This window comes from Rhinoraja longicauda, chromosome 1, assembly GCF_053455715.1.
Source record: "Rhinoraja longicauda isolate Sanriku21f chromosome 1, sRhiLon1.1, whole genome shotgun sequence".
In the NCBI taxonomy this organism is placed as follows: domain Eukaryota; kingdom Metazoa; phylum Chordata; class Chondrichthyes; order Rajiformes; family Arhynchobatidae; genus Rhinoraja; species Rhinoraja longicauda.
In genome coordinates, this window is record NC_135953.1 from 31,052,145 (window position 1) to 31,124,233 (window position 72,089).

The 72,089-nt window shown below is 43.4% G+C and overlaps 1 protein-coding gene across 1 annotated transcript; it reads right to left on the reverse strand.

Moving 5' to 3' along the window:
• Window positions 1-3,411: 3,411 nt before the first annotated feature.
• Window positions 3,412-39,041, reverse strand: amacr (alpha-methylacyl-CoA racemase). The gene is made up of 6 exons (XM_078409621.1): window positions 38,819-39,041; window positions 30,842-31,100; window positions 25,131-25,274; window positions 22,270-22,430; window positions 15,056-15,242; window positions 3,412-4,036 (listed from the first exon to the last, which is right to left on the reverse strand). Exons 2-6 carry the CDS (start codon window positions 31,086-31,088, stop codon window positions 3,627-3,629), a joined length of 1,149 nt encoding a protein of 382 aa, XP_078265747.1. The 5' UTR covers window positions 31,089-31,100; window positions 38,819-39,041; the 3' UTR covers window positions 3,412-3,626.
• Between the last annotated feature and the right edge of the window lie 33,048 nt (window positions 39,042-72,089).

The window sequence follows — 72,089 nt, forward strand, 5'->3', positions numbered from 1 at the left end:
GGCTGATCATTCTCAATCAGTACCCCGTCCCTGCTTTCTCCCCATACCCCCTGACTCCGCTATCCTTAAGAGCTCGATCTAGCTCTCTCTTGAATGTATTCAGAGAATTGGCCTCCACTGCCCTCTGAGGCAGAGAATTCCACAGATTCACAACTCTCTGACTGAAAAAGTTTTTCCTCATCTCTGTTCTAAATGGCCTACCCCTTATTCTTAAACGGTGGCCCCTTGTTCTGGACTCCCTCAACATTGGGAACATGTTTCCTGCCTCTAACGTGTCCAACCCCTTAATAATCTTATACGTTTCGATAAGATCCCCTCTCATCCTTCTAAATTCCAGTGTATACAAGCCTAGTCGCTCCAGTCTTTCAACATATGACAGTCCCGCCATTCCGGGAATTAACCTAGTAAACCTACGCTGCACGCCCTCAATAGCAAGAATATCCTTCCTCAAATATGGAGACTAAAACTGCACAGTACTCCAGGTGCGGTCTCACTAGGGCCCTGTACAACTGCAGAAGGACCTCTTTGCTCCTATACAACTCCTCTTGTTATGAAGGCCAACATTCCATTGGCTTTCTTCACTGCCTGCTGTACCTGCATGCTTCCTTTCAGTGACTGATGCACTAGGACACCCAGATCACGTTGTACGTCCCCTTTTCCTAACTTGACACCATTCAATAATCTGCCTTCCTATTCTTACCACCAAAGTGGATAACCTCACTTATCCACATTAAACTGCATCTGCCAAGAATCCGCCCACTCACACAAGTTGAACAGGTACTTTTGTTCTGTCTTCACTCAGGAAGACACAATTTCCCAGATGAACTAGGGGACAGAGGACCTAGGGTGATAGAGGAACTGAAGGAGATTCACATTAGTCAGGAAATGGTGTTTGGTAGACTGATGGGACTGAAGGCTGATAAATCCTCAGGTCCTGATGGGCTGCGTCCCAGGGTACTCAAGGAGGTGGGTCCAGAAATCGTGGACGCATTGGTGATCATTTTCCAATGTTCTTTCAATTCTGGATCAGTGCCTGTGGATTGGAGGGTAGCTAATGTTATCCCACTTTTTAAGAAAGGAGAGAGATAGCAGGAAATTATAGACCAGTTAGCCTGACATCGGTAGTGGGGAAGATGTTGGAATCGATTAATAAAGATGTAATAGTAGCACATTTGGATAGCAGTAACAGGATGGTTCCAAGTCAGCATGGATTTACGAAGGGGAAATCATGTTGGTACTGGACCCCAAGAAAGGGAGTTTGTGGAGTGTCTTCATGATGGATTCTTAGAGCAGCTAGTACTGGAGCCTACCAGGAAGAAGGCAATTCTGGATTTAGTGTTGTGTAATGAACCGGATTTGATAAGGGAACTCGAGGTAAAGGAACCATGAGGAGGTAGTGATCATAATATGATTAGTTTTAATCTGCAATTTGAGAGGGAGAAGGCAGCGGTGATGGAGGAACTGAACAAAATTCACATTAGTTAGGAAATGGTGTTGGACAGACTGATGGCTGATAAATCCCCAGAGCCTGGTCTGCATCTCAGGGTACTCAAGGAGGTGGCTCTAGAAATCATGGGCACATTGGTGATCATTTTCCATTGTTCTATAGATTCTGGATCAGTTCCTGTGGATTGGATAGCTAATGTTATCCCACTTTTTAAGAAAGGAGGGTAAAATCGGGGAATTATAGACCAGTTAGCCTGACATCGTTGGTGGGGAAGATGCTGGAATCAATTATTAAAGATTTGGATAGTAACAGGAATTGTCCAAGTCAGCATGGATTTATGAAGGGGAAATCTTGCTTGACTAATCTGAAATTTTTTGAGGATGTAAGAAGTAAAATGGATTAGGGAGAACCAGTAGGTGGTAGTGTATCTGGACTTTCAGAAAGCCTTTGATAAGGAGGTCCCACACAGATTAGTGGGCAAAATTAGAGCACATGGTACTGACATGGATAGAAAATTTGTTGGCAAACAGGAAACAAAGAGAAGGAATTAACGAGTCCCTTTCAGAATGGCAGGCAGTGACGAGCAGGGTGCCACAAAGCTCAGTGCTGCGACCGCAGCTATTTACAATATATATTAATGATTTAGATGAGGAATTAAAAGTAACATTAGCAAATTTGCAGATGACACAAAGCTGGGTGGCACTGTGAACTGTGAAGAGGGATGCTATGAGGATGCTGGATGACTTGGACAGGTTGGGTGAATGGGCAGATGCATGGCAGGTGCAGTGCAATGTAGATAAATGTGAGGTTATCCACTTTGGTGACAAGAACAAGAAAGCAGATTATTATCTGAATAGTGTCAGATTAGGAAAAAGGGGAGGTGCAACAAAAAGGATGGGTCGACTGGGCTTGTATTCACTGGAATTTAGAAGGATGAGAGGAGATCTCATAGAAACATATGAAATTCTTAAAGGATTGGACAGGCTAGATGCAGGAAAAATGTTCCCCATGTTGGGGGAGTCCAGAACCAGGGGTCACAGTTTAAGAATATGGGGTAGACCATTTAGGATTGAAATGAGGAAAAACCTTTTCACCCAGAGTTGTGAATCAGTGGAATTCTCTGCCACAGAAGGCAGTGGAGGCCAATTCACTAGATGTTTTCAAGAGAGTTAGATTTAGCTCTTAGGGCTAAAGGAATCAAGGAATATGGGGAAAAAGCAAGAACGGGGTGCTGATTTCAGATGATCGGCCATGATCATATTGAATGGCAGTGATGGCTCGAAGGGCCAAATGGCCTACTCCTGCACCTATTTTCTATATTTCTATGTTTAGTTGGTCTACTTTCAGATCAGTTCATCTTGTTGTATCATGTTAGTCCCAGCCTAACGAGAGAACCAGGCTACACCTGAACTTGGTTCTCTGTGAATGCAGCTACACTGGCAGTGGGGGTTCGAAACAGTTCGTTTGTCAAGAACATAGGACAGTACAGCAGATCTTGTGGCCCACAATGCCTGTGTTGAACAGACATGATGCCAAACCAACTTTTATCTGCCTGCATATAATCCATATTTCTCCAATCCCTGCATATCCAAAGTCTCTTAAACGCCACCATTGTACCTGCCTCACCTTGCAGCGTGTTCCATGCACACACCAACTTGTGAAAAAAACATGCCCCGCACTTATCCTTTAAACTTTACCCCTCTCACCTTAAAGCTATGCCCATTAATATTTGATTTTTCCATCCTGGGAAAAGGGTTCTGGCCATCTGCCCTGAGGTCTCTGCACAACCTCCGACAGGACAAAACAATCCAAGTCTATCCAACCTCTTGCTGTAGCTAAAACCCTCTAAACAAGGCATAATTCCGGTAAAGATGTTTCTTAATTGCAAATACAGCAGCTGGCTGTAATGTGTCTTTAAATATTGGAGGCATAGAAGGTGTTTAACACTGGAAGTGCTTTGTGTTTAATAATAAAAGTTTGTTATACAAAAATTAACATGAAACTCAGTCTTTCTGATGTATTTTTGACAGCATGCAAAATAATTAGTTTGCATAGATGTTTACATCAGCTAACATTTGGTTCAACAGTTTTAACGTAGTCATCAGAATTAGATTACTTCAGTGATCCAAAGTCTTAAATTTTAACACCATAATTTTATGAAATAATACACATAAATTCATTATAAATTAGATTTTAATCTACTATATTCAATAACCCCAGCTGACTGCAGCATATTTAGCTGTTCTTTGGTAAACCCATATTCAGTTAATACATGATGTGTGTGTTCTCCCACTTCTGGGTTTCTCTCCAAGCTGACAGTGGCTGGAGTCCGGGAGAGGACAGGGGCTGGCCTGGGACTCACTTGCCCTTCCTCATCTGTGATAAAAGATCCTCTTTCATGGTTGTGCGGATTACTGAGAGCTTCTTGGAAAGATAAAACTGGAGTCACACAAGCATCAGTCTGATCAAAAATCTTAATCCACTCTTCTTGACTTTTTGCAGCAAATGCTTTTGCAAAAATTTGCTTCAACTCTGGCCAGTCAGATTGGCTCATCTGAGGGGCAAGGTTGGCAGAATCCAAATCAAGGCCTACAATGACAAAGAAAACCACAGTAGTTATAGAATCTGGTGCAGAACTGGATAAGTTATAAAATCAACATTTGGAAATAACCAATCCTCGCATCCAATTCATATTTCTCATATTTCCATATGACATAAGGTGTGCAGAGACTGTTCCCTCCGCAACTCCCTGGTTAACATCCCATCCCACCCAAACCACCCCTCCCCATGTTCCTTCCCCTGCAACCGCAGAAGATGCAACACCTGTCCCTACACCTCCTCCCTCAACTCTGTCCAGGGACCCCGATGGCCCTTCCAGGTTAGGCAGAGGTTTACTTGCACCTCCTCCAACTTCATCTACTGTATCCGTTGTTCAGGATGTGGACTCTGAAACATCGGTGAGACCAAACGTATACTGGGGGATCGTTTCGCTGAGCACCTTCGCTCAGTCCGCCTGAACCTACCTGATCTCCCGGTTGCTAAACACTTAGATTCTCCTTCCCATTCCCACATTGACCATTCTGTCCTAGGCCTCCTATCACGTGTGGCGGCGCCTAACGGTTGTGGCTTGCTGGCAGTCTGTTCGTCTTTTTTCCTTTTTTTTGTTGTGTGTCGGTGTTGGGATGGTTTTTGTTTTTGTTTTTTGGCTGTGTATGTGTGGGGGGGGGGTGGGGTGGGGAGGGGGGTGGTGGGGGAAACCTTTCCTTTTTAGGTCTCTTCCTCACGGCGCGGGGCGCGGCTCGGCCGCGGGCCTTCCATCGCCCGGTGCGGCTCGGCCGCTGGACTTTACACCGCTGGTGCGGCTCGGCCGCGGGACCTAACATCGCCCGGTGCAGCTAGGCCGCGGGACTTTACATCGCTGGTGCGGCTCGGCCGCGGGACCTAACATTGCCCGGCGCGGCTCGGCCGCGGGCCTTCCATCGCCCGGCGCGGCCGCGGGACTTTACATCGCTGGTGCGGCTCGGCCGCGAGACCTAACATCGCCCGGTGCAGCTCGGCCGCGGGACTTAGCAGCGCACGGTACGGCCGCGGGGCCTTCCATCGCCCGGCTCGGTCACGGGACGTTCCAGCGCCGGGTGCGGCTCGGCCGCGGGGACTTCCATCCCCTTGCGGGGACTGTGCAGGCCGGTCGGGGACGAGCTGTCTGTCCGTGGGCGTGGGGAAGAGAGTGGAAGTTTTGTTGCCTCCATCACAGTGAGGGGGTGTTTGGAGTCACTGTGATGGATGTTTGTGTTGGGGTCATGTGTCTTGTGTTCTTTTTTTGTTGTTGTGTGTGACTGCAGTGTAATTTTGTTCGGTACCTCGGTACCGAATGACAAATAAAAGCTCTGTATATTCCTCCACTGTCAGAGGCTAAAAGCAAATTAGAGGAACAGCATCTCATATTTCACTTGGGCAGCTTACAGCCCAGTGGTATGAATGTTGATTTCTCCAACTTCAAGTAACCCCGGCATTCCCTCTCTTTCTATCCCTCCCCCACCCAAGTCACACCGCTTCTCGTTTTCACCCAACAAGCAGCTGACAATGGCCTGTTTCCTTTATCATTGTTACTTTTTTGCATATCTTTCATTCATTGTTCTTTATCTCTCTACATCGGGTATATCTCTCATTTCTCTTATCTCTAACTGGTCTGAAGTGGGTCTCAACCCGAAACGTCATCCATTCCTTCTTTCCAGGGATGCTGCCTGTCCCACTGAATTACTAGCTTTTTGTGTCTTTCTTCGACTGAGAAGGAAGCACTGGCATATATCAAGCTAATGCGGTTTTATTTTTCTGCCACTTTTTCTTCGCTGAGAATTTATGAATGTCATAATTGATACAAATCCACATGATAATAACCTGCTGGAAATTTCTGTATTTTACAATAAAAATTTGTACTCAATTTCTGGATAAGAGTTATAACAATACTCCCAATAATTTGTTTCACTGTGCTTTATTTCATCGTAAAACATGTGACCTTTTCTGAATAAAAGAATGTTTCAATAATAGTTTAAGAATAAGACCAATATGTATTAATTCACTTTCCATTTGTAAGACCCTCATTAACATTTTAACCTAAAATCATAAAATGCACTAACATTTGCAATCTGTAAGAATCTCATTTGGTTGCACTTTTAAGGGAGAAATAATGAACTAGTTTCAATGAAAAGAGCTAGGCGAGACACAAACATCAGTAGAACAATGAATCATTTGCACTGTGAGGTTTATTGGTGCTACGGCCAATAACATGCATAAGTGTCGCTCTCTCTCCAAAAGACTAAGGAAATTCAATACATATCTTCACTGACCCTTATCAGGACGGCAGAGTTGTGCAGCTGGTAGAGCTGCTGCTTCATGGTGCCAGAGGCCCAGTTTGATCACATAGATGTCCTAAGGATGCTCCAGTTTCCTCCCACATCCCATACATGTGCTAGCTTGGAGGTTAAATGGGCTCTCTTTATTGCACCCAGTGTGTAGAAAGTGGGTGAGAAAGAGCAGAATGGGTGCTTGATGGCCGCGTGGACTCGAGGGGCAGAAGGCCTGTTTCCATGTTGTATCTTTAAATCATTTTCTACAGAAGCACCGTAGAAAGCATCCTATCGGGATGTACCACAATTTGGTTTGGCAACCCAAAGACAAGAAATTGCACAGTTGTAGCTGCATGAATTTATGATATTACTGTTAACACAACATTGATTAGGGAGCAGGGCTTCCTCCAAGCTAAACAAGTTTACCAGCATGTCTTCTGCCATGGTCACACAATTCTTCACACAACCCAGAAAATTCCTAACATTGGCCTCAATTTTCTAGAACCCAAATGCAGATTGGGTGATTGTTTCCTGAAGAACGGTTCCAACCTGAAACATTGGTTGTCTATTTCCCTCCACAGATGCAGTCTGATCTGATGAGTTCCTCCAACACTTTATTTTATCCTCAAGATTTCAGCATCTGCAGCTTCTTGTATCTTCTCGCTAAGTATATTCAGTACTTTTCAAATGTAAACCAGAATATATTTTTATGGTTATAATTAAACCCATTATTAAAAAAATATAAGGGACCAGATCACCCACCTGCCACTGCCTGCCACAATGAGCACCAGTGAAAAGCTTTTGTTTGCTTGCTCGTCAGTAAAAAAAAGACTACACGTGATTCCAATCGATTCAGGATCAGTTCCTATGGATTCGAGGGTAGCCAATGTTATCCCACTTTTCAAGAAAGGAGCGAGAGAGAAAACGGGGAATTATAGACCAGTTAACCTGATATTAGTGGTGGGGAAGATGCTGGTCAATTATTAAAGAGGTAATAACGGCACATTTGGATAGCGTTAAAAGGATTGGTCCAAGTCAACATGGATTTACGAAGGGGACTTGCTTGACTAATCTTCTGGATTTTTTGAGAATGTGACAAATAAAATGGATGAAGGAGAGCCAGTGGATGTAGTGTATCTAGACTTTCAGTAAGCCTTTGATAAGGTCCCACATGGGAGGTTGGTGAGCAAAATTAGAGCACATGGTATTGGGGGTAGGGTATTGACATGGATAGACAATTGTAAGAAAATAACTGCAGATGTTGGGGGACTCCAGAACCAGGGGACACAGTCTAAGAATAAAGGGAAGGCCATTTAAAACTGAGGTGAAAAAAACTTTTTCACCCAGAGAGTTGTGAATTTGTGGAATTCTCTGCCACAGAAGGCAGTGGAGACCAATTCACTGGATGGATTTAAAAGAGAGTTAGATAGAGCTCTAGGAGCTAGTGGAATCAAGGGATATGGGAAGCAGGCAGGCATAGGTTACTGATTGTAGATGATCAGCCATGATCACAATGAATGGCGGTGTTGGCTCGAAGGGCCAAATGGTCTCCTGCACCTATTTTCTATTCCTCCAGGAAGCTCTCAGTACAACTGTGACATTGTCCCTGATTAATAATGCAACTCCTCCATCTCTTTCACCTCCCTCTCTATCAGGTGTTGAGTTCCCAATCCTGTCATTCTCGCAACCAAGTCTCTGTGACGGTCACAACATCAGTTCAGTTTAATTTATTGTCACTTGTACCAGAGCACAATGAAAAGCTTTTGTTGCGTGCTATCCAGTCAGCAGAAAGACAATACGTGATTACTTTTGAGATATAGATAGATACATGATAAGGGAATAACGTGTAATGCAAGGTAAAGCCAGCAAAGTCCGATCAAGGATAGTCTGAGGGTCCCCAAAGAGGTAGATTGTAGTATAGCACTGCTCTCTGGTTGTGGTAGGATGATTCAGTTGCCTGATATCAGCTGGGAAGAAACTGTTGCTGAATCTGGGGGTGTGTGTTTTCACACTTCTGTACCTTTTGCCTGAGAGGGGAGAAGAGGGAGTGGCCAGGGTCCGACTCATCCTTGATTATACAGCTGGCCTTGCCGAGCCAGCTTGTGGTCTGAATGGAGTTAATTGAAGGGACATCATCATTCTGCGCACTGATCCAGGCTCTATTTTATCTGATGTACCTATAATATTCCTTGCATTGGAATAAACACACTTCAGTCGACCAGACTCCCCACCTTCATTAATCTGTCCTGCCTATCCTTTTTGAACATTCCTTCTGTTCCTTCCAACATCTTACTTTCTGCAACTTAAAACCTTTCTAACTTATTCTGTCTAATGTAGTTTCATTAACATAAAATATTAACATTGTTTCTCTCTCTTAAGATGCTGTTTGCCCTGCCAAGTGTCCCCAGTATATTGTATCTTCATTTTAGAGTTTCACTAGATGCAACATTTTTAGACAATAGACAATAGACAATAGACAATAGGTGCAGGAGTAGGCCATTCAGCCCTTCGAGCCAGCACCGCCATTCAATGCGATCATGGCTGATCACTATCAATCAGTACCCCGTTCCTGCCTTCTCCCCATACCCCCTCACTCCGCTATCCTTAAGAGCTCTATCCAGCTCTCTCTTGAAAGCATCCAACGAACTGGCCTCCACTGCCTTCTGAGGCAGAGAATTCCACACCTTCACCACCCTCTGACTGAAAAAGTTCTTCCTCATCTCCGTTCTAAATGGCCTACCCCTTATTCTCAAACTGTGGCCCCTTGTTCTGGACTCCCCCAACATTGGGAACATGTTATCTGCCTCTAATGTGTCCAATCCCCTAATTATCTTATATGTTTCAATAAGATCCCCCCTCATCCTTCTAAATTCCAGTGTATACAAGCCCAATCGCTCCAGCCTTTCAACATACGACAGTCCCGCCATTCCGGGAATTAATCTAGTGAACCTATGCTGCACGCCCTCCATAGCAAGAATATCCTTCCTCAAATTTGGAGACCAAAACTGCACACAGTACTCCAGGTGCGGTCTCACCAGGGCCCGGTACAACTGTAGAAGGACCTCTTTGCTCCTATACTCAACTCCTCTTGTTACGAAGGCCAACATTCCATTGGCTTTCTTCACTGCCTGCTGAACCTGCATGCTTCCTTTCATTGACTGATGCACTAGGACACCCAGATCTCGTTGAACTCCCCCTCCTCCTAACTTGACACCATTCAGATAATAATCTGCCTTTCTATTCTTACTTCCAAAGTGAATAACCTCACACTTATCTACATTAAACTGCATCTGCCATGTATCCGCCCACTCACACAACCTGTCCAGGTCACCCTGCAGCCTTATTGCATCTTCCTCACAATTCACACTACCCCCCAACTTAGTATCATCTGCAAATTTGCTAATGGTACTTTTAATCCCTTCGTCTAAGTCATTAATGTATATCGTAAATAGCTGGGGTCCCAGCACCGAACCTTGCGGTACCCCACTGGTCACTGCCTGCCATTCCGAAAGGGACCCATTTATCCCCACTCTTTGCTTTCTGTCTGTTAACCAATTTTCTATCCATGTCAGTACCCTACCCCCAATACCATGTGCCCTAATTTTGCCCACTAATCTCCTATGTGGGACCTTGTCGAAGGCTTTCTGAAAGTCGAGGTACACCACATCCACTGACTCTCTGTTGTCAATTTTAATAGTTACATCCTCAAAAAATTCCAGTAGATTTGTCAAGCATGATTTCCCCTTCGTAAATCCATGCTGACTCGGAACGATCCCGTTACTGCTATCCAAATGCTCAGCAATTTCGTCTTTTATAATTGACTCCAGCATTTTCCCCACCACTGATGTCAGACTAACTGGTCTATAATTACCTGTTTTCTCTCTCCCTCCTTTCTTAAAAAGTGGGATAACATTTGCTATTCTCCAATCCACAGGAACTGATCCTGAATCTATAGAACATTGAAAAATGATCTCCAATGCTTCCACTATTTCTAGAGCCACCTCCTTAAGTACTCTGGGATGCAGACCATCAGGCCCTGGGGATTTATCAGCCTTCAGTCCCATCAGTCTACCCAAAACCATTTCCTGCCTAACGTGGATTTCCTTCAGTTCCTCCATCACCCTAGGTTCTCCAGCCCCTAGAACATTTGGGAGATTGTGTGTATCTTCCTCAGTGAAGACAGATCCAAAGTAACGGTTTAACTCGTCTGCCATTTCTTTGTTCCCCATAATAAATTCCCCTGCTTCTGTCTTCAAGGGACCCACATTTGCCTTGACTATTTTTTTCCTCTTCACGTACCTAAAAAAACTTTTGCTATCCTCCTTTATATTATTGGCTAGTTTACCCTCGTACCTCATCTTTTCTCCTCGTATTGCCTTTTTAGTTAACTTTTGTTGCTCTTTAAAAGAGTCCCAATCCTCTGTCTTCCCACTCTTCTTTGCTATGTTATACTTCCTCTCCTTAATTTTTATGCTGTCCCTGACTTCCCTTGTCAGCCACAGGTGTCTCTTACTCCCCTTAGAGTCTTTCCACCTCTTTGGAATAAATTGATCCTGCAACCTCTGCATTATTCCCAGGAATACCTGCCATTGCTGTTCTACCATCTTCCCTGCTAGGGCCTCCTTCCAATCAATTTTGGCCAGCTCCCGCCTCATGCCTCTGTAATCCCCTTTGCTATACTGTAATACCGACACTTCCGATTTTCCCTTCTGCCTTTCCATTTGCAGAGTAAAACTTATCATGTTGTGATCACTGCCTCCTAATGGCTCTTTTACCTCTAGTCCCCTTATCAGATCAGGATCATTACACAACACTAAATCCAGAATTGCCTTCTCCCTGGTAGGCTCCAGTACAAGCTGTTCTAAGAATCCATCTCGAAGGCACTCTACAAACTCTCTTTCCTGGGGTCCATTTCCAACCTGATTTTCCCAGTCTACCTGCATGTTGAAATCTCCCATAACCACCGTAGCATTACATTTTTGACACGCCAATTTTATCTCCTGATTTAACTTGCACCCTAAGTCAAGGCTACTGTTTGGGGGCCTATAGATAACTCCCATTAGGGTCTTTTTACCCTTACAATTTCTCATTTCTATCCATACTGATTCAACATCTCCTGATTCTATGTCACCCCTTGCAAGGGAATGAATATCATTCCTTACCATCAGAGCAACCCCACCCCCTCTGCCCACCTGTCTGTCTTTTCTATACGTTGTGTACCCCTGAATATTCAGTTCCCAGCCCTGGTCCTCTTGTAGCCATGTCTCAGTGATCCCTACAACATCATACTTGCCCATGACTAACTGAGCCTCAAGCTCATCCACTTTATTTTTTATACTACGCGCATTTAAGTACAACACTTTAACTTCTGTATTTACCTCCCCTCTCACATCGTTCACAATTGGCCCTGCCCTTAATTTCTTTTCCGCTCTAGAACTTCTGTTCCCATTCTTCCGAGAGTCTTTTGCAATATCTCCTGTATTCCCTTTTACCTCATCTTCATATTCACAATTTGTTAACCCCTCCCCCCCACTACTTAGTTTAAAGCCACAGGTGTCACACTAGCAAACCTGCCTGCCAGAATGTTTGTCCCCCTGCTGTTAAGATGCAACCCGTCCCTTTTGTACAAGTCACCCCTAGCCCAGAAGAGATCCCAGTGGTCCAGAAATCTAAATCCCTGCTCTCTGCACCAGTCCCTCAGCCATAAATTCATACCCTCTATCTCTCTGTTCCTGGCCTCACCAGCACGAGGTACCGGTAGCAGTCCAGAGATAACTACCTTCGACGTCCTACTTCTCAGCGTTTTTCCCAACTCTCTAAACTCCCGCTGTAGCACCTCCTTCCTCTTCCGCCCGACGTCATTCGTGCCCACGTGCACAACGACTTCAGGTTGATCGCCTTCCCTCGCTAGGATTTTCTGAAGCCGGTCTGTGATGTGTTGAACCCTGGCACCAGGGAGGCAACAGACCATCCTCAAGTCCCTCCTGCTGCCACAGAATCTTCTGTCCGTCCCTCGGACTATGGAGTCACCGACCACTACGGCTCTTCCAGACTTCGGTCTCCCGTCGAGTATCCTTGCCAACAGGTCCGCCACTCGGACTTCCGCCACTCGGACTGGAAACGTCTTCTGCCCCGACAGTTCCCCGACAGTTTTGGTTTTCAATTATGAGGATCTATACCGCTACCTAGTGGCACAAAGCTTATGCTTACAAAATTACAAAAGAGACCATTTAGCTCCTCCTTCTATCCTTCAGTTCATTTCTCTCTGCTGTACATCAGTCTAAACGTAATCTAAGTCAATTTATCTATGAGTAACAAATCACCAGCCATCAGTCTCCTGAATTTCCTTTTCAGTGTATTGGCGACTCTTGTAGCCGTTATCTAAGGGCTCCCACGAGCACATTTGTCATATTGTCCACTTTGTTTAGAATGGATCAAGGCATCAACATAGTCTTTCCACAATAGGCAGTGCAATTTTTTTTTGCCAAAACAGGGTTATTGTGCACTGCACATAAAGAGGGCATATGTTGAAGGGCAAGTTATAAATAGCATGTTTATACTCTAAGCAAATGGAGGTTAAGATTTACTGAAATAAATTGAGGTATTTCAGGCAGAAATAGCTGACATGCTTCCTGCCAATTAAGAAATCCCTTTATAATTGGCTTCTATAAAACAATTAATGGAGAGGAAGGAGGATTTGAGTATTTGCCAGGTTTTTTTAGATTTTAGATTTAGATTCTACAGCGCGGAAACAGGCCCTTTCGGCCCACCAAGTCCGCGCCGCCCAGCGATCCCCGCACATTAACACTATCCCACACACACCAGGGACAATTTTTACATTTACCCAGTCAATTAACCTACAAACCTGCACGTCTTTGGAGTGTGGGAGGAAACCGAAGATCTCGGAGAAAACCCATGCAGGTCACGGGGAGAACGTACAAACTCCATACAGATGGCGCCCGTAGTCAGGATCGAACCTGAGTCTCCGGCGCTGCATTCGCTGTAAGGCAGCAACTCTACCGCTGCGCCACCGTGCCGCCTATGGCACAGATATGGGCACTGAGAAAGATATGAGCAGTAGCAGTAGTCTTTCAAGCATATTCCACCATTCACTGCGATTGTGGCTGAGCCTCTATCTTAATATCACATTCCCAATGTCTCTTCATTCATCTACGTGCCTTTTGTACTTAGAAACTTATTTATTAGCAGTCTTTCGTGGAGACTTCCACAGACTCACCAGCAGCTGAGAAGAAATTTTCCTTTATCTCAGTCCCAAATGTCTTGCCCTTTGTCTTCAAACTGTGGCCATGGCCAAACATATACTACATTTTGTGGAAGGCCACAAAAGTGGAAAGTAATAGTCATGCACAAAATTGCTGGGCAATGACAATCTTCAACCAGGTAGTCTTAACCACATGTCCTTGACAATCAGTCTCGTGCCATCAACATTGAGTATCCAATGATGCAGCAATTGTGATTGAGTATCTAATGAGTCAGGCGAGAATCTTGTCAAATACCTTACCTCCTGCAAACTCAAGGAATTTCCAACTTCTACATGGCAAGGTTGGAAGTATGGAGTCAGTTCCCCTTGCCTGGATGAGTACAGCACCAACTAATTTCAAGAAGCACATCATTCAGGACAGTGCGATCAGCTTGACTGGCACCCAGTCAACCATCCCAGTAGCTGCAGGATGTATCATCCACAAAATAAACTGTAATTACTTGCCCAGGCTACTCCAAAAGCACCTCCTAAATCTATCACAGTGGGGAATTACTGCTTTCTGTGTTGCCAGGAAATATAAAGTTATATTAAAGCTGTCAAGGTTTTTGAGACAGATAAACAATTTAAAGTTAAATAATTTTAGTATTAAAACAAAATTAACAATTGAAATTATTTACTTTGTTTGATAGCCTTACCTCATTTACCTTCCTTTCTTTACTATAATCGTCCAACATCCATTCAAATCAGCAAGCTTACATGTCCTGTACCAGTTATCTCACAAAATCAAATTCACCAATAAAACACTGGGGGAACCTATCCAGTAATTTAATATTTCCTACATTTGTATGAGAACCATGGAACTTTCAGTACTCGCCCACCGATAATTATTTGCAAAATCACTCTGCAAAATCTATGCTGCCTTCTCTACTTAACCAGCAATCTCTGCCATTATTTTTACTCGTTCTTTAGATTATGATTTCATTTTTGTTCAGAGATCTTACATAGTTTGACACACAACCAACCATATTCTCATTCTAAAAATTGTACATAAATTGTACTCCCATCTCCCATCAGACAAGAGGTACAGAAGTTTGAAAATGCATACTTCCAGACTCAGGGACAGTTTCTTCCCAGCTGTTATTAGGCAACTGAATCGTCTTCTTACCAGTTCGAGTGCAGTCATGACCTCCCATCTACCTCATTGGAGACCTTAGAACTATCTTTAATATGACTTTATCTTCCACTAAACATTGCACCCTTTATCTATACTATGTGGACGGCTTGATTGTAATCATGTTTAATCTTTTCTTTGATTGGATACCGCGCAAAAATAAAACTTTCACTGTACCTCAGTACACCTGACTATAATAGTAATAAAGAAAACGTTTTCAATCTACAGTTATTACAAAGCAACTGATCCTCTGATGCACCACAGCAATGTTGCAAGTAATCTACAGACCATAATCAAACATTCAACTTTGAATGCAAAAATGATTTTTAAAAAATGCATTGCATTTGAACATACTATATCAAACTTGCCTTTTACAAACAGCTCATAGAAATGAGGCTCCAGAGCACCAACAGCCATAAACTTTTCATCAGAAGTCTTGTAGGTCTCATAGAATGGTGCTCCTGTATCCAGTAGATTTTCACCTCTTTGCTGACTCCACATACCCACATTCTGTGACTTCCAAAGCCAGGAACAACAGTAAGCTGCTCCTTCGACCTGTTAAATATTAAGGAGTCTTAAAAGCAGAGTTGGAATATGCTAACACAGTATTTTTGGAGACAGCACAATGAGACTGATCAAATTCACGTAGGCTGATGTGAGAAGCTCCATTACAATCTTTACATTTATAAAAGTATAATCCAATCAACCTTCTAAATATATGATTAAAAAATTGTAATGTAAAGGTCGGGAAGTTGGAGAGAGGACGACCGTTGGCTGAAAGTAAGTAGTAGAGTGGATAAGGGAGAACCAGTCGATGTGTTATATCTGGACTTTCAGAAGGCCTTCGACAAGGTCCCACATAGGAGATTGGTGTACAAACTTAAAGCACACGGTATTGAGGGTTCAGTGTTGAGGTGGATAGAAAATTGGTTGGCGGACAGGAAGCAAAGAGTAGGAATAAACGGGTCCTTTTCGGAATGGCAGGCAGTGACTAGTGGGGTACCGCAAGGCTCAGTGCTGGGACCCCAGTTATTTACAGTGTATATTAATGATTTGGACGAGGGAATTAAATGCAACATCTCTAAGTTTGCGGATGACACGAAGCTGGGTGGCAGTGTTAGTTGCGAGGAGGATGCTAGGAGGCTGCAGAGTGACTTGGATAGATTAGGCGAGTGGGCAAATGCATGGCAGATGCAATATAATGTGGATAAATGTGAGGTTATCCACTTTGGCGGCAAGAACAGGAAAGCAGAGTATTACCTGAATGGTGACCGATTGGGAGAAGGGGAGATGCAACGTGACCTGGGTGTCATGGTGCACCAGTCATTGAAAGCAAGCATGCAGGTGCAGCAGGCAGTGAAGAAAGCGAATGGTATGTTGGCATTCATAGCAAGAGGATTTGAGTTTAGGAGCAGGGAGGTTCTGCTGCAGTTGTACAGGGCCTTGGTGAGACCGCACCTCGAGTATTGTGTGCAGTTTTGGTCTCCTAATCTGAGGAAAGACGTTCTTGCCTTAGAGGGAGTACAGAGAAGGTTCACCAGATTGATCCCTGGGATGGCGGGACTTACATATTAGGAAAAACTAGATAGACTGGGCTTGTACTCGCTGGAATTTAGAAGACTGAGGGAGGATCTGATAGAAACATATAAAATTCTTAAGGGGTTGGAGAGGCTAGATGCGGGAAGATTGTTCCCGATGTTGGGGGAGTCCAGAACCAGGGGTCACAGCTTAAGGATAAGGGGGAAGTCTTTTAGGACCGAGATGAGAAAACATTTCTTCACACAGAGAGTGGTGAGTCTGTGGAATTCTCTGCCACAGAAGGTAGTTGAGGCCAGTTCATTGGCTATATTTAAGAGGGAGTTAGATGTGGCCCTTTTTGCTAAAGGGATCAGGGGGTATGGAGAGAAGGCAGGTACAGGCTACTGAGCTGAATGATCAGCCATGATCATATTGAATGGCGGTGCAGGCTCGAAGGGCCGAATGGCCTACTCCTGCACCTATTTTCTATGTTTCTATGTTTCTACCTGCTAATAGTGGTAGGAACGGCAGTTTAAAAAGAGCGCCAATAGGGCACTGTTAATCAGTCTGTAAAGGTCGGGAAGTTGGAGAGAGGACGACCGTTGGCTGAAAGTGAGTGGCAATTACAGTGTAATAAGTCAGTTAGAAGAGAATACGTGGATTGGTTGATCATTTAAGTGAGAAGTCTGGTAAATTGGACAATCAGGCAATTTAATTGGTGATATAAGCAAGACTTGCAAAAGTTCGGGTCTTTGGCTGCCCAGTGAGAATAGTGCGAGTCTTTGGCTGCGAGTCTTCGGCGAGGAGGCCGAGGTGAGGAGGTTACAATTGTTTTAAGCCTGAACTGTTTTTAGACACAAAGTAATGGCGGAAAAGTTGGTGCAGTGTGTTTCCTGCAGGATGTGGGAAGATAGGGATGTCGCTGGAGCTTCTGGGAGCTACACCTGCAAGAACTGTGTCCAGGTGCAGCTCCTGAATGAACGTGTGGTGGAGTTGGAGAGGCAGTTGGATGACCTCAGGGCCATCCGGGAATGCGAGAGTTTCCTGGACAGGACCTATTGTGAGGCTGTCACGCCAAGGGTCCAGGTCGAGCGAAGGTGGGAGACTGTTTCAGGGGGGAGTGGACGTGGACGTGGACTACAGGAGACCCCAGTGGCTGTGCCTATTGCAAATAGGTATACCCTGTTGGGAACTGTCGGGGCAGAAGACGTTTCCAGTCCGAGTGGCGGACCTGTTGGCAAGGATACTCGACAGGGGAGACCGAAGTCAGGAAGAGCCGTAGTGGTGGGTGACTCCATCGTCCGAGGGACGGACAGAAGATTCTGTGGCAGCAGTAGGGACTTGAGGATGGTCTGTTGCCTCCCCGGTGCCAGGGTTCAGCACATCACAGACCGGCTTCAGAAAATCCTAGTGAGGGAAGGCGATCAACCTGAAGTCGTTGTGCACGTGGGCATGAATGACGTCGGGCGGAAGAGGAAGGAGGTGCTACAGCGGGAGTTTAGAGAGTTAGGAAAAAGACTGAGAAGTAGGACGTCGAAGGTGGTTATCTCTGGACTGCTACCGGTACCTCGTGCTGGTGAGGCCAGGAACAGAGAGAGAGAGGGTATGAATTTATGGCTGAGGGGCTGGTGCAGAGAGCAGGGATTTAGATTTCTGGACCACTGGGATCTCTTCTGGGCTAGGGGTGACTTGTACAAAAGGGACGGGTTACATCTTAATAGCAGGGGGACAAACATTCTGGCAGGCAGGTTTGCAAGTGCGACACCTGTGGCTTTAAACTAAGTAGTGGGGGGGAGGGGTTAACAAATTGGGAATATGAAGATTAGGTTAAAGGGAATACAGGAGATATTGCAGAAGACTCTCGGAAGAATGGGAACAGAAGTTCTAGAGGGGAAAAGAGATTAAGGGCAGGGCCATTTGTGACCGGTGTGAGAGGGGAGGTAAATACAGAAGTTAAAGTGTTGTACTTAAATGCGCGTAGTATAAAAAATAAAGTGGATGAGCTTGAGGCTCAGTTAGTCATGGGCAAGTATGATGTTGTAGGGATCACTGAGACATGGCTACAAGAGGACCAGGGCTGGGAACTGAATATTCAGGGGTACACAACGTATAGAAAAGACAGACAGGTGGGCAGAGGGGGTGGGGTTGCTCTGCTGGTAAGGAATGATATTCATTCCCTTGCAAGGGGTGACATAGAATCAGGAGATGTTGAATCAGTATGGATAGAAATGAGGAATTGTAAGGGTAAAAAGACCCTAATGGGAGTTATCTATAGGCCCCCAAACAGTAGCCTCGACATAGGGTGCAAGTTGAATCAAGAGATAAAATTGGCGTGTCACAAATGTAATGCTACGGTGGTTATGGGAGATTTCAACATGCAGGTAGACTGGGAAAATCAGGTTGGAAATGGACCCCAGGAAAGAGAGTTTGTAGAGTGCCTTTGAGATGGATTCTTAGAACAGCTTGTACTGGAGCCTACCAGGGAGAAGGCAATTCTGGATTTAGTGTTGTGTAATGATCCTGATCTGATAAGGGGACTAGAGGTAAAAGAGCCATTAGGAGGCCGTGATCACAACATGATAAGTTTTACTCTGCAAATGGAAAGGCAGAAGGGAAAATCGGAAGTGTTAGTATTACAGTATAGCAAAGGGGATTACAGAGGCATGAGGCAGGAGCTGGCCAAAATTGACTGGAAGGAGGCCCTAGCAGGGAAGACGGTAGAACAGCAATGGCAGGTATTCCTGGGAATAATGCAGAGGTTGCAGGATCAATTTATCCCAAAGAGGCGGAAAGACTCTAAGTTGAGTAAGAGACACCTGTGGCTGACAAGGGAAGTCAAGGACAGCATAAAAATTAAGGAGAGGAAGTATAACATAGCAAAGAAGAGTGGGAAGACGGAGGATTGGGACTCTTTTAAAGAGCAACAAAATTTAACTAAAAAGGCACTACGGGGAGAAAAGATGAGGTACGAGGGTAAACTAGCCAATAATATAAAGGAGGATAGCAAAAGTTTTTTTAGGTACGTGAAGAGGAAAAAAAATAGTCAAGGCAAATGTGGGTCCCTTGAAGACAGAAGCAGGGGAATTTATTATGGGGAACAAAGAAATGGCAGACGAGTTAAACCGTTACTTTGGATCTGTCTTCACTGAGGAAGATACACACAATCTCCCAAATGTTCTAGGGGCCGGAGAACCTAGGGTGATGGAGGAACTGAAGGAAATCCACATTAGGCAGGAAATGGTTTTGGGTAGACTGATGGGACTGAAGGCTGATAAATCCCCAGGGCCTGATGGTCTGCATCCCAGGGTACTTAAGGAGGTGGCTCTAGAAATAGTGGAAGCATTGGAGATCATTTTTCAATGTTCTATAGATTCAGGATCAGTTCCTGTGGATTGGAGGATAGCAAATGTTATCCCACTTTTTAAGAAAGGAGGGAGAGAGAAAACGGGTAATTATAGACCAGTTAGTCTGACATCAGTGGTGGGGAAGATACTGGAGTCAATTATAAAAGACGAAATTGCTGAGCATTTGGATAGCAGTGACAGGATCATTCCGAGTCAGCATGGATTTACGAAGGGGAAATCATGCTTGACAAATCTACTGGAATTTTTTGAGGATGTAACTAGGAAAATTGACAGGGGAGAGTCAGTGGATGTGGTGTACCTCGACTTTCAGAAAGCCTTCGACAAGGTCCCACATAGGAGATTAGTGGGCAAAATTAGAGCACATGGTATTGGGGGTAGGGTACTGACATGGATAGAAAATTGGTTGACAGACAGAAAGCAAAGAATGGGGATAAATGGGTCCCTTTCGGAATGGCAGGCAGTGACCAGTGGGGTACCGCAAGGTTCGGTGCTGGGACCCCAGCTATTTACGATATACATTAATGACTTAGATGAAGGGATTAAAAGTACCATTAGCAAATTTGCAGATGATACTAAGCTGGGGGCTAGTGTGAATTGTGAGGAAGATGCAATAAGGCTGCAGGGCGACTTGGACAGGTTGTGTGAGTGGGCGGATACATGGCAGATGCAGTTTAATGTAGATAAGTGTGAGGTTATTCACTTTGGAAGTAAGAATAGAAAGGCAGATTATTATCTGAATGGTGTCAAGTTATGAAGAGGGGATGTTCAACGAGATCTGGGTGTCATAGTGCATCAGTCACTGAAAGGAAGCATGCAGGTACAGCAGGCAGTGAAGAAAGCAAATGGAATGTTGGCCTTCGTAACAAGAGGAGTTGAGTATAGGAGCAAAGAGGTCCTTCTACAGTTGTACCGGGCCCTGGTGAGACCGCACCTGGAGTTTTGGTCTCCAAATTTGAGGAAGGATATTCTTGTTATGGAGGGCGTGCAGCGTAGGTTCACTAGGTTAATTCCCGGAATGGCGGGACTGTCGTATGTTGAAAGGCTGGAGCAATTAGGCTTGTATACACTGGAATTTAGAAGGATGAGGGGGGATCTTATTGAAACATATAAGATAATTAGGGGATTGGACACATTAGAGGCAGGAAACATGTTCCCAATGTTGGGGGAGTCCAGAACAAGGGGCCACAGTTTAAGAATAAGGGGTAGGCCATTTAGAACGGAGATGAGGAAGAACTTTTTCAGTCAGAGAGTGGTGAAGGTGTGGAATTCTCTGCCTCAGAAGGCAGTGGAGGCCAGTTCGTTGGATGCTTTCAAGAGAGAGCTGGATAGAGCTCTTAAGGATAGCGGAGTGAGGGGGTATGGGGAGAAGGCAGGAACGGGGTACTGATTGAGAGTGATCAGCCATGATCGCATTGAATGGCGGTGCTGGCTCGAAGGGCTGAATGGCCTACTCCTGCACCTATTGTCTATTGTCTATTGTAAAACTAAACAGGCTTTTTACAAAATATGGATTTTCAATAACCATAACATTTGCCTCAAAATTTATAAATATCCAAATAGTCATATTGAGGAATAACAAAATCCATAGGTTTTTCTGAAGTACTATCTTTTTTTCCACCACAGGAACAATGTGTTCCTCCTCTCTTTGAATAGTCTGATTAATTTCTTGATTAACAGAGGATTACTGAAGCAATTTCAACTGCTATTTAAAAAATAATTCTATTTAACGCTCAAGAAATCTGTAAACTCCAGTCCAAGGAAGTGAAAGTACTGTGACAATACGGACCTGAGATCCTCCCGGCAACAAATCTGCAGAAGGAGTCAACTTGCCAAGCTCATAGTGCACATCTCAAACTGTTTGTGAACATTCTGCAGGAATACCCCATTTTAAGCTTTGCATGGAATTCACTATCTCAAATATTTGTGATTAATAAAACAGATTTTGGACCATCCATTCCCGTCCCAATTGTGGCCCGAAACTTTAATACTCAAGTATCTTTGTTCTCAGGACTATGAAGCAAACAGAGCAAGAGTCAAGAGTATTTAATTGTCATATGCACAAGGACCGGATATTATATAATTATTACTTGTTGCAACTTTACAGGCACATTAAATGACAAAATATGCAATAAACAATAAATCATTAGTCATACGAAGGAACCAGACAATAAAATATAACACAGTGCCAATTAACATAGTACAACCTTGTACAAAGTCCAGGCTTACAGCACTCGGCTCTGGTAACCCTTATTTGATCCTGATCATCGGTGCTGTCTCCTTGAAATTTTCATGTTCTCCCTGTGACAACATGGAATTCCTCTGGGTGCCCCCAGTTTCCACCCGGATCTCAAAAATGTACAGGTTAATTGGCCACTGTAAATCGCCTCTAGTCTGGGAACATGTGGTGAATAAATTGGGCAATCATGGACTAGTGGAAAGGTGTGCAAATGCGGTTGATGGTTAACGCGGACTTGATGGGCCAAAAACCCCGTTTCTATGATCTTTATAAAGACCTCATTCAAAACTTAATCAACCAATGCCCTAGCATTAAGAAAGACCACGATCTCAAGGTTTCGAAGTCTTGGCAGAATCTATGTCTGCAACCAGACTCTGGTTACAATTTGGGGGAAGAGGTTTTCTGTGCTGAACAAATAACTGACTGTCTGTAACAAGAAATGAGTTTAAAGGCATCAGCTCACCATGTTTGCATCAATGACTTGTCCTTTTCCAGATCGCATTCTCTCATATAATGCTAGGATTATACCCATAGCACACATAACCCCACCTCCAGCAAAGTCAGCCACGACATTTAGTGGTGCATAAGGTTTCTCCCCTTTTCTGCCAAACTTTGACAGCAGACCTATGTTCCAAATAAATGTCATTAGTAAATTGGACCTCTGTAATAATTTTCCATCAAGTGAATCTGATTATTTTTCTAATTCATTCTCTGGATTATAGGTATCACCAATAAATCAGCATTTAATGGCAATCTCAGTTATATTTGAACAGGTAATGGTGAGGTTACTTAATTGCTTTATTATAGAGGTACTTTAAGTTGATGGGAAAAAAATGAAAAGGAGAGTTGTTGGACATGTGAGGATGAATGGGTTGTAGGTCTACAGAGAAAGGAGGAATAGGATTAATGAGATTGACTTTGAGCCAGTAGGCTAAATGGTCACCTTCTATGTTATTATGTACAAGATATTTTGACACAGCAACCACGAAGAAACAGCAAAATACAACCAAGATAGGATGTTGCTTAAGCATCTTGGAGGCACTGGCATTTCAAAGTGTCTGCTGCCCTTATCATTTGACAGGTGAAATTGTGGGTTTGATGTTGTGTAGAAATCTTTGGGAGATTTTGCTGAATATTGTATGAACACCACATTCTGGCCTAGCCTGAAGGAGAAGTTTAAAAAAAAATTGAAAGGGTGCTGGAAAACTAAAATAAAAATCTTAAGGAAATAGTCAGTAACCATCTGTGGAGAAATAGTTAACATTTTAAGATGACGACTTTATCAGAACCACTCTGATGACACATGAGCTCTATTTTTCTCTACCCTAATGCTGCCTGTCCTGCTGAATATTGCCAATGTTTTCAGTTTTACACAAGGAAGAATTTATTTAAGCTATGGAGAATATAGTGAGCAGGGAGTTGCAAAAACACCCTTCCAAGCAAGGGTAGAGTATTGCATTGAACTTTTGGTCTTTAAAAGGATAAAAATCAATGTTTCATGTTAGAATTAAATGTGAATAGCTGATCATTTTTAATAAATGTTACTGGCTACTTCATGTTACTCTTTGCTTCACTGATAGTATTGTATTAATTTTCATTTGGACAGTTCTCAGCACTCATAAAAGAGAGTGCAAAGACAGGCCACTATGAGACAGGTATTCTGGTGAGCTGGTATTTGTGGGGCCAGGGAAACACAAGTGCTTCTCCTTACTATGTTTACCGTTTGGAATGGACTGCACCAAGTCATTTAGGAACTAGGTACAAGGAACTGCAGATGAAAATAAAACACAAGGTGCTGGAGTAACTCAGCGGGTTCGGTTGCATCTCTGGAAGACATGGACAGGTAACATTTTGAGTTGGGGTCCTTTTTCAGACTGACTGTAGTGGTGGTGGGGGGGGGGGGGGAGCTGGAAGAAAGGTAGAGGAGAGACAAAGCCTGGTGGATACAGGTGACAGGTTTTTTTTTGATTGGCAGGTGGGTATACAAAGACGAGAGATAAAAAGGAGACAATGGGATGTAAGATAAGGAGAGACGAGGAGTGAAATGTGAAGCCAGAGTAAGGGATATGAGGTGAAGAGGAAGGGAAAGGGTGGTGGGAGGGTAGTGGGATAGTGGGAGAAATGGGTCTGTATCCGGGTAGTGGCCAGGGAAGGGGGAGGTGGGGGGAGAAGGTGTGGTGGCTGTTACCAAAAATTGGAGAATTCAATGATCAAACTGTTGGATTGTAAGGTATCTAAACGGAACATAAGGTGCTGACCCTCCAGTTTGCGTGTGGCCTTACTCTGGCAATGGGGACAGTCCAGGACAGAAAGATTGGTATGGGAATTGTAAGGTGAGTTAAAATGATTAGCAACCAAGAGACCAAGCAGGCCGAGGCAAACCAAATTGTTTGGCGAAACGGTGGCCTAGTCCAAGCTTGATCTAAAGGAGGCCACAATCGGGAGCACTGAATGCAGCAGATGAGGTTAGAAGAGGTGCACTCCAGCACTTTGTGTTTGGCTTTTCTGTTTAAGGGCTATTTGATTAGTTGTTCACCACCAAATAATAATCAGGAACAAATGCACTCTTCGAACAGCTCCTATTACAACTCCACCACTTTAATACCACGTGAGTTTCCTGCTCATTTCGGGCAAACAAATGAATCAGTAAAATGCATTACCAAAATGCTCATATAAATAGGATCATAACCTTTCTGCAGTTATTTCAAGCTTCTTCTAACAGTGCCCGGTGGTAGAAGTGAAAATGGACCTCGATATTTGTTGATTTTGATTCCCAATGGCAAGATAAATTGTTACTTTTTAAAAATTATTTTTCACCATGAGATAATCAGAACAAATTATGAAAAAGTATATCTACATTAAGGGACCATGATTGCAAATCATCTTCTGGCAAGAAAACAATGAATACAGGTACTAAGAGTAACAACATTTGTTTTATCCTATTCCATTTCAGAGGCAAACAACTAGTTGCATTAGAAAATCTCCCCCCTCCTTTTTTGATATTCAATCCACAAACCGACTTCCAAAAATTGCTTGAGTAAATATGTGAGTTTTATCATTTGCACTTCATTTAGTTGGATTTTTCAATTAAAATATATTGGTAATAATAAGACCAAGGTTCTAAGGGAAATAATATTTAAAAATTAGAAAAGGTTCAGCAAATGCAACCCACAGACCTATCAGAAAAGCATTTATTTACATCTTTCTTTCCTGTTCAAAATCAGCTTCGCTTTTATAAAGACAGATTAATGAACCCAGTAGAAATGGATTAACGTTGACTCGTTTCTAATCCTAATAAAAATAATAAAATGAATTGAAAATTACCTGAGACAGCAATAAAGTTGATATCATGGCCAGCACTTTTGGAATATGGTCCACTTTGTCCAAACCCTGTCAACCTGGCATAGATAAGCTTTGGATTCTGTTCAAGTATAACATCAGGTCCAAGACCCAGCCTCTCCATGACACCTGCAAAAAATATACCAGTTCAGTGCACTTTTGCTATTATGTTTTTCAAAGAAAAGCCATGGGCAAAAAGTTCTAGAAGTGCCAATACACGGCTTTTCGGTGCAATTGATACAGATTTAATTCAGCATTCCAAAATTATGTTTGAAAAGAAATAAATAAATATGGACCTACACTAAAGTAACAGGGCATCAAGCTTTATTGAATTCCAAAAGAAAACTGAATGGCCTCTTTCAGTCTTGTTCACATTGCTGGTGTCGCAGACTGAGGAAAGCTGTCAAAGTATACAGCAAGATTTCATTCAGCAACTGAAATGGGCAGATAAATGGCAGATGGAGTTTAATCTGAGCAACTGTGAGGTATGGCAGTTTGGGAAGTGTAAAATATACAATGAAGGACAGGACCCATAACATTGCTGTACAGGAGGATCTTGGGGTCCAAGGCCTGAAATACTTGAAGCGCCGGAGACCCGGGTTCGATCCCAACTGCAAGTGCTGTCTGTACGGAGTTTGTAAGTTCTTCCCATGACCGCGTGGGTTTTCTCCAAGATCTTTGGTTTCCTCCCACACTCCAAAGACGTACAGGTAAATTGCTTGAGAGAAGTGTAAATTGTCCCTAGTGTGTGTAAGGTAGTGTTAATGTGCGGGGCTGAGGGCCTGTTTCTACACAGTATCTCTAAACTAAACTAAACACCCACTTGAGTGTCATCCTCTAATCATTTACTAATCCTGCTTTCTACATTCCCATCTGAATCGTTGACATATACCACAATCTGCAATGGGCCCAACACTGATCCTTGAAGCAGACCACAAATCATAGGCCCTCAGTCCGAAAAACAACCTTTCACCATCACCGTTTCCTTTGAATTGAAGCCAATTCTCTAACCAGCCGGTTAGCTGTCCCTGGATCCTGTCCGATCTAAGCTTTTCTTTCATTTCAGATACTTACCAGCTCCCCTGTGAATGCTATAATTGAATTGTTTCTATTGCAGATGCTAATAACTCACTGCATAAAGAATTTTTCCTCAAAAAAAATTATCCATCTCTCCTGTGAATGTTATAATTGAATTGTTTCTATTGCAGATACTAATGACTTACTGCATAAAGAAATTTTCCTCAATATAATGCAGCCGAGAAATTTGGAATTGAAATTTGGGTAATGTTTGTTCTGGTGTAGTCACAATTACCTGGGTCAACATCCTTAGAACTGAAGGCATATTTACACTCAGTCAGCTGCACAGGGCAGACCACATTGTTTGCATGCCCAACACAAAACTCTCAGAACTCACACTCCTTTCCAAGAGATTATCAGCCAGACAGAAAGATTTCCTAGTCTGCAAGTGTCTGACTTTAGCTTTACCAGGATGCTTTGACACCATACTCGATCAAATACTCCCTTGATGCCAAAGACATCGCAGATGACACAAAAATGGGAGGTAAAGCAGGGAGTGAGGAGGATAGAAAAAGTCTGCAAAAGGATATAGATAAGCTAGGAGAGTGGGCAGCGACTTGGCAGATGAAATTTAATACTGATAAATGTGAAGTTATGCATTTTGGAAAAAAAAAATCATAAAGTTATTTTCTAAATGGGGAGGAGCTGCGTGGTAATACAACACAAAGGGACCTGGGGGTACTAGTACAGGAATCACAAAAAGTTAGTGTGCAGGTGCAGCAAGTGATTAGGAAGGCCAATGGAGTCTTAGCCTTTATTGCCAGGGGGATAGAGTATAAAAGTAGGGAGGTTTTGCTGCAGCTGTATACAGTATTGGTAAGACCGCATTTGGAATACTGTGTGCAGTTTTGGTGTCCATATTTAAGAAAGGATGTACTTGCTCTGGAGGCAGTGCAGAGATTTACACGGTTAATTCCAGGGATGAGGGGGTTGACATATGAGGAAAGGTTAAGTAGGTTGGGACTTTTCTCATTGGAGTTCAGAAGAATGAGAGGCGATCTTATTGAAACGTATAAGATTGTGAGGGGCCTTGATCGGGTGGATGCGCTAAAGATGTTTCCGATGATCGGGGAGACCAGAACTAGGGAGCATAGTCTTAGAATAAGAGGGAGCTCTTTTAAAACTGAGATGAGGAGAAACTCCTTCACTCAGAGGGTGGTTAGTCTGTGGAATTCACTGCCTCAGGGAGCTGTGGATGCAGGAACGTTAAATAAATTTAAAACAGAAATAGATTGTTTTTTAATAGACAAGGGAATTAGGGGTTATGGGGAGCGGGCAGGGAAGTGGACATGAGCTATGTTTAGTATAGTAAGACCTGAGTAATCTCCTGGACAAGTTTCGATCGCCTAGCTTGGGGTCGGAGAGGAATTTCCCGGATTTTTTCCCCAAATTGGCCTGGGTTTTTATCCGTTTTTTCGCCTCTCCCAGGAGATCACACGGTTCTTTTGGGTGGGAAGAAGGGCGATAGTGGGAAGGGTGTTGGGGTAGAATCAGCCATGATCGTATTGAATGGCGGAGCGGGCTTGAGGGGCCTGTTGGCCTACTCCTGCTCCTATTTTCTTGTGTTCTTGTGACAGTTACAAGTGTCATACCTCTGAATTTCAGCTCTTTGTTCCATATTTAGAACAAGGCTGTGATGACGTCTGGCTGACAAACACTAATTGGGCATCAGTGGACAGGTTATTGGTGAGTAAATGCTGCTTGATTGCATTGCTCATTGTAGGTCCCAGCATACTTTAATGATGATTGAGCGTAGACTCACTGGAGTTTAGAAGGATGAGAGGGGATCTTATAGAGACATATAAAATTATAAAAGGACTGGACAAACTAGATGCAGGAAAAATGTTCCCAATGTTTGGGGAGTCCAGAACCAGGGGCCACAGTCTTAGAATAAAGGGGAGGCCATTTAAGACTGAGGTAAGAAGTAACTTTTTCACTCAGAGTTGTGAATTTGTGGAATTCTCTGCCACAGAGGGCAGTGGAGGCCAAATCACTGGATGAATTTAAGAGAGAGTTAGATAGAGCTCTGGGGGCTTTTGGAATCAAGGGATATGGGGAGAATTTGGGCACAGGTTACTGATTGTGGATGATCAGCCATGATCACAATGAATGGCGGTGCTGGCTCGTAGGGCCGAATGGCCTCCTCCTGCACCTATTTTCTATGTCTATGTTTCTATGACTGATTGGGTAGCATTAAACTACATTGGAGTTGGCCCATTATATTTTTGTGAGCAGGCTATACCAAGGGCAATTATAATTCACATAATACAGTTCAGTGTCTGACTTTAAAAAAATGCTGCTCCTACATGGGTGTGCTGGTTTTGAGAAATCCAGCACTGAAAGGAAAGTTGTGCTTCACAGACACCTAAACACCTGCTAATAAAAAGTGGCAATGCGGGTAGATATCTAGAGTTAGGATTGTGCATCGCAAATTTCACAATTTATACCTTTCTCATACCTCCTGCCTTTACAGGTGGGATGGACTCAAGCCTTTAGACTTTGATTGTGGTGTTCAAATGATATTCACGAGACTATTTCCTGAAATTAATACATTTTTATCATCTCTATGAAATTGAATAGTTGTGAATGAAGGAAAAGTGTACGAAGTTGCATTTTTTAATTAGATTGAGAGGATGAAGGTATTTATCATTTTTATATGCTCATCTGGATCTTTTGGTATATTTTGACGTTCTCTGAAGCTGGGAAAATTATTTTGCTATGTATTGGACCTCAAGTAATGTCATTTCATTTCCTGTTTCTTTCAGAAAGATTTGAACCATAAAATTACATAAAATGAACTATCAGCATCCCTTTCAAGTCAATCTTGAATTATTTTTTCATGTAAAATAACATTAGAAATCTGCCAATAACCCTTCGAAAATGTCATGTCATGCCAAATGTAGGCAATGAAAGAAAGGTGCTTTGTTTATTGGAATTTACTCCAGTGAAGTAGAGTCCATTTGATTGATATAAACTCAGCAGAAATTCATAACGAAGTATTCCAATTTATTATTTTTTAACAGGTAATTTATATGTAGTGAGATGTACATCCTCAGGACTCAAGGTATTGCTCCAGGCCAATCTATCAGTGTATGAAATTACAAAATGCACATCACGTCAGGAAATATCCATAAAGAGAACAATTCACACCATTGACTACGTCAGTCATCAGTTTGAAATGACAACTTTGATTCTCTCTCAACAGATGCTGCTTGTTATCTTACAAATTTCTTGTGTTTTCTGATCTTAATATTTTGTCAATGATCTTCTCACAATCAAATATTAGGCTAACTATTCTATAAAATAACTGAACAACAGGTGATCTAATTCAAATTTCACTTTCCCCTTCTCCATTCAAACCCAATTATTTTTAACATTTAAGACAGAGGGTCATGAAAAGTCACAAGCACAATTATCACATCTCACTACATATAAATTACCTGTTAAAAAATTATAAATTGGAATACTTCATTATGAATTTCTATTGAGTTTATATCAATCAAGTGGACTCTACTTCACAGGAGTAAATTGCTGGGGTCAATCAGCGGATTTCACGAGAACAGGTTACAATATTTTACATTTCTCTTGACTGCACTCCTGGATTCATTCACTGTTAAAAATCACTTAGCAGGACAATGAAAAATCACCACAGATATGGACTTTAATTCACACACTCACTGACCTAAAATAAGTTAAAAGAAAAAGTCTGCAAACTTTGAACATTAACTAAAAGTGAAAATGTTGGAACTACTTAATAAATCAGTCACCTAACATTTGATGACAGTTTAAACTTGATGCATTTTCTTTTTTCAGATTCCATGGATTGTACCTATGCCTTATTTTCAGCATTGGCTTTTAATTGCCAAAAATAAGGTATGGGTACAATAGGAAACATTTTCAACTCAATTTATGATTTCCAAATGTTGTCTGGAGGGAGGTTCTGCTGCAGTTGTACAGGGCCTTGGTGAGACCGCACCTGGAGTATTGTGTGCAGTTTTGGTCTCCTAACCTGAGGAAAGACGTTCTTGCCTTAGAGGGAGTACAGAGAAGGTTCACCAGATTGATCCCTGGGATGGCGGGACTTACATATGAGGAAAGACTGGATAGACTGGGCTTGTACTCGCTGGAATTTAGAAGACTGAGGGGGGATCTTATAGAAACATATAAAATTCTTAAGGGGTTGGAGAGGCTAGATGCGGGAAGATTGTTCCCGATGTTGGGGGAGTCCAGAACCAGGGGTCACAGCTTAAGGATAAGGGGGAAGTCTTTTAGGACCGAGATGAGAAAACATTTCTTCACACAGAGAGTGGTAAGTCTGTGGAATTCTCTGCCACAGAAGATAGTTGAGGCCAGTTCATTGGCTATATTTAAGAGGGAGTTAGATGTGGCCCTTTTTGCTAAAGGGATCAGGGGGTATGGAGAGAAGGCAGGTACGGGCTACTGAGCTGAATGATCAGCCATGATCATATTGAATAGCAGTGCAGGCTCGAAGGGCCGAATGGCCTACTCCTGCACCTATTTTCTATGTTTCTATGTTTCTATGTCTGCAATGTATACATTTATAAACATGCATAACATTGGCATCTAAGGCGACACAATAACATTTATTTGCATTATACCTTTACGGAATGGTTCAATGAGAACATCAGACTGATTACAAAGTTGCTTTAGCACTCCGACTCCTTCTGGCTTTTTCAGATCCAAAGCAACTGAACGTTTGCCTCGTGCCAACACGTCAACATTGGCTGCTGTCCTTGTTCGATCTATGCGTACCACCTTGGCACCAAAATCGGACAGAATCATTCCACACAACGGAGCAGGTACCAGACCAGCAAGTTCAATTACACGGACTCCTGCTAGAGCCATTCTGATTTGGTGCTGAGGGAAAGACAGTTCTTTAATTAATGTTAGGAAATCTAGTTTTCAGGCATAATTTTAACAATACATCCAACAATGTGTATGGCAAGGTGGCAAAGTTGCTACCTTACAGCGCCAGAGACCCGGGTTCGATCATGATTACAGGTGCTGCCTGTATGTAGTTTGTACCTTCTCCCCGTGACCTATGTGGGTTTTCTCCAGGTGCGTCGGTTTCCTCCCACACTCCAAAAGATGTACAGGCTTGTAGGCTATTTGGTAAAATTGTAAATTGTCCCTAGTGTGTGTAGGATAGTGTTAGTGTGCGGGGATCGTTGGTCGGCGTGAACTCGGTAGGCCGAAGGGCATTTTTCCGCACCGTATCTCTAAAACTAAAATAGGTATAGTGTACTATTTTCTATAATTATGATTCAGTTTAATTCATAATGTTGACAATAGCTTTTGGAACCAGGAGTAGCAGAGGAAACAGAAATGTGTGGACTTAAGAGTGGGTCTAAGAAAGAAATAAACTATGTTGAAACAATGTAGGAATATATACTCAATTAATCCAGGTTGGGAGGGAAGGGAACCATTTGGGTTACAATGGCTCAGTGACTGTAACAGGTATGGGGTAAAAGCTTCCTTGAGAGCCAGGCTGCTTCCTTGTGTGACTGTAACACTGGTGTTTTGTGAGTTGGCAACACTTCCATTTAGCTCTATGAAGTCAAGAAAGGAACAATTTAATATTTAAGTCAGGTTTCCAACTGCACTTCAATTATCTGGCTGCCCCTGAATCTCTCAAGTTTGTCTCATCTTTCTTCTGTAACTCCTTCGAGACTAAGTTGATGGCATGATTACTGGTAACATCTAATATCTGTTAGCTATCAAATTAAAGTGGGCATAGAAAATCACTGTAGATCTGGAGATCTACATCAGAGGCACCTCAAATGTCCTTCAACTCTGCAATAACTTTAAATTTCTAGGCCCCCCATTTCCATCTCCCTGCCTATCTTTTTGCAGTAACTGGAGCTGGTCTAGTCTCTGCACTTCAATTTCTCACTCACAGCAAAAGGGAACCTGACAGGATCCCTCTGATCAACTATCCCCTTCCACCTGGTGATTCTTCAAGGCTTTCTAGAAGGCAAAGCTGCATTTCATTCACATCAAGTCAAGTTTATTTGTCACATACACATACAAGATGTGCAGTGTAACATGACATTGTAACATGACATCCCAACTCTTATTGTCAATGACTCAGCCAATGTAGACAACCATTCCATATGCCTCCTTGCCACTCCATCTGATGCCCTTATTCAAAGAACTATGTACCTATACCTAAAGAGTTCTCTATTCAACAGCACTTCCCATGGCCTTGCTGTTCATTGGGTATGGGCTGGCTGGCTTAACTTACCAAATTGCATCAGTTTGCAATTATCTGCAAAAAATAACTTCAGAGATACATTTCAGACTCAATGAGAAAACGTCTTGAAGAAATTAGATAAAAGCTGGTCTCATTTTACCTTTTTATAGGCTGTCTATATAAATCATTGATTTATATTCATTTAACTTAAATACCGTAAAGTCACCTTTCCTTTAACCAAATAACAATAAGACCACTTTCTTAAATAGGCAGGTTTATTATTGTCACGTGTTCCGACGTACACTGAAAAGCTTGGTTTTACATGTTATCCAAGCAGATCAGATATACCATACATAAATACCATAAAGTACAACAGATATAGCAAAGGAAAAGATGCAGAGTACAGAATCTAATTCTCAGCATTGTAGCACATCAGTTCTAAAGATAAAGTCCATGTTCTCAATGGTGTAAAATTGAATTAGACAATAGTCAAGTTTACAGAAAGACAATTCAGATGCACGATAACAGAGGCTGTTCCTGAGTCAGGTGGTGTATGCTTTCATAAGTAATAGGAGCAGAATTAGGCCATTCGGCCCATCACATCTACTCCGCTATTCAATCATGGCTGATCAATTTCTCCCTCTCAACCCCATTCTTCTGCCTTCTCCCCATAACCCGACACCCTTACTAATCAAGAATCTATCTCTGCATTAAAAATATCCGTTGATTTGGCCTCCACAGCTTTCTGTGGCAATGAATTCCACAAATTCCCCACCCTCTGACTGAAGAAAATCCTCAAGGAATGTCCTTTTATTCCGAGACTATGACTTCTGGTCCTAGACACCCACTCGTGGAAACATCTAGCTTCTGTACATTCTATACATTCAAGCTTCTATACGTTCTGCAAGAAAAAAAAATGGCCAGGGTGGGACAAGTCTTTGATTATGTTAGCTGTTTTTTTGAAGCAGTGTGGTCTAGTTGGAGCCAATGGTGGGAGGTCTGGTCCTTTTGATGAACTGGCCGACATCTACAACTCTCTGCAATTTCTTTCAGTATTGGGCTGAGCTGTTCCCAAACCAAGCGGTGGTGATGCAACCCAACAGGATGCTTTCTATGGTGCAACTGTAGATGTTTGTAAGTATCATTGGAGACACGCCAAAATTCCTGTCTCCTCGGGAAGTAGAGACATTCCTGAGCCTAAGCCCATCAGCTTTTGTTACTGCACCCCATCGTACTTGGATAAGGTGCCAAATATGCAGAATTTCGTTAAGACTTTGTCTAAAGGCTAAAAGGTCCACCTGATATATTTGACTAGTTATAGACAATAGGTGCAGGAGTAGGCCATTCAGCCCTTCGAGGCAGCACCGCCATTCAATGCGATCATGGCTGATCACTATCAATCAGTACCCCGTTCCTGCCTTCTCCCCATACCCCCTCACTCCGCTATCCTTAAGAGCTCTATCCAGCTCTCTCTTGAAAGCATCCAACGAACTGGCCTCTATGACTGATGCTAGTGAAGGATGCAAAGATTCATCAGTGCACTGCCTGGAATGGAGCATTTTATTTATAAGGAGAAACCTGATGGACTATATTTATTCACAAAATGCTAGAGTAACTCAGCAGATCAGGCAGCATCGCAGGAGAGAAGGAATGGATGAGGTTTCAGGTCGAGACCCTTGTTCAGACTGATGTCAGGGGGGCGGGACAAAGGAAGGATATAGGTGGAGACAGGAAGACAGTGGGAGATCTGGGAAGGGGGAGGGTAAGAGAGGGACAGAGGAACTATCTAAAGTTGGAGAAGTCAATATTCACACCACTGGGCTGCAAGTTGCCCATGCGAAATATGAGGTGCTGTTCCTGATGGACTGCACCTCAGGTGCTTAATCGTGCTTGACTAATCTACTGGAATTTTTTTGATGTAACTAGGAAAATTGACAGGGGAGAGCCGGTGGATGTGGTGTACCTCGACTTTCAGAAAGCCTTCGACAAGGTCCCACATAGGAGATTGGTGGGCAAAATTAGAGCACATGATATTGGAGGTAGGGTACTGACATGGATAAAAAGTTGGTTGACAGACAGAAAGCAAAGAGAGGGGATAAATGGGTCCCTTTCAGAATGGCAGGCAGTGACTAGTGGGGTACCGCAAGGCTCGGTGTTGGGACCGCAGCTATTTACAATATACATCAATGACTTGGATGAAGGGATTAAAAGTACCATTAGCAAATTTGCCGATGATACAAAGCTAGGTGGCAGTGTGAGGAAGATGCTATGAGGTTGCAGGGTGACTTGGACAGGTTGTGTGAGTTGGCGGATGCATGGAAGATGCAGTTTAATGTAGATAAGTCTGAGGTTATCCACTTTGGTGGTAAGAATAGGAAGGCAGATTATTATCTGAATGGTGTCAAGTTAGGAAAAGGGGACGTACAACGTGATCTGGGTGTCTTAGTGCATCAGTCACTGAAAGGAAGCATGCAAGTACAGCAAGCAGTGAAGAAAGCCAATGGAATGTTGGCCTTCATAACAAGAGGAGTTGAGTATAGGAGCAAAGAGGTCCTTCTGCAGTTGTACAGGTCCCTAGTGAGACCGCACCTGAAGTACTGTGTGCAGTTTTGGTCTCCAAATTTGAGGAAGGATATTCTTGCTATTGAGGGCGTGCAGCGTAGGTTTACTAGGTTAATTCCCGGAATGGCGGGACTGTCATATGTTGAAAGACTGGAGCGACTAGGTTTGTATACACTGGAATTTAGAAGGATGAGAGGGGATCTTATCGAAACGTATAAAATTATTAAGGGGTTGGACACGTTAGAGGCAGGAAACATGTTCCCAATGTCCAGAACCAGGGGGTCACAGTTTAAGAATAAGGGGTAGGCCATTTAGAACAGAGATGAGGAAAACCTTTTTTAGTCAGAGAGTTGTGAATCTGTGGAATTCTCTGCCTCAGAGGGCAGTGGAGGCCAATTCTCTGAATACATTCAAGAGAGAGCTAGATAGAGCTCTTAAGGATAGCGGAGTCAGGGGGTATGGGGAGAAGGCAGGAACGGGGTACTGATTGAGAATGATCAGCCATGATCACATTGAATGGCGGTGCTGGCTCGAGGGGCCGAGTGGCCTTCTCCTGCACCTATTTTCTATTGTCTATTGACTGGATTTCCTTGGAGCAGAGGAAGCTGGGCGATGGAGCATGATTGAGGTATCCAAAATTTTTAAAGGGACATACATAGATAGTGAAGACAGTAATAAAGATTTGCACTAAAAAGTTGCCATATGCTTAAAGGGGTGAGAGGTTTAAAGGGGATCGGAGTTAAAATATTTTTTTCCACCAACTAGTGATTGGAATCTGGATCGCATAACGATGTGATGAAGCAGGCATTTTCAGGACAATTATGTATCCACAAAGCACTTTAAACTCCCAAGGCATAGTGCACTATGAATTAAGTGCTGGAAAATAGGATTAGTATTCAAGGGGCAGTACACACTCTGTGGCCCAATTGAGGTTTTTTTTCTGTGTTATGCGAAATCACGTTTTTTTTTAAGCATACAATAACGATTGATGGAATTATGAAATTAAAATTAAAATTCTAGAAACACCAGTGTGAAGTAGAAATTTAAAACAAACAATAGACAAACAGGTAACCTCTTTTTTTGATTTTCATTTACTGTGGGAAACAGTGTCAATACTTCTCCCGCTTTCATAATCATTCACTAGACTTTGCACTGGACAAAAGGTCATGGTCCTTTTACAGGTTCAATATTATTTTCTCATGCACATTTTCTGCCTGATCTGAGGTTTTCCAGCAATTTCTGTTTTAATACTTTGACATGAATTACGCATTAACCTGTTTCAATTTTATTATAGGAGGCTTCCAAATTGCAAATGGGTTAATATTCAACGTTACATGCAGTCTGAAAGTGTTTGATCAGACGGCAGGCAGGTAAACTGCTGACTCTGAAATGCCAAAATGTAGACAAACATCAAAGTACATTTTTAAAAGTATAAACAATGTGAAACATAGAAATATAGAAAATAGGTGCAGGAGGAGGCCATTCGGCCCTTCGAGCCAGCACCGCCACTGATTGTGATCTTGGCTGATCGTCCACAATAACCCGTGCCTGCCTTCTCCCCATATCCCTTGATTCCACTAGCTCCTAGAGCTCTATCTAACTCTTTCTTAAATCCATCCAGTGATTTGGCTTCCACTGCCCTCTGTGGCAGAGAATTCCACAACTTCACAACTCTCTGGGTGAAAAAGTTCCTTCTCACCTCAGTTTTAAATGGCCTCCCCTTTATTCTAAGACTGTGGCCCCTGGTTCTGGACTCGCCCAACATTGGGAACATTTTTCTGCATCTAGCTTGTCCAGTCCTTTCCAAGTCCGCTCCAAGGGCGTGGGGGCGGTGAGTGGTAGCACGCTCCCGGGGAGCCCAGAGAACATGGCAGTGATTATTCACAAAATGCTGGAATAACTCAGCAGGTCAGGCAGCATCTCAGGAGAGAAGGAATGGGTGACGTTTTGGGTCAAGACCCTTCTTCAGACTGATGTCAGGGAGGTGGGACAAAGGAAGGATATAGGTGGAGACAGGAAGTTAGAGGGAGAACTGGGAAGGGGGAGGGGGAAGGAGGGACAGAGGAACTATCTAAAGTTGGAGAAGTCAATGTTCATACCGCTGGGCTGCAAGCTGCCCAAGCGAAATATGAGGTGCTGTTTCTCCAATTTCCGGTGGGCCTCACTATGGCACTGGAGGAGGCCCATGACAGAAAGGTCAGACTGGGAGTGGGAGGGGGAGTTGAAGTGCTCAGCCACCGGGAGATCAGGTTGGTTAAGGCGGACTGAGCGAAGGTGTTGAGCGAAACGATCGCTGAGCCTGCGTTTGGTTTCGCCGATGTAAAGAAGTTGACATCTAGAGCAGTGGATACAATAGAGGAGGTTGGAGGAGGTGCAGGTGAACCTCTGTCTCACCTGGAAAGACTTTGGGTCAGACTATTTAAACCGCTGTCAGAGGATTTCCAGACAGGTAGTTGTGCAAAAAGCAATATAGGTATGAACAAAAGAAATAGCAGAGTAAACAGCAGCACCCTGTACATGCAGGTTGGACTAATGACAGGGGAGAGAGGCCGCTGATCACTTCAACATAACAAATTAATTCAACATTCACGTGTTCTTGCATATCTTTCATTTGCACCATTGAGTCCGGCGACTTGGGTGAAAAAGATCTTTGCAACTTGTTTTTGCCCGTTATGAATTTGCAATTATCTTTCTTGTCAAGACGTCTGTGTTTTTCACTGCTGCTTTTCGCCTACCTCTCTTTTTAAAAACATAATTTTTAATGTTTGTTGTATGATTTTCAAATGCAAAGGTGCAGTGAACATCAATAAGGTGTATTTGCCTGCTGAACCGATCTGTGTGTTGAATTATGAAGTGAATGTGTGATTCACTGGGTTGCAAACTGGACAAGACTTGACAAGCTGGTCAGGAAGGCCAGCTCCCTCGACTCAGTGCAGGCGGTGGGAGAGAAGAGGATGATGGCAAAGTTAACATCGCTGCTGGACAACTACTCCCACCCCATGCAGGACACTGTCACTGCACTGAGTAGCTCCTACAGTGACAGACTCCTTCACACCAAGTGCGTGAAGGAGAGATATAGGAGGTCCTCCCTTCCCGCTGCTGTGAGACTGCACAACCAGCATTGCTCCCAGCAGACGAGTCAACAGTAACAGCTAAGGGAATACACAGTAAACTGATGACAATTTATCCTTGTCTTTACTCTTAACTCCTTCATCCCAAGTGCATGAAGGAGAGATATAGGAGGTCCTTCCTTCCCGCTGCAGTGAGACTGCACAACCAGCACTGCTCCCAGCAGACGAGTCAACAGTAACAACTAAGGGAATACACAGTAAACTGATGACAATTTATCCTTGTCTTTACTTTTATTTATAATGAATGATCTCTTGCTATCCACTTTGCTGTTTTTGTTGGCTCTTTCACCTCCCCCAGTCGACATTAATAGTGTAATAAATTAGTGGAAATCATCCCCATTAAGTGTATCCACGTTTCTCAGTTGTATTTAACATTACGTTTGCCAATTAAAGTATGATTGCAAAACATAATAATAGTCATTCTAAAATTACAGCACTGCAAATTCCACCGCATCAGTGTGTTAAATAGTAATCCGAGATAACAAACATGACTTGGATTTTTGAGCTGATATTATGGTAAAGTGTATTTAGGCGCTATTCTCCGCTCCCCACTTCGCTCCTTCACTGGTCCCTCAATAGGTGCCGTGACCCACACGTTGAGCGGACGGTGACCGATCCCGCAGCTCCCCCATCGCCAACAACCCTCACAGCCGCAACGAGCCGAGGTTACAGCGCTCTTCCCCGCTCACCTGCCCTCCCTGGAACGGGACGCCCCGGCCGGCGGGCGGGCGGGCGGGCGATCGACCAAGCGAGCGAGCAGGGGACTGGCGGGCAGCAGGAGGCGGGCGAGTCGGGGCCGCACAGGCGGGATAGGGGCAGCGGACCGCACAGACAAGCGGGGTGGGCCGCAGGCGGGGGCAGACAGGCCGCACAGGCGGGGTGGAGGCAGGGAAGAAGGAGAGGACAGGGCGGGGACGGGGCCGAACAGTAGTGGGGGTGGGGGGCGGGGCCGGACAGTAGTGGGGGCGGGGCGAATAGTAGTGGGGGCGGGGCCGACCAGTAGTGGGGGCGGGGCGAATAGTAGTTGGGGCGGGGCCGAACTAGTAGGGCGGGGCCGAACAGTAGTGGGGGCGGGGCCGAACAGTAGTGGGGGCGGGGCCGAACAGTAGAGGGGAGATGGGGGCGCACAATAGTGGGGACGGGGCTGACAGTAGGCGGTGGGGGGCGGGGCCACCCAATAGTGGGGGGCAGGGCAGAGAGTAGTGGGTGGCGAGGCCGCACAATAGTGGGGGGCGGGGCCGCACAGCAGTGGGGGGGCGGGGCAGAGAGTAGTGGGGGGCGGGGCCGCACAGCAGTGGGGGGGCGGGGCAGAGAGTAGTGGGTGGGTGATACTGAGTCACTGGGACAAACCTGAGATCACCAGTGCCACCATGTGTTCAACAGTGGAGGGTTATCTTCCTGTTATGCGAGGAAAAGCAGGTGCTAAAATTGGACTATATTTACCTGGCCTTGGTTCAGCAGTTGCATTATTTTCAGTGGAGAGGAAATGGTTCCAACAGACAGAAGTAACCTTCACGTAATTTAAATTTGAGAATGCCGGAGACACGAATAGCCATTTGAATTATTCTTTGACAGTGCTGGCAAACCTTGGGGCATAGCTTGACAAGTTGTCAAAGCTGCACCAGGCTTGTCGATGAGGAACCATGTTGGGGGACCAAGCTGATATTGTAAATATTCCATAATGGGAAAGGTTGAGAAAAAAAATACATGGAGAAAAATCAGGTCATGTGGTTATGGTATTGAATCAAAGGAGAATCGAAGGTGTTTTCCCTTGAGATCAATCTCTGATTCATGGGAGCACCAAGTGTAACCACTTTAAATTAGACCTTCTTCAAGATGTATCATTGAAAGAAATAATAACAAACTGATTATTTTGAAAAACAGATTCAGTTCCAGCTGAGATAAATGATTCTTTGCTCTGTTTGCTGGGAGATTTGCCAGTAACCATCGATGTGGAAAGGCTTGATTTACCATACATGCACAAGCCAGCTAACAAGTGAAGATCCAGAATGGCTAGACTGAGAGACTAGAAAATGTTTGCCTTTGATGACAGAATGCTCCAATTAATCTGCATCTATGCCCAATGCAATGTGCAGGTAGTGGAACAGTAAGAGCAGGTAGCTTTTCACTCATCAAAATTCAAACAAAAATTGAGGGAGATCCTCTGCCAGTCAGAAAAAGAAAATTAGTTAACTTCTGAGTTTGACGAAACAAAGAACTGCTGATGCGGATTACACAAAGTGGTGGCGTAACTCAGCAGGTCAGGCAGCATCTCTGGTGAACATCAATAGGTTAAACATCATCGATAGGTGATGTTTCTGGTCGAGACCCTTTATTAGATTGATTGTAGGCGGAGAGAAGAAATCTGGAAAATCTGGAATGCAATCCATGTTCTCCAGAGATGCTGCCTGATCTGCTGAATTGCTCCAGTACTTTGTGTCCTTTAACTTTTCAGTTTAATGACCTTTCACTAGAGCTCGCCACCCATAAAGGTGAACCTGGTTGGATGCGTACAACAGATGACATATAATTTCATCAAAAAGATGGCAGCTACAATGGAGCAGTTGTACTAATGCACTCAATGCTCTAATGTTTCATTTTCAAGAGTCAAGAGTGTTGTATTGTCATATGTCCCAGATAGAACAATGAAATTTTTACTTGCTGCTGCACAACAGAATATGTAAACATAGTACACTGTAAACAATATGATAAACGAGAGAGAAAAAAACATTCAGTGTGTATATATACACACAAACAAATACACACATATATATACAGTAATATATACTGTAATGTATGTTACAGTACATACATTACATACATACATTACATACACACTCAAAAAACAAATAATAATAATAGTAGTAGTAGTAGTAGTAGTAGTAGTAGTAGTAGTAGTAGTAGTAGTAGTAGTAGTAGTAGTAGTAGTAGTAGTAGTAGTAGTAGTAGTAGTAGTAGTAGTAGTAGTAGTAGTAGTATTAGTAGTAGTAGTAGTAGTTTGTAGCTCAGAGCTTATTTGAGGTTGTAGTGTTTAATAGCCTGATGGCTGTAGGGAAGAAGCTGTTCCTGAACCTGGACGTTACAGTTTTCAGGCTCCTGTATCTTCTTCCCCGGTGGCAGGGGTGAAATGAGTGTGTGGTCAGGATGGTATGGGTCTCTGATGATGCTGGCTGCCGTTTTGAGGCAGCGACTCCAATAAATCCCTTCGATGATGGGGAGGTCAGAGCCGTTGATGGACTGGGCAGTGTTCACAATTTTTTGCAGTCTTTTCCGCTCCTGGGCGTTCAAGTTGCCGAACCAGACCATGATGCAACCAGTCAATGTACTCTCGACTGTACACGAGTAGACGTTCAAGAGAATCCTCTCTGACATACCAAATTTCCGTAATCATCTCAGGAAGTAGAGGCGTTGATGTGCTTTATTTATAATTGCATCAGTGTGCTGGGTCCAGGAAAGATCTTCGGAAATATGCACGCCCAGGAATTTAACGTTTTTGACTCTCTCCACCATCGTCCCATTGATATAAACAGGATTGTGGGTCCTCATCCATCCTCTTCCAAAGTCCATAATCAGTTCTTTGGATTTAGTGATATTGAGAGCCTGGTTGTTGTGCTGGCACCATTCGGTCAATCGGTTGATCTCACTTCTATACTCTGACTCATCACCATCTGCAATTCGTCCAACAACGGTGGTGTCATTGGCGAATTTGAAGATGGAATTCACACTGTGTCCAACTACACAGTCATGAGTATAGAGTGAGTAGAGCAGGGGGCTGAGCACGCAGCCTTGAGGTGCTCCTGTACTGATTGTTCATGAGGAAGAAGTATTTCTGCCAATTTGAACAGAATATGGTCTGTGGATGAGGAAGTCGATGGTCCAATTGCAGAGGGATGCGCAGAGATTCAGTTCCGTGAGCTTGGTAACTAGCTTGGAGGGGATGATGATATTGAATGCCGAGCTGTAGTGTTTTTATTGTCCAAGTGGTTGGTACACAAAGGAACACAAAGATTTCCAATGGTTGGTACTATCACTGATAAGCTCTATGTAAATAGCCAGAAGCCATTTGAAATAATATTTTTTCTGTCCTATTAAGTTAGTATAAGAACCTGCAGGATATTCATTGCAATGCTTCCTTTTGAAACAGAGTAACAGTGCCATTGCACTTCCTTCAGTTACATCTACTTGACTGCATCATGTCTAGTTAACTACATTTGCATTTGCTCTACATCAAACTGTTAATCCGCCAAAGGCAAATGATGCATAAACCATTGGGCTCTTTTATCCTACTTGAATAATGAAATAAGAAAATCAATTGGAAGTACTAATAAGGTGCTTATAAATTCTGCTCATTATTGATAATTATAAAATTAAATAATTAACATCTTCTTAACTAAACACTCATACAGCAAATTAGTGAAACAATTCCTAAAGTTAGCTCTTGAAAATTAGATTTGTTTATTTTCACAATATATTGGTGTCTCTGAAGGCGCACCAATTAGAAGATGTCACATGTGACACTTTGGGGGTCAGACAGTGACTGCATTTGCCTCCAATTGTGTGCAAAATGTTGGATTCTCTCAGTATTGTAAGTGACAGCCAGCATAATATGCACAATTTTCCATGGTGAATCTATTTTGTTTTACAGCACAGAAGGAGATCAACCATTATACCATCATTGAAAGAGGAATGTATTTATTATCAAATCATAATTCCTCCCCACCTCCATTATCCTAGAGATGTTCTCTTCAAATATGTGTCTCACTGTATATAAAAAAAATATTTTGAAATCTGATTTTACAACTCTCTGATTCAAAATATTAATTTCATCCAATGCCATTTCCCCTTAGTATATTGTCATTAATTTACTAATCCACTTGCCAAAGGAAGTTGTTTTAGTTGTTGTTCAAAATTCTGGATATCTCTGTTGTGTCATCCTAATACCTAATCCAATCCCAAATTCTTTGATAGAATAATACAACGTGGAAACAGGCCCCTTTATCCAATTTGTCCATGTTGACCAAGATGCTCATATAAGATGGATCCATTTGCCTGTTTGATCCATATCTCTCTCTCAACCTTTCCTATCCATATACCTTTCCACTTAAGTGAGATTTCTCATTCCTGTTGCCCTGGTAAACCTCCTCTATATCTTTTTCCAAGTTTGACATCCTTGCCTAGAATTGTATTCAATAACACCATTAAGTTGTAATCAATGATCTGTAAAGATTTGGCAAAAATTTCATTGGTGTTCATTTTCCCTATTTATAAAGCTAAGTATCCTGCACACATTCCTATTTATCTTCTCCCATTGAGACACAATAGACTGCAGATGATGGAACTCGGAGCAGCAAACAAACTGCCGGAGGAACCTTGTGGTCACAAGTGACTGCTGATCCTGGTTAACAAATAATGACACAAAGCGAAGGGTCCTGACCCAAAACATCACCTTCTCATGTCTTCCAGAGATGCTGCCAGACCCACTGAGTTACAATTTTTTTAGCTGGGCAGTACTCATCAAGTCAAGCAACATCTGCTGAGGGAAAGGAATTGTTGGTGTTTGTGGTCAAAAGCCTGCATAAAAAGGAAATGGGGAGAGGGAGAGGGAGAGGGTGATATGGAATGAGGAGGGATGAAGAATGATGGACCGATGGAACCAGGTGGGGGAGAGGGGAGTGTGGAATTGGGAGGTAGAGGCAGGTGGGAATCTTCATCACTTTCCTTATAGCTCTGGAGGTGAAGGGCAGATGAGACCAGAGTATTTGAAAAGATCCAGGAAAAGGAGGGGAATGGGAAATTAGAAAATTCGATGTAGACTACACAGGCGGAACATAAGGTGTTTAGTTTGCATGGGCCTCACCCAGGCATTGAAGAAGGCCGAAAATCAATAGGTTGGAACGAGATTGGGTGGGGGAAATCAAATGGCATGCAACTTGCAGCTCAGAATGGTCATTGTGGATGGAGTAAGGGTGCTCTGTAAATCAGTCGCCACATTTGTACGAGATCTCTTGAGCAGGATATGGCAAGGGAACAAAATGGGAGGAACGGAGATGGAGAGAGAGAGAGAAAAAGAGGAAGAGAGAGAGGGGGGAGAGAGAGAGAGAGTTAGAGAGAGAAAGGGAGAGAGAGAAAGAGAGAGAGAGAGAACAAGAGAGGGAGAGGGAGAGAGGGAGAGGGAGAGGGAGAGGGAGAGGGAGAGGGAGAGGGAGAGGGAGAGGGAGAGGGAGAGGGAGAGGGAGAGGGAGAGGGAGAGGGAGAGGGAGAGGGAGAGGGAGAGGGAGAGGGAGGGAGAGAGGGAGAGGGAGAGGGAGAGGGAGGGAGAGGGGGAGGGGGAGGGGGAGAGGGAGAGGGAGAGGGAGAGGGAGAGGGAGAGGGAGAGGGAGAGGGAGAGGGAGAGGGAGAGGGAGAGGGAGAGGGAGAGGGAGAGGGAGGGAGAGAGGGAGAGGGAGAGGGAGAGGGAGAGGGAGAGGGAGAGGGAGAGGGAGAGGGAGAGGGAGAGGGAGAGGGAGGGAGAGGGAGAGGGAGAGGGAGAGGGAGAGGGAGAGGGAGAGGGAGAGGGAGGGAGGGAGGGAGAGAGAGAGAGAGAGAGAGAGAGAGAGAGAGAGGGAGGGAGGGAGGGAGGGAGGGAGGGCCACTATTTATGTTCTTATGGAGAGCATGGCAGGGATGAGAGTTGAGGTCTGAGAAATGGAAGATATATGGGGAAGGACTCCATCAACCACCAACTGTTCAGAAAATGTAACTTCCCTTCCACTGTGATTGATGAAGCCCTCCCGCCCATAATCTCTGTTTCTCAGATTTCTACTCTCACACTCCCTCCTACCTCCAACAGAACAGTTAATGTTATTCTAGTCCTCACCTTTCATGTTGTTATCTTCCACATTATCAATCGAATCACAGCCAATGAATTACCTCCAATGACTTATCCTCCCATCTCTGTACTCTTGTGTAAGAAAATAACTGCAGATGCTGGTACAAATCGAAGGTATTTATTCACAAAATGCTGGAGTAACTCAGCAGGTCTGGCAGCATCTCAAACGAACATCTCAAACGCCTTTCATTCACTTTGTGGCCTTTTTGATTGAATGATTCAAAGATTCAATGGTGCTTTTATTATCACATGAGCAAATGCATGGTGAAATTATTTTCTTACATAAAGTTCAGTAAAGTATTGCCATACCTAAGCACAATCCCCGATTAGCAAAGTTACAGAAATAATTCACTGAGCCCGCAAGCAAGCGGCGCCATATTTTGGCACTATTTTCAATGTCCAGTCCGCACTCTAGGTGTTAGGAACGTTGCCTGTTCCAGGCAAGTTCCAGGCTGCTGTGGGCCTCTAGTCATCACCATCCATGGACCTCTGGATTGACAAACGAACTGACGTTCCTCTCTTTGCCCGTCCACCTTTGTGCCCCGGGGCCATTTCCCACATAAACTATTCCTATCTTTCTGGGTGAAACTGTCAAATGTATGCAATTTTTGGTAATTTTGCAATGGTAAGACTTTCATTATAAATTGCATGCCATTCCAGCTATAGATATAGTCTTATGTCTGTAATGTAGAAATGTACAGTCCTTCCTCAAATGAGGAGACCAAAACTGCACACAATACTCCAGGTGTGGTCTCACCAGGGCTCTGTACAACTGCAGAAGGACCTCTTTGCTCCTAAACTCAAATCCCCTCGTTAAGAAGGCCAACATGCCATTAGCTTTCTTCACTGCCTGTTGTACCTGCACGCTTACTTTCAGTGACTGATGTACAAGGACACCCAGGTCTCGTGGCACTTCCCCTTTTCCTAATCTGACACCATTCAGATAATAATCTGCCTTCTTGTTGCCACCAAAGTGGATAACCACACATTTATCCACATTATACTGCATCTGCCAAGCATCTGCCCACTCACCCAACCTATCCAAGTCACCCTGCACCTTCATAGCATTCTGCTCACAGTTCACACTGCCACCCAGCTTTGTATCATCTGCAAATTTGCTAATGTGACTTTTAATTCCTTCATCTAAATCATTAATATATATTGTAAATAGTTGCGGTCCCAGCACCGAGCCTTGCGGCATGTGACTAGTCACTGCCTGCCATTCTGAAATTCCTACTCGTTAATTCTATTCTTTGTTTCCTGTCTGCCAAACAATTTTCTATACATGTCAATACCCTACCCCAAAACCATGTGCTCTAATGTTACCCACTAATCTCCTGTGTGGAACCTTATCAAAGGCTTTCTGAAAGTCCAGATACACTGGCTCTCCCTTATCCATTTTACTTGTTACATCCTCAAAAAATTCCAGAAGATTAGTCAAGCAAGATTTCCCCTTCATAAATCCACGCTGACTTGGACTGATCCTGTTACTGCTATCCAAATGCGCCGCTATTACATCTTTAATAATTGACTCCAGCATCTTCCCCACCATCGATGTCAGGCTAACTGGTTTATAATTCCCTGCTTTCTCTCTCTCTCCTTTCTTAAAAAGTGGGATAACATTAACTACCCTCCAATCCACAGGAACTGATCCAGAATCTATGGAACATTGGAAAATGATTACCAATACATCCACGATTTCGAGAGCCACCTCCTTGAGTATCCTGGGATGCAGACCATCAGGCCCTGGGGATTTATCTGCCTTCAGTCCAATCAGTCTACCCAACACCATTTCCTGACTTATGTGAATTTCCTTCAGTTCCTCCATCACCTTAGATCCTCTGTCCCCTAGTACATCTGGGAGATTGTTTGTGTCTTCCTTAGTTAAGACAGAACCAAAGTACCTGTTCAACTCATCTGCCATTTCCTTGTTCCCCATAATAAATTCACTTGTTTCTGTCTTCAAGGGACCCACATTTGTTTTAACTAATCTTTTCCTTTGCAAGGTTTCAAGGTCAGTTTATTGTCACATGTACCAGTTAAGTTACAGTGAAATAGGAGTTCCTTTTCACATACCTAAAGATGCTTTTATTATCCTCCTTTATATTCTTGGCTAGCTTACCTTCGTACCTCATCTTTTCCCCCTATATTGCCTTTTCAGTCACCTTCTGTTGTTCTTTAAAAGTATCCCAATCCTCTGGCTTCCCACTCATCTTTGCTGTGTTATACGTCTTCCAAATAATTTGGAAGATGCAGGATCTTTTCGTCCCAAAGAGAAAGAGATATTCTCAGGGGAGAATGAGGCAACTGTGGCTGACAAAGAAAGTCAAAGACACCATAAAACTAAAAGAGAAGACGTATGATGTTGCAAAGATTAGTGGGGAGCTGGAGGATTTGGAAGCTTGTGAAGTCAACAGAAGGCAACAAAAAAAGCCAAAAAGGAAAGAAATGAAAGAACTGAACGTTAGATAGCCAATGATATAAAAGAGGATAGCAAAAGTTTTTCAGATATATGCGGAGTAAAAGAGAGGCGAGAGTGGAATTGGACCATTGAAAAATGGTGCTGAAGTAGTAATGGGAATTAAGAAATGGCAGATATATTGAATACTTTTTTTGCGTGTCTTTACAGCAACATGCCAGAATTTCAAGGGAGTTTGGGAGCAGAGGTTAGTGGAGTTCCAATTGCTAAGGATAAGGTGCTTGGGAAGCTGAAAGGTCTGAAGGTGGTTAAGTCACCTGGACCAGATGGACTACATGCCAGGAGGTAGCTTTAGTGATTGTTAGAGAGGCATTAGTAGTGATCTTTCAAGAATCACTGGAGTTAGGAGTGATCCCAGAGGACTGGAAAATTGCAAATGTTACTGTTCAAGAAGGGAGCGAGGCAATAGAAGGGAAACTATAGTCCAGTTAGCCTGACGTCTGTGGTTGGTAAGATTTTAGAATCCATTATTCAGGATGAGGCTTCCAAGTACTTAGAAGCACATGATAAAATTGGCAGAAATCAGCGAAGGGGATATATTGCCTGACAAATCTGTTGGAATTCTTTGCGGAAGTAAAGGAGAATCAGTGGATGTTGTTCACTTGGATTTTCAGAAGGCCTTCGAAAAGGTGCCACACATGAGGCTGCTAAACAAGTTGGGAGCCCATGGTATTAGAGGAAAGATACTAGCATGGATAGAAGGTTGGCTGAATGGCAGAAGGCAAAGAGTGGGAATAAAGGGGGCTTTTCTGGTTAGCTGCCAATGAGCAGTAATGTTCCACAGGGGTCAATGTTGAGGCCACTACTCTTCACATTATATAAGAATGATTTGAATAATGGAATTACCAGGTTTGCGAATGATATGAAGATAGGTGAAGGGGCAGGTAGTGTAGAAGAAGCAGGGAATCTGCAGAAAGATTTGGACAGGTTGGGAGAATGGGCAAAGAAGTGGCAGATGGAATACAGCATAACAAAGTGCGCGGTCATGCACTTCGGTAAGAGGAATAAAGGTGTAGTTCATTTTCTAAATGGGGAAAGATTGATCAGTCATGATTGAATGGTGGTGTAGACTTGATGGGCTGAATGACCTAAAAATGAAGCAATGGGATCTAGGAATTGAAAGTTATTGAATTGTTGGAGAGTGCATGGGGTGTCTCGGATGTAGGTTACAAAGGGAACAAGATAGAATTGAGTTATTTGGAGATGTTTGGTGCGGTAGGAGCAGGCAGAAACAATGGATCTGCCAGGGCAGTCCTGCTCGTGGATTTTGAAAAGGAAATAGAAAATGGCAGCACAAGGTTGAGGTTGGAGGCTGTGGAGGGGAGATCGCCAGAGGTGAAGAGATCCGTGATGGCTGGCAAATGGGGTTTGGTGTTCGTCCATGGGGTCATAGTCAAGGGATAAGGAATGAGAAGGTGTCCAAGAGCTGGTGTCTGCCTCAGAATGATAGATGTCAGCCTGCCAGACTGCAACAGCATCTCACTTGTCAACATTATTTGAGGGAGCATGTGGTCTATTTTTGCTCATACCTTTCATGATCTCACTTCTTCCCCCTATAAGGAACTGTTTATTTATGTACGTCTAGAATTGGATCAATTTGATCTGAAGCCATTGCAATTGTCACATGATCCTCAAAGCTGAAGATCAAAAGATTGACCAAATTAATTTCTTCTGGCATATGAGAAATTCCTTTTTTCTTCATTTGATTAATTTCTTCTAGACATGCCTTTGCCTTTGCCTTTTGATTTCCTGTCACCCTAAATTACTAAATGCAAAGAAACCTTGAAGCTGTCAAAACAACAGTTAACTTTTTGTTGCAATTGCAATGGATTGCTGTGCATCCTTTGATAACTGTGCTCCTGGACGAAAAACCAAAAATCCACATGAGAGTATGTATATACTTTGATCGCAAGAAATATATTTAAATATGGAATTTATCGGAACTTTAAATGAAGTTTAACTTTCAAATTTCAAGGGATGTAGTTCCTTATATTTCAGATTGTCTGAACATAGAAGCATCTAAATGACAAAGAGAAATTACCAGGCAGTCACTTCATCAAATGGTTTAGATTGAGACAAATCTGCCAAAGTGAAATAAGAACATAAGAAACAGGATTAAGGGTTGGTTATTTGGTCACTTGAGGTTTCTTTAATTCTCAGTATTGTATTTGTCCTAACCTCATATCTATTTCACTGTCTGTTCCTCAGACCCATTGGTTGCAAAGATCTAACAATCAGTGGGGGGGGGGGGGGGGGAGGGGTTGACAAACTGGGAATATGGAGACGGAGTTAAAGGGGAAACGAATACAGGAGAAATTGCAAAGGACTCTCGAATGAATGGGGAGGGAAGTTCTAGAAGGGATAAGAGAGTAAGGTCAGGGCCAATTGTGACCAGTGTGAGAGGGGAGGTGAATACCAAAATTGGGGGAGTCCAGAACAAGGGGCCACAGTTTAAGAATAAGTTGTAGGCCATTTAGAACTGAGATGAGGAAAAACCTTTTCAGTCAGAGAATTGTGAATCTGTGGAATTCTCTGCCTCAGAAGGCAGTGGAGGCCAATTCTCTGAATGCATTCAAGAGAGAGCTAGATAGAGCTCTTAAGGATAGCGGAGTCAGGAGGTTTGGGGAGAAGGCAGGAACGGGGTACTGATTGCGAATGATCGGCCATGATCACATTGAATGGCGGTGCTGGCTCGAAGGGCCGAATGGCCTCCTCCTGCACCTATTGTCTATTGTCTATTAAAACTTAGCGTACAGTCTTTTATGAAGAGAATTCCAAAGATATGCAATCCTAAATAAAGAAATGCCTCCTAAATGGCTGACCTAATTTTTTTGAGACCAACTCCCTCAGGTTTTGTGTAGGAAAGAACTGCAGATGTTGGTTTACATGTAGGATCGACACCAAATGCTGCAGCAACTCAGCAGGTCAGGCAGCATCTCTGTATGAAAGAACTAGGTGACATTTCGCGTCGAGACCCTTCGACCCGAAACTGTTGAGTTACTCCAGCATTTTGTATTTTCCCTCAGGTTTTGATTCGAGAGCCAGCTAGAGTCAGGTTTTGATTCTTAGAATCTCTCTTCATAACTTCTCGGTATCTTACATGTCGATTCTACTCCTTTTCAACATTAGTGAGTACAACGATTCTACTTGAGCTTCTCCTCATTGGAGAAGCCCCTCATACTCAACCTGATGGATCTATGCTTAAAGACTCCAAGGCAAGTGTATACTTTGATTGGTGCAAAGACCAAAACTACCCATGATTCTCCAGTTGAAGTCTTATCAAAGCTCTGCACATTTGTAGCAAGCCTTTCTAACTTTTACTCAACAATCGTCTTGCAACAGAAGATTAAAATTTAATTTACTTTCCTAATTGCCTGTGCAAGTTTATTTCTGCATTTCATGAACCAATGCGCTTGCAGAATGACATGTACAGATTTATCATAATGTAAAATTAATTTTGTTCTATTATAAAGTTAATAATCTTCCATTTCCCTGCAGGATACTCCATCTGTCATTGTCTTTACCCCTTGCTTATCCAGTCTATATCCCTTTGCAGATTCCTTCTGTTCTTACAGCAATATTATGTCTTTACATTCATCATCATAAAGTGTCAACGTGGGAAAAATGCAGTTTCAGACCTTCTATGCCAGAATAATACAATTCTAGAGAAAAGAAAACACTCTTTACTCACGAGAGAAGACAAATTGGAGGGATCGGATGTAAGGGAATATTAACTATAAGAAGAGATTGGAGTGGGGGGACAGCCGTGAGGGGAGAGAACGAAGGAGGACCTGGCACGGGATACTTTGTAACTTTGGGGCAATGCCCCTTATGTGGCGACTACTTGCATACCTTGGGTATGTAAGCAAAGAATTTCACTGTGACTTGGCACATGTGACAATAAAGTATTCATTCATTTAGATGTAATTTTATTTTTTTCTGTGTTTGTCTGAATCTATGTCAAGAGAGAGTCAAGGGTGTTTTATTATCATACGTCCCAGATAGAACAATGAAATTCTTACTGGTTGCAGCACAACAGAATATGTAAACATAGTACAATGCAAACAATATAATAAACGAGAGAGGAAAAAAATGTTCAATGTGTATATATGCAGTACACATACTCACAAGTACACACACACACACGTATACTCAAAAAGGCAGCAAGCATCATCAGAGACCCACACCATCCTGGCCACACACTCATTTCACTCCTGCCATCGGGAAGAAGGTACAGGAATCTGAAAACTGTAACTTGCAGATTCAGGAACAGCTTCTTCCCTACAGCCATCAGGCTATTAAACACTACAACCTCAAATAAGCTCTGAACTACAATAGACTATTATTGTTATTATTATTGCACTATTGTTGTTTTTTGTGTGTACGTATGTGTGTATGTTTATGTGTGTGTAATGTCCCGTCAGATCTGTTAGTCTTGTGTCGTGTTCTGTGTTTAGATTCTCATTTCAGGTCCCTTGACTTCCTGCCATTGTAATTGTCAGCCCCGCCTTGATTGTTTCCACCTGTGTGCCCTTACCTCATGTATATATAGTCCATGCCTCCCTTTGTCCTGTGCCAGTTCGTATTGTGGTTCATGTGCTCTGATTCATGTGCTCTCGGTCGTAGTATAGCTAGCAAGTAATTTTTGTAACTAATGATTTGTAGCTGAGTAAGTTTAGAGTTTTTTGGTTCGAATCGCAGTGTTCTTTAATGTGAAAATTAAAGAACGCCTTTATTTTCTCCAAATTGATTCTTGTGTGTGAGTCGTGCGTTTGAGTCCAGTTCCTGTGTGCCCCAGAGCATAACAGAACGAACTGGCCTTAATATGGACTCAGCCGACTCTAAGATTTGGAAATCAGCCCTTGCCAACCAGGGCACTAAGATCCAGCACCAGGAGGAGCAGCTGCGCTCAGTCAGTCACGGGGTGCGCGAGCTGAACGATAGACAAGGCGAGTTCCAGTCATCAGTGACGACCCAGATTAACCACCTCGCTGTACAACTCCATCAGGTTCTGGCTCGTCTTGACCCAACCTTGGCAGCTTCTCCACTGGCTCACGTTGAACCTTCAGCCGGCCATCCGCCTGCTGTTCCGGCCACACCTGCGAACCCCACGCTGATTCTACGCCTGGCTTCACCAGATAAGTTCTCTGGAGACTTGGAGAATTGTAGATCATTCCTTGTACAATGTGATCTCCACTTCCAGCATAACCCTGCACACTTCCCCTCAGACCAGGCCAGGGTAGCATTTATTGTGTCCCACTTGACGGGACGAGCCGCAGCATGGACCACTGCGGAGTGGTCTCGGGGCTCCACAGTCTGTCGGGATCTAGACCTCTTCCAAAGAACATATAGCAGTATTTTTGATCACACTTCCTCTGCTAAGGAAGCTTCCCGAGTCTTACTGCAGCTAAAACAGAACACTCGCCCAGTGATAGACTATGCCATTGACTTCCGAACCCTTGCAACAGACAGTGGGTGGAATATGCCTGCACAAGTGAATGCATTCATGAATGGGTTGTCGGAGGCTATAAAGGACAGACTTTCACCTTTTGAGTTACCCAGTGATCTAGAGACATTCATTACCAGGGCTATTCGTGTCGATAACAGGATAAAGGAAAAGGAAAGACACCAGGCTGCTGATCGTCCTCCCAATCACCAGGGGCGCTCCTCCGGGTCCTTCACACCGAAGAAGTCATCGTTCCCTGTCCATCGCTGGCCGGAGAATACAGCGTCCTCTCAGCCGTCGGAGGAACCCATGCAGCTAGGACGAACCAGGCTGACTCCGGAGCAGCGACAGCGCCGCCTGAAGGACGGAGCCTGCTTTTACTGCGGTCAACAAGGACACCGTCTGGCCGACTGCTCGGTAAAAGGGGTGGCTCACCAGTGAAAAGGAGGACACTGGTGAGCCAATTCCCCGTTTCGGACTTACCTCCTCGACCTCTGACACAGGCCACCCTCACTCTGAATCAGCAAATTGTGACTCGGGGGGTTTTGATCGACTCCGGAGCCGACGATAGTCTCATGGACTGGACTCTAGCTCGATCGTGTAAGGTTAAATCTGTGCCCTTGTTGCAACCTATTGTGGTGAGCGCTTTAGATGGACGTCAGTTGTTTGAAATAACTCATCGTACAGAACCTGTCAAAGTCATGTTCAATGCTAACCATGTGGAGATAATGTCTTTTCACTTGTTTGACTCAGATCAACATCCCTTGGTCTTTGGTTTCCCTTGGCTGCAGAAACACAATCCTCAGATTGATTGGCGATCTGATAAGATCAGACGATGGGGGGTTGAGTGCACACAATCATGTCTTGTTGAACCAGTGAACAAAGGGGTGAGTTACGGGAAGATCGGGGCGGTTTTGGGAATAAATGTTCTTAAATCTGAAGAAATAAAGATTTCTAATGATGATGATGACTATCCCAATCTGTCGAAGGTTCCACCATGTTACCATGAACTGAAGGAGGTGTTCAACAAGTCCAGGGGCACCACCCTACCTCCTCATCGACCTTTCGACTGCGCTATCAACCTGCTGCCGGGGGGCCCTATTCCCAAGGGGCGACTGTACTCCATATCCGGCCAAGATGGGTGATGTGGGCAAGAAAGATGGGTCACTTCGTCCCTGCATAGATTACAGCTTCCTAAACGAGATTACGATCAAGAATCGTTACCCACTTCCTTTGATGTCTTCTGCTTTTGAACTGTTGCACAAAGCCAAAGTATTCACTAAACTAGACTTAAGGAATGCATACCATCTAGTAAGAATCAGAGAGGGGGATGAGTGGAAAACTGGGTTTAACACCCCTAACGGGCACTACGAGTATTTGGTGATGCCGTTCGGGTTAACCAATGCCCCCGCAGTCTTCCAAGCTTTTATGAACGAGGTCCTCAGGGAATTTCTCAATGAGTGTGTTTTTGTCTACCTTGATGACATTCTTATCTTCTCTCCAGACATACAGTCTCATGAGCGTCATGTCAAGTGTGTGTTGCAGAAGCTCTTAGCTAACCGTCTGTATGTGAAGGCCGAGAAGTGCGACTTCCACGCAGACACAATGTCCTTTCTGGGCTATATTATATCGGCCGACCACATCCAGATGGACCCTGGTAAGGTCAGTGCGGTGGCCAATTGGCCCACCCCCACTAACAGAAAGAAGGTGCAACAGTTTCTCGGATTTGCAAACTTTTACAGACGTTTTATTAGAGACTTCAGTGCTGTTGCTGCTCCTCTGCACTCTCTCACGTCTTCCAAGACCCAGTTCCAGTGGAATCCTCAGGCCGAAGCCGCCTTCCAGCGCCTTAAAAAATTGTTCACCAACGCTCCTGTTCTGACCATCCCAGATCCCCAGAGACAGTTCATTGTGGAGGTGGATGCCTCCAATGAGGGGATTGGGGCGGTACTTTCCCAGAGAGCGGAGAAGGACAACCGGATTCATCCCTGCGCCTACCTGTCACGTAAGTTGACCCCCGCAGAAATAAATTACGATGTCGGAAACAAAGAACTGCTGGCGGTCAGAGCCGCATTGGGGGAGTGGAGGCACTGGCTGGAGGGGGCCGAGCAGCCTTTTCTGGTATGGACAGATCACAAGAACCTGGAATACATCCGTAAATCCAAGAGACTCAACTCACGTCAGGCCAGATGGACTCTGTTTTTTAGTAGGTTCAACTTTTCTCTGTCTTACAGGCCCGGTTCCCAGAACACAAAACCAGACGCCCTGTCCCGACTTTATGACCCTGAACCTGATACCAAAGAACCCGAACCCATCCTGCCACTTAACCGTGTGGTAGGAGCGGTGTCTTGGCAGATCGAAACAGATGTGAAGCAGGCTAATGATGAGACTCCAGCACCGAGTGGCTGTCCTACTAACTGTTTGTTTGTTCCTGTGACATTGCGCCCCCAGGTAATCCACTGGGCTCACACGTCCCTGCTCACATGCCATCCAGGTGCCAAGAGAACTGTTTTTGTGGTTAAACAGCATTTTTGGTGGCCTTCACTTGAGAAGGATGTAGCTGAATATGTGGCCACCTGCCCTGTCTGTGCAAGGAGCAAGCCCTCCAGACAAGCCCAAGCGGGCCTGCTGCACCCACTTTCAGTCCCTCAGAGGCCCTGGTCCCACATCTCCATTGACTTTGTTACTGGGTTGCCGGCCTCCAAAGGTAACACAACTGTCCTGACGGTGGTAGACCGATTTTCAAAGATGGTACATTTTATCGCTGTGGCCAAGCTCCCCTCTGCCAAAGAGACGGCAGAGGTAATGATGTCTCACGTTTTCCGTATCCATGGTTTCCCTACAGACATTGTCTCGGACCGAGGTCCTCAGTTTGTGTCCAAGTTTTGGAGTGAGTTTTGTTCCCTCATAGGTGCCACCGTCAGCCTGTCTTCTGGTTACCATCCGCAATCCAATGGCCAGACTGAGCGGATGAACCAGGAGCTCGAGACCTGCTTGCGCTGTCTGATCGCTCAGAACCAGACCACCTGGAGCGACCATCTCATCTGGGTCGAGTACGCACGCAACACGCTTCCTACGGCTGCCACGGGACTCACACCCTTCCAGTGTGCCTACGGCTACCAGCCCCCCTTGTTCTCGGCTTATGAGGGTGAGGTGACGGTGCCTTCTGCCCACGCCATGATCCGACGCTGTCGCCGAATCTGGGACGGAGCTCGGAGGGTTCTACTCCGGGGTCAGTCCCGGATGAAAGCGGCAGCCGACCGCCACCACAGATCCGCTCCGCATTATCGCCCAGGCCAGAAGGTATGGCTGTCTACAAAGGACTTGCCACTTCACGTCCACGCCAGAAAGCTGGCTCCAAGGTTCGTGGGTCCATTTCCCATTTCGAAAGTCATTAACCGTGTTTCGGTCCGTCTACAACTCCCTAGGTCATTAAGGGTTCACCCTACATTCCACGTCAGCAAAATAAAACCGGTCAAGGAAAGTGCACTCGTGCCCGCCTCCAAGCCTCCTCCACCCCCCCCGGCTCGTCGACGGTGGTCCGGTCTACACAGTTAAGGCACTTCTTGCAGTCCGCAAGAGAGGTCGCGGTCGCCAGTTTCTGGTCGACTGGGAAGGCTACGGTCCTGAGGAGAGGTGCTGGATTCCTGCCAGCTTCATTTTGGACAAAACTTTGATCAAGGACTTTGACAAGACTCATCCTGACCAGCCTGGACCGTCAGGAGTCGGTCCTAAAGGGGGGGGGGGTACTGTAATGTCCCGTCAGATCTGTTAGTCTTGGGTCATGTTCTGTGTTTAGATTCTCATTTCAGGTCCCTTGACTTCCTGCCATTGTAATTGTCAACCCCGCCTTGATTGTTTCCACCTGTGTGCCCTTACCTCATGTATATATATAGTCCACGCCTCCCTTTGTCCTGTGCCAGTTCGTATTGTGATTCATGTGCTCTGATTCATGTGCTCTCGGTCGTAGTATAGCTAGTAAGTAATTTTTGTAACTAATGTTTTTGTAGCTGAGTAAGTTTAGAGTTTTCGGTTCGAATCGCAGTGTTCTTTAATGTGAAAATTAAAGAACGCCTTTATTTTCTCCAAATTGACTCTTGTGTGTGAGTCGTGCGTTTGAGTCCAGCTCCTGTGTGCCCCAGAGCGCGTGCGCGTGTGTGTGTCTTGTAACTCTATCTCATACATTTCAACCAGCAAGACCAGTGGCATAGCGTGTGTGTCTTGTAACTCTATCTCATACATTTCAACTAGCAAGACCAGTGGCATAGCAACAATGGCGTTCACCCAGATTCAGCAGACTAAAGGAGATTTCAGCATCAGTTCTGCAACATACTGCACTATGTTGATCAAATTGGATGAAATTATTTTAACTCGCAATGCTAACGAGCAAACAGCGATACAGAAAACTTTTATTTTGGCTGAGCTAATATAAATCAAAATGCTGGAGCAACTCAACCGGTCAGGTAATATCTGTGGAGAACATGTATAGGTGACGTTTCAGGTCCAGACCGTCCCAACCCAAAATGTAGCATATCCATGTTCACCTGAGATGCTACCTGACCCCGTTGAGTTACTTCTACATACTGTGTCTATTTTTTTCAAAACCAGCATTTGCAGTTCCTTGTGTCTATATTTTACTTGGAAAGTGGGCCATTTTAGCAAGCAAAAACATGACAGGATATATCCTGTCTAATCTCTCGAACAGTGTGATTCATGTGTAAAACGTAACTGTACACTGCCAGGGCCAGGAAGCGAGCGGGCAAGATCATCTCTGACCCCTCTCACCCTGGCCACAAACTCTTTGAAGCACTTCCCACTGGAAGGAGACTCCGGACTGTCAAAGCAGGCACAGCCAGACATAAAAACAGCTTTTTTCCACGAGTGGTAGTTCTACTCAATAACCAAAGTCTGTAGTTTCTTTTTTGCTCTGGTTTATTTTCACCCACATGTTTAGACCGTAATGTTGTATCCTTATTGTTTTGATGTGTTTATGCTTTATTCTTAATTGTTAACTATGTTTGTGTTGTTATTTGTGAGCGGAGCACCAGGGCACATTCCTTGTATATGCACATACTTGGCCAATAAACATTCATTCATTCATTCAGTCCAGAAAATAGTAATTTTCATCATATGATACCAAAAATGCCAAAGCACCTCTGGGCAAGAATGCGAACAAGAATGTAGATAAATTTTGCAATTCCAGTCCCAGGATAAAGGTCTTCATGGGCTGGTTGAAAATATTGAGAGATTGAAGAGTGGGAGTTTCACATCTCTCTGTAGACTATTATTTAATACAGGAAAGAAATATTTACCTCTGCATAATCAAGCAAAGATTTACTTGCAGTAGATGAAAGAGGAAATTCTGGAAATTATAAGAATATTGGGCAGTTTGCAATATTTTTAACCCAAAAGTTACATGCTAGAAACAACTGATAGGAAAAGGGGCTAACACAGTGAAGGTAATTTAAAGAGCATGTTAGGACAGGCAATAAATAGATTTAGGAAGCGTTTAGACTCCAAGACATAGCTAGTTGGAGTAAAGATAAACGTAGGAGGTTGTAAACCATGCTGAAAGTAATAAAACTGATTAGAAAGTACCAGAAGTCTTTTATTGTGTCAAATGGGAATAACAAGGAACAGAAGGTTAAAGATAACTGGAGAAAATATAAGGCTGGAAGCTACAAAGAAACACTGATTTTTGATGAATTATTTCAAAAAATGTAAAATTTGCATGCATCCACTGCACCACTGGGTATTAAAAACCTACAGGTGTTGTGCGTCATTGAAGCACTCTGGGTTTTCTCAGAGAGATTTCCCAGTACATACCCACGTGAAAACCAGATTCAGGGTACAAGTTAAATGCGCAATTCCCTCCAACGATATATTATTCCTTCTTAATTATTGTAACTGTCCCTCAAGGTTGCAATTTAAGGAATGCAATGTGTTTATTCAAGAAGGGAGACTAAGAGTTAATGAGGTTACGATGACACAGTAAATCTCATATCAGTTCACTATGCTATGGCGTATGTTTTTACAGAATTTATGGTTTAGACAATAGACAATAGACCCTTTGAGCCAGCACCGCCATTCACCATGATCATGGCAGATCATGCAAAATCAGTACCCCGTTCCTGTCTTCTCCCCATATCCCTTGACTCCGCTATCATTAAGAGCTCTATCTAACTCTCTCTTGAAAGCATCCAGAGAATTGGCCTCCACTGCCTTCTGAGGCAGAGAATTCCACAGCTTCACAACTCTCTGAGTGAAAAAAAATTCCTCATCTCCGTTCTAAATGGCCTACCCCTTATTCTTAAACTGTGGCCCCTGGTTCGGGACTCCCCCAACATCGGGCATATGTTTCCTGCCTCTCGCGTGTCCAATCCCTTAATAATCTTATGTTTCAATAAGATCCCCTCTCATCCTTCTAAATTCCAGAGTATACAAGCCCAGTCGCTCCAGTCTTTCAACGTACGACAGTCCCGCCATTCCGGGAATTAACCTTGTGAACCTATGCTGAACTCCCTCAATAGCAAGAATGTCCTTCCTCAAGATTGGAGACCAAAACTGCACACAATACTCCAGGTGTGGTCTCACTAGGGCCCTGTACAATTGCAGAAGGACCTCTTTGCTCCTATACTCAACTCCTCTTGTTATGAAGGCCAACATTCCATTGGCTTTCTTCACTGCCTGCTGTACCTGTAATCAGAAAATTGGAATGTTTGGATTAATCAAAAACTAGCTAACCTAATTGTTTAAATGCATGTTTAATGGAAGATTTTATAGAAATAATATATTGGCATGTGACGATCTTGTGCATCTGTGCACATCTTGTGCACATCTGTGCACATGTGTAATAATAGCCTTGACAATCGGGAACATGTTCATTTGTTACTCAGCTTCTTAGAATATTTCCTAACGATGATCCACCATTCAGTTTGGTAGATTTCCCTCCAAATTAACAACTGAAAGAGATCAACAATACCAGATACTGAGAAACATGATGGATTGGGCACAAACCAAATTCTCTGGAATTAAATGCCTAAGCAGAAATAAATTAAAGGTGCTCATTTGTCATTGAGCCACAGAGTCACAGAGTCATACTGCACAGAAACCGACCATTTGGCCCAACTTGTCCAAGCCAACCAACATGCCCCATCTACATAAGTCCCACCTGCCCGCGTTTAGCCCATAACTCACTAAACCTATCCTATCCACGTACCTGTCCAAATGTCTCTTAATTGTTATGATAGTACCTGCCTCAACTACCTCCTCCGGCAGCTTGTTGCATATACCCAACACCCTGCAACACCACCCTGTTAAAAGGTTGCCTCTCAGGTTCCCATTAAATCTTCCCCATCTCACCTTAAACCTATGTCTTCCTGTTCTCGATTCCCGTACTCTGGACAAGAGGCGCTGTGCATTTACCTGCTCTATCACTCTCATGATTCTGTGCACTATGTATTGCCATTATGGAAAATTTCCAGGACCATAATTAATAAAATTCATTCTAATTTGATCAGTGGAAGACTACCTCAGCTGGCCATTAATTTTCTCCTTTAGTTGGAGTAATCAGACATTCCTGTGAACATTTTGCACTCTTTCCGGCACTACATATCAACTGCTGATGTGGAGAGTGAAGCATCCGGTAACAGAAACAACAGGTTGACCCTTTTGACAGTGACTGCTTCAATATATAAAATAATTTAGTGATTCCAAGCTCAGAAATATCCTAAGGACACAATAAGGAACAACATAGATTTTGTACTTTGTACTCGAGGTTTACACTATGCATAGACCCTCTAAGGTTTAAAGTTTCAATCCTGGCAGAGTACAGAAGACTAACAGAAACATAGAAGCATAGAAAATAGGTGCAAGAGTAGGCCATTCGGCCCTTCGAGCCAGCATCACCATTCAATATGATTGGCTGATCATCCAAAATCAGTACCCCGTTCTGGCTTTTTCCCCACATCCCTTGATTCCCTTAGCACTAAGAGCTAAATGTAACTCTCTCTTGAACACATCCAGTGAATTGGCCTCCACTGCCTTCTGTGGCAAAGAATTCCACAGATTCACAACTCTCTGGGTAAAAAAGTTTTTCCTCATCTCAGTCCTAAATGGCATACCCCTTATTCTTAAATTGTGACCTCTGGTTCTGGACTCCCCCAACATTGGTAACATTTTTCCTGCATCTATCCTGTCCAATCCTCTACGAATTTTAAATGTTTTTATAAGATCCCCTCTCATCCTTCTAAATTCCAGCGAATACAAGCCCAGTCGACCCATTCTTTCATCATACGTTAGTTCTGCCATCCCGGGAATTAACCTGGTGAACCAGCGCTGCACTCCCTCAATAGCAATAATGTCCTTCCTCAAATTAGGAGACCAAAATTGCACACAATACTCCAGGTGTGGTCTCACCAGAGCCCGGTACAACTGCAGTATGACCTCCTTGCTCCTAAATTCAAATCCTCTCGCAATGAAGGCCAACATGCCATTACCTTTCTTCACTGCCTGCTGTACCTGAATGCTTACTTTCAGTGACTGATGTACAAGCACACCCAGCTCTCGTTGCACCTCCCCTTCTCCTAATCTGACAACATTCAGATAATAATCTGCCTTCCTGTTCTTGTCACCAAAGTGGTTAACGTCACTCACTCAATCTGCCACTCACCCAATCTATCCAAGTCACCCTGCAGCCCCATAGCATCCTCCTCGCAGCTCACACTGCCACCCATCTTTGTGTCATCCTCAACCTCGGAGATGTCACATTTAATTCCCTCATCTAAATCGTTAATATATATTGTAAATAACTGAGGTCCCAGCACCGAGCCTTGCGGCACCCCACTAGTCACTGCCTGCCATTCTGAAAAGGACCCGTTAATTCCTACTCTTTGCTTTCTGTCTGCCAACCAGTTCTCTATCCATGTCAATACCCTACCCCCAATACCATGTGCTCTAATTTTGCACACTAATCTCTTGTGTGGGAGTTTGTCAAAGGCTTTTTCAAAGTCCAGATGCACCACATCCACTGGCTCTCCCTTATCCATTCTACTTGTTACATCCTCAAAAAATTCCAAAAGATTAGTCAAGCATGATTTCCCCTTCACAAATCCATGCTGACTTTGACTGATCCCATCACTGCTTTCCAAATGCGCTGCTATAACATCTTTAATAATCGACTCCAACATCTTCCCCACTACCGATGTAAGGCTAACTGATCTATAATTCCCCGTTTTCTCTCTCCCTCTTTTCTTAAAAAGTGGAGTTGCATTGGCTACACTCTAGTCCACAGGGACTGATCCAGAGTCGAGAGAACATTGAAAAATGATTACCAATGCATCCACGATTTATAGGGCCACCTCCTTGAGTACTCTGGGATGCAGACCATCAGGCCCTGGGGATTTATCTGCCTTCGGTCCCAACAGTTTAACTAACACTATTTCAGTCTGATGAAGGATCTCGACCCAAAACGTCACCCATTCCTTCTCTCCCGAGGTGCTGTCTGACCTGCTGAGTTACTCCAGCATTTTGTGAATAAATCGATTTGTACCAGCATCTGCAGTTATTTTCTTATACTATTTTCTGACTAATGTGGATTCCCTTCAGTTCCTACCTCCCACGGAATCCTTGGTCCCTTAGTGAAGACAGAACCAAAGTACTTGTTTAACTGTTCTGCCATTTCCTTGTTTCCCAATATAAATTCACCCGTCTCTGACTGTAAGGGACCTACATTCGGCTTCACTTCTTTTTGCATACCTAAAGAAACTTTTACAGTCAATTTTTATATTCCCCGCAAGCTTTTTTTCATGCTCTTTTCCCCCTCTTAATTAACCCCTTTGTCCTCCTCTATTGGGTTCTAAATTTCTCCCATTCCTCTGGTTTGCCGTTTCCTCTGGCCAATTTAAATGCCTCTTCCTTGGATTTAACACTATCCTCGACTTCCCTCGTCAGCCACGGTTGAGCCGCCTTCCCAGTTTTATTTTTTCACCAGACAGGGATGAACAATTTCTGGAGTTAATCCATGCAGTCTTTAAATCTTCGCCATTGTATCTCCGTTGCCAACCCTTTAAGTATAATTTGCCAGTCTATTCTAGCCAGTTCCCGTCTCATATCTTCAAAGTCTCCTTTATTCAAGTTCAGGACCCTAGTCTCTGAATTAACCGTGTCACTCTCCATCCTAATGCAGAATTTCACCATATTATGGTCACTGTTGCCCAAGGGGCCTTGCACAACAAGATCACTAACTAATCCTTCCTCATTACACAATACCCAGTCTAGGATGACCTGCTCTCCAGTCGGTTCCTCTACATATTGGTTTAAAAACCCATCCTGTATACATTCCAGAAAATCCTCCTCCTCAGCACTATTACCAATTTATATGTAGATTAAAGTCATGCATGATAACTTGGCAGGAAATAGCTGAAAACTAGCATGAAAACAGGCTCATCAAAGATTGGAAGGCCAAAAGCACAGATTACTGTATACTGGTCCATTTATAAAATGAAAAAAATGATTTGTTCTACTTGTAAATGTTATGGTAACATAATTCTAGGCGAAGCATTAGAATTCACATTGATGGTTTGAAGGGTGAAGTGTATTATTCATCTCTTTGATCCGTAAAAGGAAAATAAAAAAAGTCCAATAGCAATTTATTTTTAATAATTCAGTAAATTAAATAATTTATATCTTGCACATTAACCTCGTTCTTATTTGCATATGCCAAAAGTGAACCTTTCATCTTTTTTGCAAATGACCTAAAGTTCAATATTAAATTATGATGTGTATGGGAATTGAGGATGTCTTATGGAAGCTCAAGAGAAGGTGAATCATCCTTTTCATAATTCTGAAAGACATTTTCTTTTGCTCAAATGATTTAGATCCTTTGCCATATATATTTTTGAGGAAATACAAAATGGTGTTGAAGAAAAAAATCATTGGGATAGGCAAATGGGTTTAATAGTCATCCACTCCTCACAAAATATATTTTTAAATGAAGTGTAATATATAAAGGTAGAAAATGCTTGAACCTGTTTCATTTGGCACCCGAACAAGTTAACAATTCAGTTGGAATAATTCATTGCTATAGATATGATAATACTCAAAAGTCAATTTCTGGAATTGATTGAAGGAGTCGACAGCTGCAGATTTAGCAGTGCAGGAAGATTAACTTCTTTCACTTTGATATGTCTGAGCTGATCAAACCGAGCTAACATGTATTTGTGAAAGGTAGGCCACACAGCCCAGTCCTTAGCACAAATCAGACTACCCACCATTGACTCTATCAACACTTCACGCTGTCTCAGAAAAGCAGCCAATATGATCAATGACCTTTCCCACCCTGGTCATATCTTCTTCTCCCCACTCACTTCGGGCAAAGATACAAGAGGTGGAAAGAGTGCACCACCAGACTCAGGAACAGTTTCTTCCCCTCTTTTATCAAGTTTCCCCACGCCCTCAGAAGAGCTCAAATGTTTGAGTTTGGCTACAAGAAGCACCCTGTCACAAGGAAGTGGAGCAGAAGCTGCAGTAAGTGAGAAGATGGCACGGTTACTGTGGTGGCAGATTGCGGTTTCAGCAAAATAGACCGCTGGAGGGGGATTGCAAGGGTCAAATGCCGCTAGTGACACCACAGATCGAGCACGTGGACTGGGCATGGCCTGCAGCAACACAGAGCAGTGGTGGAAGATGCCAATCACATTGCCTGGCTGACCCCTATATCACAAACCAGTGTTGATGCCAAAACAATTAGCCTTTAAGACCAAGATAAGACTTTATATATTTAAGAATTGTTACTTGGAAGGTACAAGATGGCATCGGAAATATACAGCCGGAAACAGGCCTTTTCGGCCCTCCAATTCCGTGCCGCCCAGTGATCCCCGTACATTAACACTATCCTACACCCACTAGGGACAATTTTTACATTTACCCAGCCAATTAACCTACAAACCTGTACGTTTCAATAAGGTCTCCCCTTGTCCTAAACTCCAGTGAGTACAGGGCCAGTGCCATCAAATGCTCATCATATGTTAACCCACGCATTCCTGCGATCATTCTTGTAAATGTCCTCTGGACCATCTCCAAAGCCAGCACATCCTTCCCAAGATATGGTGCCCAAAATTGCTCACAATATTCTAAATGCGGCATCACCAGCGCCTTATAGAGCCTCAGCATTACATCCCTGTTTTTGTACTCTAGCTGTTAGCATTGAGTTTGCCTTCCTTCCTGCCGATTCAACTTGCAAATTAACGTTTTTAGAATCATGCACCATCACTCCCAAGTCCCTTTGCACCTCCGATTTCTAGATTCTCTCCCCATTTAGACAATAGTCTATGCCGATATTCCTACTATCAAAATGCATGAATCCACACTTTGCTTCACTATATTCCATCTGCCACTTCTCTGCCTACTCTCCCAACCTGTCCAAGTCCTTCTGCAGAGTTCCTGCTTTCTCTACACTACCTGTCCCTCCACCTATTTTTGTACCATCTGCAAACTTGGCCACAAAGTCTTCAATCCCTTCATCCAGATCATTAATATATAACAGGAAGAGTCGTGGCCCCAGAACTGACCCCTGCGGAACTCCGCTTGTCACTAGTAAATTAAAACTAAGCAAATTTCAAAATGCAAAAAAAAAGATTTAAAGGGGATAGGAATGTTTTGAAATGTGCAAAATAAATTTTGTGAAGTACAATAAAATATGTACTTTGACTCTGTTTTCACAAAATAATGTGGATATGGAATTGAAAGTGTTCCAATAAATGAATGAATGAATGAATGAATAAATGAATGAATAAGTTTATTGGCCAAGTATGCATATACAAGGAATGTGCCTTGGTGCTCCGCTCACAAATGACAACACAAACATACAGTTAACAATTAAGAATAAAGCATAACCACAACAAAACAATAACGATACAACATTACGGTCTAAACATGTGGGCGAAAATAAACCAGAGCAAAAAAGAGACTACAGACTTTGGTTATTGAGTAGAACTATCACTCGTGGAAAAAAGCTGTTTTTATGTCTGGCTGTGGCTGCTTTGACAGTCTGGAGTCGCCTTCCAGAGGGAAGTGCTTTGAAGAGTTTGAGGTCAGGGTGAGAGGGGTCAGAGATGATCTTGCCCTCTCGCTTCCTGGCCCTTGCAGTGTACAATTCGTCAATGGGGGGAACGTTGCAGCCAACAACCTTCTCAGCTGATCAAACGATCCGTTGCAGCCTCTGGATGTCGTGCTTGGTGGCTGAGCCAAACCAGACCATGATGAAGAAGGTGAGGACGGACTCAATGATAGCATTATAAAATTGGACCATCATTGCCTGTGGTAGATTGTGTTTCTTTAGTTGCCGCAGGAAGTACATCCTCTGTTGGGCCTTTTTGTCTGTGGAATGATTGCAGAATTGAGGTGATTGCAGAATTTGTATAATATAGCAGCATTGTGAATATTGATAAAAGTGATCATGGAAACACACTGGACCACATGGTAAGTTCACCCGAGAATGATTGGAATAAAGTCAGAAAGGTCATAAGGTCATAAGGAATAGGAGTAAAGTTAGGCCATTCGGCCTATCATGTCTCCTTAGCCATTCAATCATGGCTCTCCTTCCTAACTCCATTCTCCTCATAACCTCTAACACCTGTAAAGAATGAAAATAAATAAATGCTCAGATCATGAGACTGAAAACCTCCTTGATGTAGAATTTGATCCAGAAGACTGCAAATGACAGTTTCCACCAATCCCTCTCAAGGTTCACTGAAAAATTCTAAAGCAAAATATCTCATGTGTTTCATAGTGCTATGACGTTATATAAGAACTGAAGTGCTGATGATGGCTTTGAACACTTTAATTTGCATTTGAAGGCTTCATTTTCCCCAAATTCTAGACTTTCAAATGAGCTGAATTTTGATTATTCATTTCCAGCATATGCAGTCTAGCTAATTTCGCTGTCTAATTCCTCACAGTTCAAACAGCAACTCAGACGGAGTACATCCCTTTGATTCTAACAACTTGCAGAATAGACTCTCTTTAAATAACCTTGACAATTAAAGTTAACTATTTACTGGAGGCACAAGCAACTGCAAATGCTGGAATCTTGAGAGAAAGAAAAAAAATTGTAAGAAGAACTCAACAGGTCAGACAGTATCTGTGGAGGGAATGGTCAGACAACATAGAACGTAGAATAGTACAGAAAAGAACAGACCCTTTGGCCCACAATGTCGCTACTGAACGTAATTCCAAGACCAACTCTTAACTGCCTGCACATAATCCATATCCCTCCATTGCCTGTATATCCATGTGCCTATCCAAAAGGCTTTTAAATGCCACAAACGTACCTGCATCCACCACCACCCCTAGGTGCACGTTTCAAATACTCATCGCCCTCTTTCTATGAGTTATGACCCCAAGATCCCTCTGTACATCAATGCGGGTAAGGGTCATGCCATTCTGTGGAATTATGCCACAGAAGGCTGTGGAGGCCAAGTCAGTGGATATTTTTAAGGAAGAGATAGATTCTTGATCAGTACGGGTGTGAGAGGTTATGGGGAGAAGGCAGGAGAATGGGGTTAGGAGGGAGAGATAGATCAGCCATGATTGATTGGTGGAGTAGATTTGATGGGCCGAATGGTCTAATTCTACTCTTATTCCTTATGACTTTATTAATTGTATATTTTTCCCTAACATTTGATCTCCCAAGGTGCAACTCCTCACACTTGCTCGGATTACTCCATCTGCCCTGTTTCCGTCATTTCAGACAGGCTTCCTGCAGACTGCCACCCCCTGCGATCTTACTATCCCGTCTATGTTTTACTAACCATTCTATCTATGTTTACGTCCAGGTCATTTGCCTATCACAAATAGCAGAGGTCCCAGCACAGATCCCTGTCGAACTGCACTGGTCACAGACCTCCAGCCTGAATATTGTCCTTCCACCATATAGGCAGCTTTGCGCCACATGGACGTCTATCATGGGAGACTTTATTGAATGTCTTACTGAAATCTCTGTACAAAACATCAATTACTTTAGTCACCTTAAATAAAGGAACAACATTTTGGAGGTAGACACAAAATGCTGGAGTAATACTGAAGAAGATCAGTCTGAAGAAGGGTCTCGACCCGAAACGTCACCCATTACTTCTCTCCAGAGATGATGCCTGACCCGCTGAGTTACTCTAGCATTTTGTGTCTACCTTCGATTAAAACCAGCATCTGCAGTTATTTTTCCTGAACAACATTTTGGGTTGGGTCCCTTCTTATGCTTGATCATGATTAATGGTGCAAATTGCATGATTAATTGTGGCAAAGTAACAAAGTACATTTTTTTTAAACACAGGATGGAAGTCATCTGACGGTTCGACCTTTTTGTTGTCCGTCTTTGGCGAAAATGGGTAAGCCTTAACAAATTGTGGATTTGCGAATAACAGTTGGATATATTTTAGCAGAAGCAAGGTAAATTCACCATCACTTTGGAAATTCAATTAATTTTATTTTCTAGAATGCAATATTTGTCCTTCCGGAAGCATTTTTTTTCCAGATTTCCCTGAGAGATGTTCCAAATGCTGCCAATGAACAGTAACAGAAATTTGGAGTTTTATCAGCAAGGTGAAAAGTTCTCAAATTCAAACATACTAGCTAATTTTCACTCTGAATTGTTTTATATATTATTGGAAAAATCGTCTGTCTGCATGATATATGGGTGTTTTAGTAAATAAGGGTGGCCAAATTTGAAAGGTATTAAATCATAATGAAATACCACAGCATTAAAAATGAGCTTACTTATGATCCTTTTGAGCTCATTTGTGATCAGAATCGACCAAAATTTGACCAAATTTTAATACTTTCAAAATTTGAAAAAAAAACACGCTTTTTTTTAACAGATTTCTAAGTTCCCTTACAAAATGTCAGCATGTAACCCACCACAAGGCCCGTAGTTCACGCCAGGGTCATTATAATTGCGTTGTTTGAATTTAAAAAAAAATTGCGACGAGTACAAAAAAACCAGTTAAAGCATTGACAACGTGAGACAACGGGAGGGACTACTCAATGAGACATCGATAAAATATGTGAGCAAACTCAATTTTTATTTCATGATTTTACAGATATCAGATATGTCCCTGTGTTTTCTTGTCTTTTTTGGTGACATTTTTCAAGCAGGATTTCATCAAATCCTTAGGCTAATTTATACCAGAAAGATTATATTAATTTTGCAATCAAATGGTGAATTAATATAATTGCAGAAGACAATGACGGCACGGTGGCGCAGCGGTAGAGTTGCTGCCTTACAGCGAATGCAGCGCCGGAGATTCAGGTTCGATCCTGACTACGGGCGCCGTCTGTATGAAGCTTGTACGTTCTCCCCGTGACCTGCGTGGGTTTTCTCCGAGATCTTCGGTTTCCTCCCACACTCCAAAGACGTGCAGGTTTGTAGGTTAATTGACTGGGTAAAATGTAAATATTGTCCCTGGTGTGTGTAGGATAGTGTTAATGTGCGGGGATCGCTGGGCGGCGCGGACTCGGTGGGCCGAAAGGGCCTGTTTCCGCGCTGTAGAATCTAAATCTAAAATCTAAATCTAAAATGACGAACCATGGGTAAAGGCTGCTTCAAATTTATTTTCACTGTAACGTTCATTCAGTGGCCAGAAATTTTAGTTAGTAACTAGACGTGCATGAACCCGTTGGGTCCAATTCTCTTCTGCGGGCGCGGCAACCCCCGTTGGGTGCAAGCCTCTTCTGCGGGCCCGGCAACCCTCCCCCAACTGATGATCCATGGACCTGGGAGTGGCCAGGCCATGGGCGGGCGAGGGGGAAGAGGAAAGGGGAGAGGGAGCCACTCACCTCGGCCCCGAGCGGCCATCGCATCGGCCAGAGCAAGCCATGGACCCGTTGGGTGGAAACTTCTTCTGCAGCGGCAGCTTGGCGGCGATGGCCATCTTGTTTGACCCTCTGCCGCCACGCTGTACTACGGGAAGAAGGTCCACTCCCATCATTCAGGCGGGTCCCGCCCCCAATGGCTACCTTGGGCACCCGCCTCAATGGCCACCAATCCCGTCACTCGAGCGGGTCCCAGTGTGATGTCGAACACGGCTGACATCCAGGTAAAAGTGGAGAAGTGATTTTTTAAACGTCAATAACTTAAAAAATATAACACCTTGAACGAAACTTGCTATTTGCACACCCCAGGACAATGGTGAATAAGGTGGGCCTAAAATTGTCGTGTACCGTTTTTGGCTGCATTTAGGGAACGGATGAACATCCAAACAAATAAATATACAAACAAACAAACATACAAGATGAGAGTTTTAGTAATATAATTGATTGTTAACAAGTGATTGCCTCAAATAATCTATCAGTAATTACAGACACATGGAACTCCAGAGGCTGTAATCTGAGCAAAACACAAAGTACTGCAGGACAGGCAGCATCTCTGAAGGACATGTTTCAAGTTGGGACACTTCTTCAGACTGATTGCAGTGTATTGCAGTTGGAGAGAGAACTGGAAAAGAGTTGGGTGGGAGAAAGCCTGGCAAGTGATAGGTGGATGCAGGTGGAGGGGGGGGGGGGGGGGAGATTGATTGCCAAATGGATGGATAAAGGCTAGAGATGATTAATTCACAATAATCAAATTACATTTTTAAAAGGCCATGAATAATTAAAGTATGTGAGGCTAAATGTGACATGCCTCAAGAATAGCACACTCATTATGAAAAATATGGCAATGTTAATTTGTTATTGTCGTACATATTTTTCAAAATCGTGACTAAAATGTTTAGTTTCCCAGCATTTAGGGACTCAAAGTGCTGGAGTAACTCAGTGGGTCAGGCAGTGTCTCTGGAGAACATGGCTAGTTTGGGTTGGGTAGTTCGATTGTGTTGGGACAGAACATTTCTTCAGATCCATGTTCTGTAAAGATGCTGCCTGATCCTCTGAGTTTCTCCAGATTTTTTTTGTAAACCAGCAATTTTTGTAAACGACAATTCCTTGTGTCTACCTATAATGCACACACACACACACGCGCACACACGCACACGCACACGCACACACACACACACACTCACACATACACACATGCGCACATACACACACGCACGCATGTGCACACACACACACACACACACACACACACACACACACACACACACACACACACACACACACACACACACGCACACACGCACGCACACACACACACACACACACACGTTGCTAGAAAGCTACTGTATATACATATACATATAGCTTTCTTTCAATATAAGTAATGTGTGTGTATATGTAGCTTTTGTGCTATATATAATATATATTTATAATGCATATGTGAAAAGAAGAGATACTGTCTGGGCTGCCACGTGACCATCTAGAGGCTAACCATAAGACACACACCCAGGGCTGATCAACCTGTGGTGGGCCTGCCTCGACTGAGGGTGTCTTGTGATAAAAGGCCGAAACACCCAGTGACGTTGAAGTACACAACTGAAGATGTGTCTGAATGGTAGCAACATCATCTAGAGGTCACCCCCAAGAACAACACCACTCAATTGTAGTGCAAACCTTAGGGATTGTAACATCTAGTCCTACTAATCAATCAATATAGATATACTGTATATAATGTGCGCGTATATATAGCTTTCTTGCAATATTTAAATATATATGTATATAAATATATATATATAACGTGGATGTGTATATAGATAAAGCTTTCTAGCAATATATGTATATATATATATGTGTGTGTGTGCGGCATTTGTATGCGCGCGTGTGTGCGCTTATGTGTGGCTTTCTTGCAAATTCTATGGATGTTTCAAAGAAAGAAATGGATGCAACAAATAAATTGTATTTTTTCACCCATTTCTGTGAAATTACAATGGTCAGTGTAGATTGTGAAAACAAAATCCACTCAATTAACCACAATCTGCACAGAGTGAATGATAACCTTCCATTGTGTGTTTTTTAAAACCAGAAACAAAAATACAAAAGATTGGCTGACACGCGAACCGTACTAGTTGCTAAAGAAACATTGAATAAAAATACAAAGGGAAAATGCTACAAATGCTGAAACGAAAAATCAAAACTGCTGGAGATTTTCAGTAGGTCAAACAAAACGTCTGTGGAGAGCTTTTGTTCGAACTACTCTGTCTTAGTGAGGAAAATGGGTGGTATGGAGGTCAGTACAATGTG

Coding starts and splice junctions, on each gene's coding strand:
- amacr (XM_078409621.1), bottom strand. CDS start 31,088: ATGGCTCTAGCAGGAGTCCGTGTAATTGAACTTGCTGGTCTGGTACCT. Junction 25,275..30,841: donor CATTGAACCATTCCGTAAAG/GTATAATGCAAA, acceptor TATTTTTTGCAG/GTGTCATGGAGAGGCTGGGT. Junction 22,431..25,130: donor CAACTTTATTGCTGTCTCAG/GTAATTTTCAAT, acceptor TTTGGAACATAG/GTCTGCTGTCAAAGTTTGGC.